Source organism: Corylus avellana, chromosome 1 (genome assembly GCF_965113065.1).
Source record: "Corylus avellana chromosome 1, dhCorAvel1.hap1.2, whole genome shotgun sequence".
Lineage (NCBI taxonomy): Eukaryota > Viridiplantae > Streptophyta > Magnoliopsida > Fagales > Betulaceae > Corylus > Corylus avellana.
This window is the reverse complement of record NC_142490.1, coordinates 46845484-46914222: the sequence shown is the minus strand read 5'-3', so window position 1 is coordinate 46914222 and position 68739 is coordinate 46845484. Positions and strand designations below refer to the sequence as shown.

The window sequence follows — 68739 nt, the reverse complement described above, 5'->3', positions numbered from 1 at the left end:
TAATCACTGTTAGATCGCAAAAATTGCAAAAAATTATCTCAGAGTAGAGCATTTGAGAGAGGAGTATTTTGTTGGATTCCTTTAGACCGCTTGTGGTTTCTGAATCAAATTGTAATTGGGACTATCAATGGCCTTCCAATGTGCCAAAAAGTTATGAGAATCTTGAAAGCAATTCGGCAACAATTGTTCTGTAAACTGCAATTAACATGCCTTGCAAAACTAAACGTACCCAGCTAGGATCCCAGCTGGGGCATCAGCAATCAGCATCAAACAAAAAGAGATAGAGATTGGCATTGCAGTGTACTTTTTATTTCGATCAAGCTGCTTGCTGAGACCACATAATTGGAACAAGGAACAAAAGATCAGCTTTCCCAAAAGTAAAAATGTTTCTGATGCAAATCGAACACACCTCCCCACTTACTCACCCTCTAAAAAAAGAAGCTTTTTCCTTCCTCTTCCTTCTGCACATACCTTGCACGTATCAATAAAACATCCATTTCAAACACACTCGCAATCACATGGTTCCCCTTCGCATTTCAATTATGCCCACATTGATCACAAGCCTCACTCTCTCTCTCTCTCTCTCTCCAAAGCTCGTGCTTATCATGATGCTCACTTTTCACGCACGCATGCATACATGCATTATTAGTTAATGAATGTAGTCACGATAAGCAGCAACATTTTAAGCACTCAACTAGAGAGAGAGAGAGAGAGAGAGAGAGAGAGAGAGAGAGAGGTTTGCGTCAACTTGAGCAAGTTGGCAATCCAGCAAAATTTCGTGACATGAGACGTAATATGAGATTTATGTCAAGTTAGAATTGCGTTGAGTAGTTTAGTTAAAGGCTCCTGTGATGATGTACGTGAGGATAATTATTTCCTCTTCCCTACGTACTCTTTTTAACTTTCCAAAAAGCACGACCAACAAAAGAAAACCAAAGAGTATCAAACCAGATAAAACATACAGGGCCAATAAATTTTAACAGTTGAAATATATAATTTATTTAATTAAATAGGTCAATTTATAGTATACGTACCTATATAGTCTTTTATACCTATAGTTCGAAACAATCCAAACTCGACACGTGAATACAAATTGTTAGTCTTAAACTCATTCTATTTAAGTTGACATATCTCTAAAATGCATGTATTTGAAAAATAACACCTTTGAAAAAGTATCAAAAGAAAAGAACCAATAGATGAATAACACCGGCTTCTTTGGCCTAATGACTACACCTTTAAAGATGAAGGCTTCTTTACAAAAAGAAAAAAAGATGAAGGCTTATGATTTGAGCCATTATGGGTGTCCAGAATTGATGGATCAAGGTTCTTTTGTTAGAGGGAGTCACAGCCATATCAAATTTATATATAATAACTGAACTTTGGACCAATCAAAAGGTCCACATACAATATCACTATATCAGAACAAGCCCAGTTAAATTTGCTGAGATTCAACAATATCTCAGCTAGAGATACTCATCCCAATTAAATCCAAAATATTATCCAGGCTCAACTTCAATTTGGGTAAGGCTAGAGCATGAATGCTCCAAGGCCCAAATATTTAGTGATGCCCAATTATCTCGTATCATTGCAAGGAGCAAGAATATGTTAAGCCCATACTTTAATGTGAAAGCTTTGGTCCAACTCTTTTTTTTTTTTGAGTGTATATTAACTTGATTCCAATTCCATAAGTCACATATTTTATGTGTTGAATAATGAACATAAATTTTTTCCAAATCAGTTTTGGAGGAAATATCTTTCAATTCATGTAAAATAGTGTCAAGTGTACACTATAAAAAAAATAATTTTTTCTTGACTGGAAATTTCTGACGTTTTATGGTGTCTGACACGTCTGAAATTTTTTCTGACGTGTATTGACTGTCGAAAGCATAGGGATCAGTATTTATAGACATGTCTATAAATACTTAAAATGAACATTAAATTCTTAACCTTGATCATTAATAGCAGTTTACTAACTTAAACTAAATTTAACGTGTTTATTAAATGTTTATAGACACTTAGTACTATTTTATATGGGTTGAAAAATATATTTTTTAGACTAATTTAGAAAAAAATTATGTCTTTTGAATAATTTGAACCCACAAGAAAAAATGTTAGAATCCTTTAGAAATGAAGATGAAAATTTTCACATAAAGAACGATAAATAACAACAAATTCATCAAATTCATGTTCCACATAATTATATATAAGCCCATATTGAAATCCTTTATAAAATTTTCCTCCCAATAAAGACACTCACACGGATCACGAGGCACTGTGGCCACTGATCTTAGAAGATATCGAGGATCTCGAGGATCGAACGGTTGCAGAGGGGACAAGAGCCTCGATTCAACCACAGCTCCCTCGAACACACCCTGCAAAAAGTGTGCCCACATGGGATGAACGCTGCCCCTTTCTTCCGCACCATGCACACGCAGCACACTGAATCACTGCCCTGCTCTCCGGGTACTTTCTCTTTCTGCATCGCCTCACCCTCATCTCCACCGACCGCTGTTTCCTCAAGCAGCCTCATCAACGATACTCTCAACGGTGTTCCCGGTGCGGTTCCAGTATCCATCTGGTTATCACCCGTGGGTTCCCCAGCCATTGCCTCCGGTTCCTGCGATGCCTGCTCCGGTTCGTACGACGCCCGGAAGTGTCGCTCCGCCGCCAGAGCCGCCGCCAAGTTCATACCCGAACCAGACGGAACCGGTTCCGTACAAGCAGGGTCCGAACTTCTCTCCGGCAGATCCTGACCCTCATAGATCACCTGTTCTTGTTGACTTTCTTCGTCTTCGTCGTCGCCTCTCACCGTGTTGGCTCCGAAGCCCCATTTTGCGCCGCAACAGCCCATCCCCTTCAATCCCAGCCGTTCCTTCAGACTCCTCCGCCTCCTCGCTCCATCCACGCCGTCCATTTCCTCCCTCAGAAAACACAGAATCGTTCTCGTCTCCCTTTCTCTTACCACCGATTCCTGCAACATGACACCGAGTTGACTCATTTTCACGCAAACCCAGAAGCCAAAAACGAATAAAAACACATAGAAAGGTTTTCGTGTGTGGATTATTAATAAGACCTACAGGATTGGATCAGAGTGAGTGAAGGGCGGCTTATCAATGGAAATCCCGTGAGCTTCTTCAAGGACCAGCAAAACCCCACCTCTTAAGTTTTAATTCACAGAAGCGAAAGTGACAATACCATACAGGGAGCAATGGGGTCCAAAAAAAACAGTATTTTTCATATTTGAGAGGTCAATAAAGACTGGGTCTGGGTCTATGAGGTCATAGCCAGCTCCGTATTTTGAGAGTCTGAGAAGGCTAAGGACAATTATAGAAGAAGAAGAATAAGAATAAGAAGAAGAAGATAACAAAAGGGAGAGAATTGGGTACTTTCCAGAGTTTCTTCTCTTCTTTCTTCTTGGCTTGTCTTGAACTTGGAGCAAGAGGAGCAATTTTTCTTTTAGTTTTTTTGTCAACTTTAATATTAAAGAAGTACTATAATAAGTAGCTTTGTAGTTTTCGTTCCTTAAAGATGCTGTTCGCCGGCCTGTAAACGAAGTCAAAAGCCATTGAAGCCGGCGCGTGAACCTAGGTTTTGCCATGTGGCATTTCTCATTGGCGTACGTAAGTAGAATCATATTACAGTACGACCTAACCATTTTTTTTGTTCTCTTTTATATAGTATCTATTTATAATGTTCAAGCTAACCGGAATCTATAGGTGGGTGTTTGGTTTTGGTTTATATGTGTGATCTGTACGTAAATGGTTTTGATGTTTGAAAGTTGGAAGATTTAAGAAGCGATTACCTGGAAGAAGTTGAAGCTGCTGCTCGGGCTTCGTCCACGGCACAGGATTTGGTGTTCTTGACCAATGAGAATACACGACACACGACAACTTTGACTTTGAGTATGGTTTTGGCAAGGCATTGCTACCCGATAAAAGAATCACCACCGGAGAAGAATCATAGAGAACGAGTGAATCAACTCTTATATTACGTGAAAATTAGAGACAAAAATGATAAGAGGAGGAAAAAAAAATTAAAACTAAATTGGAAACCAAAAATATAATATAAAATCGAAATAAACAAAGAAATTGGAGACAATGATTTTCAGGTGGTTGGTGCCTACATCCATCACAGTCCAAAATGTTACATTTTTCTTTTATTTCTTAATTTTTTTTTTTTTATTTTTTTTTATCAATACAAAATACTTATATTTATAAAAGAATTGAAGTAGGTAAAGTTGAAGATAAGTACAGTAATCAAATCAATTAAATTTAATGGTAATCGAATTTGATTACGATCAATCCTAACTCTAGCGGCTGGAAGCCACACCTCATGAAGCGGAGGTCGAAAGATTGAATCTTTCTCCCCCATTTCCCTCCAACATGTCAAAAATAAAAAATACAAAATTATTCGAATAAGGGGGATTTTCTTAAAATTTGACGAAAATAAACTGTTTAAGGGTATGCAGTATCCCCTTTTCCCCCCTCTCTCGCTTTGAATAAAAAAAATTAAATTAAATTAAAAAAAAAAGGTATGCGGTTTATCTACTCGCGCCATTTAATATTATATTATTATATATATAATTCATATCTAATTTAGTGTTTTTTTTCTTTTCCCTCTTTCCGTGGTGAAATCTCTTTTTCGAATTCGGCTTACATACTGTTATTTTACATGTATGTTGTAGTAAAAACAACGGTTAAGATTGAATCTCAAAGTTGACTTACTTTTATAAGCTTTTAATAAGAGGGAGAAAATGAAAAGAGATTTTGAGAGATTTAATCTTAACCATTGCTTTTATTACAGCATACATGATAACAACATGTAAGCCGATCCTCTTTCACCTTTGCTCCACTTGAGGAGGTCGGTGCTCAACCAAGGGCTCTCATATGTTTGGGCCTTAGGCTGATGGGTCCACCATACATATTGGTAAGTTTCTTATTAAAAAAAAAAAAAAAAAAAAAAAATTATCATTTAAGCTATTCGGATGCTCACGATAATAAAATAATTATTTTTAAGAATCACAAATCCCTCCCTAAGCACCCAAAAAAATTGTTTTTATTTTATTTTATTTTCCCTTCAAACGAAAGTTAATCCACTGATTGTGCCAACAATGAGAAGTTTGCTTTCCAGCAATGTCGGATGAGCCATTAATTCTTTCTCCAGCCCAAGGGAAAGAAGAAGAAAAGAGTGAATTACCTTTTGTTTGAAAGGGAAAAGGAATAACCAACAGTAACTATTGATTAAAAAAGTGGGATTTATAATCTAATGGGGCTTAAACTTTTACTTTTTCACTCAATTTCACAAGTGGACTCTTTTTCAGGTGGATTAAATTGTAAATAAAGTAGGCATGTTATCATCATCATCAAACTCATCCTACCATGATTAAAGCTCTTCTTAATTCTAGTTAATGTCGATCATGACAATCTGAAAGTCAATCATATGATTAATACCCTGTTAATTATCTTTTTTGAGGTCAATGATTGGCATGGTTGGTCCATGGTCTCCAACCAATGACAAAGACTTTTTTGTTGGCACCAACCAGAATATGGGGTACCAAGAAGTCATCAAAATCTGCAATTTTTCCAAGATTTTAAATAGTTTTTCGGCTTGAATGATATGACATTTTGTGTTAGGTGGACAATTTCGTGTCAGATTTTGATCAAGTACTTTGTCTGTTCTCGAGCTGGACTTGGTTAGTATTTCATAACTCAATCAAATCTAAACTCATGATTTGGTTTGGTACCAACAAATAAACAATGCCTCAAGTCAATAGTAACTATTTTTTTTCCCCATCTCTTTTTTTCCTGAACTTTTATAATCATACTAAGATTAGGATAATAGTAATCTTAGAAATCATGCTAATTAAGGATCTATTATAGTTAAAATAAAAATTTTCAAGAATTGATTGACCAGGATGAAATATAAAAAGAATAAAAGTTGAGATCTTCGTGATATCACGTATAATTCTATATAGATAGACATTACATGAAGAAAAAAAATGTTATGAATATCAAATCTTTTATTAAAAGAAAATTGTTATCAGTATCAAAAGAAATATGCTAGAAATTACACTTTTATCCCACTACTATCTTATCCTGTTGAACTGCAAGTCTGCAAGTTCTAATTAACCTTTGGGTCAGATCTTGTTTAAAAAAAAATAAAATTATGAGAGATGATTGGTACATAGCACATTAGCATGGTATGAACTAGGTGTGATAAAAGTGTGATCTATAACATTTTTTAATAGTAATGCTATAAATCACACTTGTAGCCTACTTTGCTGACGTGACATTACTGATTTGTCTTTTGATTAGCCATTAAAAAAAAAAAAAAAAGGTTCTGTTTTGTATAAGATGGGCTATTACAATTATGCGCCCAAAAGATATAGAAGTGGAGGTGTAACATGGGCCAGCCCATGATTCCATAGGGCTCTTTTCGTCATCTTCTAGCAAGACTCTTAAGGGGCTTGCACGTAGCTCAGCTTATTTTGGTGTTCCTGTTTGCTTGCTTGCCTTAAGCCCGGCCCAAGCATAATACTCTATTAAATTACCAAGTAAGAACCATATAATTAAATTAATAATAGGAAAATGCTATGGTGTTCTCCTTGTCTTTTTGGTCTTAGGTGAAAATTATTTTATAAAAACCAAGTATGAGAAAATTGGGAAGGGATACTAAGAATTAAATGCTAAATATCCCAAATTTTTGTTCCAAAAGTTGGTTCCCAAATGATGTATCACCATCTTATGAGTTGGTGATACATTTTTTAAAATAATAAATTTCATAAAATAGTGACATAACATTTGAGAACCAACTTTTGAGAATAAAATTTGAAATGTGTAACACTTCTCAGAATTAAAATACCAAAAAAAAAAAAAAAAAAGGAGGACTCGCCCAGGACTTGGATCCTCTCCATTTCATTTGAAATAGAAACGAACAAGTTAGTTGATTTTCCAAAACAAAAGTAACAATGTAAAAATACATATAAATAGTAGGAATTAGCTAGAAAATAAGCCAAATAAATGGCTCGATCCTCTTTGTAGAGTTGCCTAAAGCGAATAATGAAGTAAAAGGGGCAAGAACCTTGAGAGGTCTTGCAACCTTTTCTAAACCCAAGCAAAGAAACTGCAATAACGATTGGAGGGTAGCCAAAGGAAGAAAGACTATCAAAATCCGAAAGAGGCACCCATGAAGAGGGACTACATGGGAGGCTAACACCCACAAAACCCAAGAAACGCAATAGAAAATACAGAAAAATAAAGCAAATAAGGGAAATAGAAAGACAACAAAATAGCAGTATATTTGTTAAGGAAACTGCTGATAAAGTTCAAGAAGTTTTTGTTATTGCGATTGATCGCAGTTCCTCTGAGTGATCGAGCGCACATGTAATGGCTGCTAATCTTGAAGCTTCTGGTAGTGCGATCGAGCGCACTAACTATAAGACAAAAGTCTCTGGTAGCGTGATCGATCGCACATGCGCATCCTGAACCCTTTGGTAGTGCAATCGAGCGCACTCACTACAACGTAAAAGTCTTTGATAGTGCGAACGATTGCACACGCGATCATCTGAAATCTTTTAGTCTTACTGCATCTCTTTCTTCTAATGCAAACAAATAAGTCTTTAAGTCATATGTTTGTATTCTACTTCTCTTGTTCTCTTGTTATTACTTTCATATTAGTATTAAGTCTTATGTTAAGATTATGTTATTAGTTTTTGAATTCACATCAACTTATGTTATCAAAGTTGGTGATGGATTATAATTGTATTTTCTATTCTGTTTAATCTTATAAGAAAGCAGCACAAATTATTCTGCAAAATTACGTTCTCTAACAACTTTTTTTAATATTTACGATGGTAAAAGCAGAAAAACTACGTACAAAAGACCCAACAAACAGCTGTATGGGCGGCGGAAGAGTCTGGAATAGAGATATTTTGTGAAATTTGTGGAAACCCCCAGAAAGTTCAAGAATTAGAATCCGACAAAATAGATGTTTGTTTGAATGTCCACCTCATACGACCTTCCTTTGGATTCTTTACCTCCAAGACACAAAATCTTTCAGAGTCAGCCAAGTTGTCATCCACGTGTCAAAAGGATGTCCAACAATTAGTCTCCCTGTATCGGAGCACCCATCTCTTTTCCTCCAAGACACGAATTCTTCATTGTTTATAAAGATCTCCACTAGTGGGAGAAAATAATCATTTCACTAATGCACAAATAGATATGTACAAGTTTTATTGAAACAAAGACCCTAATCTAAAATAATTATTACAACGGTAGTTAGGTTTTTGAATTGGCTAATTTAGTAACAAAATAATTATTACAACGGTAGTTAGGTTTTTGAATTGACTAATTTAGTAACAAAATACTTTTGTTTACGATTCGTTTGGAAGAGGTGTTCATAGAAGACCCACCAAAATACTTGTTTGCAACCTCGTCTGAAGAGTGTTCGAACGAGCTAAGTTTCTCATAGGTTTCAAGAGGCTCTTCAACAATCGTGTCTGCAATTGGTCAAAATGATGTTGGTTTCATAGACCCTCAGAGAAGCTCGTTGGCAATCTTATCCATAGTTAGTCTGCACAAACTAAGTCGGCAATCTCGTTTACTCATGATTAATCTAATTGTGTCTGGATGAGTAAAGACCTTGTACAGATGCAGACTAAGTTTTGTAATTTATCTTGATTTAGTTTATATTTCATTAGACTAAGGTCTCTTCTAGTCTATATATCCGGAATCTAAGAGAGTTTTTAAAATCTAGATAATTTAATAATTAATTAGAAGTTCTTAAGCTAATGCAATAAAAAAAAAAAAAAAAACAAACAAACAAACAAACAAAACAAAAAACAAATTGTCAATAATCCCGACAGTAAAATTGCTGGGATCCACTGCGGCCAGAGAGTCAAACAAATAGGTCGGCACTGCAGCAGCCAACTTCAAATCAATTTAAATCAAGTCTCTGAACTACACGTGGAGTTAACATTTCATTATACTTGAATATATACTACTTGCTCCTCTGTTTTAGGTTCTGCGTTCATAAAACTCTCTGTTTTCTGTCCAATTAAAGAAACAGATCAAAATGGCTTCTGTTTCTTTCTTGAACCAATTCCCATGCAAGACCCTCTCAGTACCCCAATCCATTTCTAAGCCAGCAAATTTCGCGCCGAATTCAGTCAAAATCGGCCCGAAACGAATCGGGAAATCATGCATTCGGGCTTGGGAGTTCGTCCAGGAGCGACCGAGTTTCCGGGTCCGGGCGGCGAAAGATGACGAGTTGAGCCCGGAGAAGGAGGAAGGTCCATCTGCGGCGGCGTCTTCGGTGGGGGCGGCGGTGGTGGAGGAGGTGGAAAAGCTGGCGGGGCCAAGCGATGTTGATAAGCTGAAGAAGCCGCTGGTGGACTCGTTCTGCGGGACGGATCGGGGGCTGAAAGCGACGAGAGAGACAAGAGCGGAGATCGTGGAGCGCATCACGCAGCTGGAGGCGAAGAATCCAACACCGGCGCCGACTGAGGCCTTGGCTCTGCTCAATGGCAAATGGATTCTCAAGTAAGTTTATGCCTGGTTGAGCTTGTCTTTTACGAACAAAGCGGGAAACTTGTTGATGGAATTGAGTATTATATTATAGCTTTTTGGTCACAATCTTATTGCTTGTGGTGACTTTGAACTTTATGTGTGGAGCAGGTACACATCTTCTGAAGGATTGTTCCCATTGTTGTCAGGGAGTATACTGCCCTTACTAACGGTGGAGGAAATATCACAGACAATTTACTCAGACAATTCTACCGTCCAGAACTGTGTCACGTTTTCTGGGCCATTGGCTACAGCTTCAGTTAAAACCAATTCCAAGTTTGACGTTCGAAGTCCAAAGAGTATGCAGGTTTGTTTACTTTTGACTAATATTCCATCTCTTCATCTTCCAAATGCTTTCTGCAGTGATAGATTTTGAAGCTTTGGATTCTGCTCTAAATTAGTCCTTCCCTTTTCTCCTTTCATTCAGATCAAGTTGGAAGAAGGTATAATTGGGACTCCCCAATTGATTGACTCGATAGAGATACCAGAAGATGTGGAATTTTTGGGACAAAAGATTGACCTCACACCCTTCAAGGGCTTGATCAACTCTATTCAAGAGACAGCTTCATCCGTTGCGAAGACCATTTCCAGCCAACCACCAGTGAAGTTCCCTATCCCAAACAGCAAGGATGGATCATGGTTGCTTACCACATACCTTGATGAAGAACTTCGAATTTCAAGGGGAGAGGGTGGCAGCGTCTTCGTGCTCATCAAGGAAGGCAGCCCCCTCCTAACGCCATGAGCAAACTCAAATGTTCTTATACTTACCATCCTGCTTCTCAAAATACACTATACGTAGTAAACCTATGGTGATATATCCAATAAACTAGATCTGTAATTCTGTGTTTTTAGAGATGAAACGGTGGATCTATAATTTAAATTGATTTTCAGTTTTAGATAATTCTGACCGCGAGACTCTCCCCAGATAGACAAAAATTAGCTGCAAATTGATTTGTAAATCTAATAAGGTGACATTTCTTAGCAAATACATGTTACCTTATTAAATTGGCTTGTAGGAATTATCTATAAACCAGTTTGTAGCTAATTTTTGTCCGTGTATTAATATAGGGACATTAGATCCATAATCAAAATGTTTTAACTAGAGATATCAAATGTCCAGCTCCCACCTCTGAATTTAGTGGAACATTTATTTGGTTGGAAATTACACTTATCTCTCATTCTATTATAATTTATAATTTAGATTACATCATATTAAAAATTGGAGAGATGGAATTGAGATTTTCTAATTTTATAAGTATTCTCAAGACGCGTAGAAGTTAAGGGGCATTTTGTGAAGTTTTTCATATGATTTTTATTACCATTTTTTTATAAAAAAAATGGGTTAACCTTTTTGGTACCTGGGTTTTAATGTTTTTATTATTATTTTTTTCACTAGGTTTTAAAACATGACAAAATTAGTACCTGAAATATGGGAAAAGACCAAATAACCAACTCCGTTAATTTGCATCAGTCTCCCACTTATGGAAGTCCATATCATTGCCACGTAATCGCGTTATATCACGACACGTGTCTATCTAAAAAAAAAAAAAAAATCTAAACGGTAAATCCACTTCGGTATAACATTAAACAAAAAGTTAAATAATTTGATCTCCTTCTTCAAACGGAAGCTTCCTTCTCCAAACCAAACGGTTTTCTCCTTCGTCTTCAAACCAAAAAAAAAAAAAAACCAAAAACCTGAAATCAAACCAATTTGAAACAACTCATTAAAACATTTTGAACACACCCTTCGTCTTCCTCACAGTAGAAAACCCCTCTCCGAAACAAAAAGATACCGAATTGAAACCCTAGAATTATGCATACCTGTAAGTATCATTTGGTTGGATCTTTCTCCATAACCTCACCATCCTTAGCCTGGGAATGTCGGCCCCCACCAAATCCCATTACTTCAAAACGACAGAGAATCCACCAACGGTTACCCCCCCTAAAAAAAAAAAAAAAAAAAAAAACCCAAAATTAAGAGTTCAAATGTGCAAACCCTATTAAATTAGCTGGATTCCGAACCCAAGAAGACAAGGAAGAAGAAGAGGTTTTTTGAGACTTTCTCTCACACTTATAAAGTAACGATCAGCCCCTTCCACAATCGATGTGAAATAACCCCAACACTTCACACGCCACCTCATAACCGGAATTGGCACCCAAGAAATCTAAGCGATGACGATGACTTTGATTCCATATCTGAGTGTGGCTTCACAATTGGGTCACAAATCCTCAAACCGCTCCTGGATTCCTCCATATCTCAATTATTTGCATCTCGTTCGCGCATCGTGATTGAAGGTTCAAAAACTTGGAAACTCAGAGGTGGGTGTGGTTGAACCAAACGCACCGCACGTGGATGAAGGCTTTGAGAGCAAGTGGGAGAGATTGAAAATGGAATAACAACTAGGAAGAAGGAGATCAAATTATTTCAATTTTTTTTTTTTTTGTCTAAGTTTAATGTTATACCGACGCGGATTTATTGTTTAGTTTAGTTTAATTTTTTTTCTTTAAAGGTGGACATGTGTCACAATATTACGTGGCGATGACGTGGACTTCCGCCAGTGGAGGATTGACGAAAATTAACAGAGGTGATAATTTAGTCTTTTTCAAAATTTGACATACTATATTTGTCATGTTTTAAAACCTTAAAAAATATATATATATAAATTCAAGTACCAAAAATGTTATTAAAAAAAAAAAAAAAAATTGGTGAAATCTCTGTGGGCCAGTAGCAAGACTGTTCGTAACAATTTAAAACGAATCTCCGAACTACACGTGGCGTTAACTCTTTCACTATTTACTCCGATACAAACTTCCTGGTCCTCTGTTTTTCGTTGTGTTCTCACAAATCTCTCTGTTTTCTGCCCGCCAAATAAAGAAACTAGAACAAAATGGCTTCTATTTCTCACTTGAACCAAATCCCATACAAGACCCTCTCAGTAACCCAATTAATTTCCAAGCCAGCAACTTTCGCACCGAATTCGGTCAAGGTCGGCCCGAAACGAATTGGGAAATCATGGATTCGGGCCGGGGAATTCGTCCGGGAGCGACAGAGTTTCCGGGTCCGGGCGGTGAACGATGACGAGTTGAGCCCGGAGAAGGAGGAGGGTACATCTGGGGCTTCGGTTGCGGTGGCGGAGGAGGAGGCGAAGCCGGGCGAGATTGATAGGCTGAAGAAGGCGCTGGTGGACTCGTTTTACGGGACAGATTTGGGCCTGAGAGCGACGAGCGAGACGAGAGCGGAGATTATTAAGAGAGAGTGCAGGCAAGTGCGCTGGAGGCGAAGAATCCGACGCCGGCGCCGATTGAGGCCTTGGCTCTGCTCAATGGAAAATGGATTCTCGCGTAAGTTTATTGTTTTGTTTGCTAAGAACATATTAGGAAACGAAGTAAAATTAGAATTGAAAAATCGTAATAATCTTATTGATTAAGCCTTATTCTTGGTTGAGTTTGTTTTTTTATGAGCAAAGGTGTAAACTTGTTGATGGAATTGAGTGAGCTTTTGGGTTCATGACCTGAGTTTTGTAACTTGCCAATTAAAAGGAAAAAGAAAGAAAGAAATAGTCAAAGAGAATGATGGTTTAGAAAGTTAAGGAAATTGAAAAAGAAAGGGAGGAAAAATGAGATGTGAAAGATGAGATGTGAAGTAAATCTGTGCAAATGAAATTGTTGGGGCAAGAAGTACTATGGTCGACCAAAGTGAAATTACTTATAAAAAAAAAAATAAAACAAAACCGATTAAAGAAGCTTCTTATAGAAATTGATTTGGAATGAAGTAGTTACTTGTTATATTAACACATATACTCTGCTGAGAAATGGGTAGTAGTCCTTGGAAGTTTGAAATAGACAAGAGATTGAATCCTTGCTCTAGTACTTGTGGGAATAGCATGAATGTGATGACTTTGAGCTTTATGTGTGGAGCAGGTACACATCTTTTGTAGAGCCGCCTAAAGCGAATACTGAAGTAAAAGAGACAAGAACCTTGAGAGGCCTCGTAACCCTTTCTGAACTATAACCATTATCTGAAGGAGGAAAGAGACTATCAAAATCCGAAAAAGGTGCCCATAAAGAAGGAGTACTATAGACAGTTTCACAAGTCTCTACGCCAAGATCAAACTACATGGGAGCCTAACACCCACAAAACCCAAGAAGCACAATAGAAAAGACAGAAAAATAAAGCAAATAAGGGAAATACAAAAGACAACAAAATAGCAGTATATTTAGAATGGAAAAAGCAGAAAAACTACGTACAAAAGACCCAACAAACAGCTGTATGGGCGGCGGAAGAGTCTGGATGGAGATATTTTGTGAAATTTGTGGAAACCCACAGAAAGTTCAAGAATTAGAATCCGACAAAATAGAAGATTATGGAGTTTGTTTGAATGTCTACCTCATACGACCTTCTTTGGCTTCCTTACCTCCGAGACACAAAATCCTTCACAGTCAGCCAACTTGGTCATCCACGTTTCAAAAGGATGTCCAACAATTAGTGCCCCTAGTATCGGAGCACCCATGTCTCTTTTTCTCCAAGACACAAATCCTTCATCGTTTATAAAGATCACCACTAGTGGGACAAAATTATCATTTGACTAATGCACAAATAGATATGTACAAGTTTTATATAATAAAGGCTTTAAAATATTATCTCAATGAATTACAAATTTATTTTGAAAAAATATATTGAAATAAAGTCCCTAATCTAAAATAATTATTATGACTGTTGTTAGGTTTTTGAATTGGTTAATTTAGTGACAAAATACTTCTGTCTACAATTTGTTCAAACCAGGTGTTCATATAAGACCCACTGAAATACTTGTTTTCAACCTCATCTAAAGAGTGCCCAAACGAGTAAGTTTCATAGACCCCAAGGGGCTTGTAAGCAATCGTGTCCGCAATTGGTCCAAATGAGCTAAGTTTCATAGACCCCTGAGAAGCTCGTCGGCAATCTCATCCGTAGTTGGTCCGAATGAGCTAAGTTTTATAGGCCCCTCAAGAAGCTTATCAGCACTCGTTCACAATGCATACGGACGCACCGTACCAAAAATTCTAGTTTAGTTGTAATTAACCTAGTTTTGTCTGGATGAGTAAAGACCTTGTACGGATGCCAACTAATTTGTTTATCTTGATTTAGTTTGTATTTCATTAGACTAGGGTCTCTTGTAGTCTATTATAGGAAATTGATTTGCCCGGATTATTTAGAGATTCTACATAATAATCAAATGTGTTAAAAAAGTTTTTGAGATCTAGAGCGTAAACGATAATTTAATAATTGTTCAAAAGTTTTGAAGCTGCAGTAGAAAACACAAATGTGTCATCGTTACAAAAAAAAGTTTTGTTAAGTCTGATTACTTGTAATATTGCTGAAACAAATTGCCAGTTATCCCGACAGTAATATTGCTAGGATCCCACTGCAGCAGCACTCACCATGCTTCAAAACAATTTAAACATATCTCTGAGCTACACGTGGAGTTAACCTTTCATTATACTTGAATATATACTACTTGCTCCTCTGTTTTTCGTTCTGCGTTCATAAATCTCTCTGTTTTCTGTCCAATTAAAGAAACCGATCAAAATGGCTTCTGCTTCTTTCTTGAACCAATTCCCATGCAAGACCCTCTCAGTACCCCATTTCATTTACAAGCCAGCAATTTTCGCGCCGAATTCGGTCAAAATCGGCCCGAAACGAATCGGGAAATCATGCATTCGGGCCTGGGAGTTCGTCCAGGAGCGACCGAGTTTCCGGGTCCGGGCAGCGGAAGATGATAAGTTGGGCATGGAGAAAGAGGAGGGTCCATCTAAGGTAGCGTTTTCGGTGGCGGTGGCGGATGAGGTGGTGAAGCTGGCGGGGCCAAGCGATATTGATAGGCTGAAGAAGCCGCTGGTGGACTTGTTCTGCGGGACGGATAGGGGGCTGAAAGCAACGAGCGAGACGAGAGCGAAGATCGATGAGCTCATCACGCAGCTCGAGGTGAAGAATCCAACACCGGCGCCGACTGAGGCCTTGGCTCTGCTCAATGGCAAATGGATTCTCAAGTAAGTTTATGCTTGGTTGAGTTGGTTATTTATGAGCAAAGCGGGAAACTTGTTGATGGAATTGAGTATTATATCATAGCTTTTTGGTCACAATCTTCTTGCTTGTGGTGACTTTGAACTTTATGTGTGGAGCAGCTACACATCTTCTGAAGGTTTGTTCCCATTGTTATCAGGGGGTATTCTGCCCATACTAACGGTGGAGGAAATATCACAGACAATTTACTCGGAGAATTCTACCGTCCAGAACTGTGTCACGTTTTCTGGGCCATTGGCTTATTTGGCTACAGCTTCAGTTAAAACCAATTCCAAGTTTGAAGTCCGAAGTCCAAAGAGTGTGCAGGTTGGTTCACTTTTGAGCAATATTCCATCTCTTTATCTTCCAAATGCCTTCTGCAGTCAAAGATTTTGAAGCTTTGGATTCTGCTCTAAATCAGTCCTTCCCTTTTCTCCTTTCATTCAGATCAAGTTGGAAGAAGGTATAATTGGGACTCCTCAGTTTCTTGACTCGATAGAGATACCAGAAGATGTGGAATTTTTGGGACAAAAGATTGACCTCACACCCTTCAAGGGCTTGATCAACTCTGTTCAAGAGACAGCTTCATCCGTTGCGAAGACCATTTCCAGCCAACCACCAGTGAAGTTCTCTATCCCAAACAGCAAGGATGGATCATGGTTGCTTACCACATACCTTGATGAAGAACTTCGAATTTCAAGGGGAGAGGGTGGCAGCGTCTTCGTGCTCATCAAGGAAGGCAGCTCCCTCTTAACGCCATGAGCAAACTCAAATGCTCTTATTACCATCCTGCTTCTCAAAATACACTACACGTAGTAAACCTATGGTGATACATCTAATAAACTAGATCTGTAATTCTGTGTTGTTAGAGATGAAACGGTGGATCTATAATTTAAATTGATTTTCAATTTTAGATAATTCTGACCGTAAGGATGCTCTTCGCATACGCAAACTGATTTGTAGTTAATTTATACAAATCATTCTAATAACGTGATATTTATTTCTTAACACGTGAGAAACACATATTTTTTTAATAGTTATAGAACTCATTATTTTATTAGATTAGTTTATATGAATTAGCTACAAATTAGTTTGTAACTAATTTCTATCGGTGTACTAATATGGGGACATTAGGCCCATAATCAAAATGTTGAACTACCTATTAATCAGAAATATCAAATGTTCAGCTCCATGTTTGTTTTTTGTGAAACATTTATTTAAGTGGAATCGAGAGTTTTTAAAATTTGAATGAAATGGATGGTTTTTCTATAATTTTTATTACATATATATTTTTTTAAAATTGCTAAAATCTGTCAGCCAGTAGCAAAATTACTCGAAACAATTTAAAACGAATCTCCGAACTACACGTGGCGTTAACCCGTTCACTATATGCTCCAATATAAACTACCTGGTCCTCTGTTTTTCGTTGTGTGTTCACAGGTCTCTCTGTTTTCTGCCTGCAAAATAAACAAACCAGAACAAAATGGCCTCTATTTCTCACTTGAACCAATTCCCTTGCAAGACCCTCTCAGTAACCCAATTAACTTCCAAGCCAGCAACTTTCGCGCCGAATTCGGTCAAGATCGGCCCGAAACGAATCGGGAAATCATGGATTCGGGCCGGGGAATTCGTCCGGGAGCGACCGAGTTTCCGGGTCCGGGCGGTGAACGATGACGAGTTGAGCCAGGAGAAGGAGGAGGGTCCATATGGGGCTTCGGTTGCGGTGGCGGACGAGGAGGAGAAGCCGGCGGAGCCGAGCGAGATTGATAGGCTGAAGAAGGCGCTAGTGGACTCGTTTTACGGGACAGATCGGGGCCTGAGAGCGACGAGCGAGACGAGAGCGGAGATCGTGGAGCTCATCACGCAGCTGGAGGCGAAGAATCCGACGCCGGCGCCGACTGAGGCCTTGGCTCTGCTCAATGGAAAATGGATTCTCGCGTAAGTTTATAAGTTTATTGTTTTGTTTGCTAAGAACATATTAGGAAGCGAAGTAAAATTAGAATTGAAAACTCTTAATAATCTTGTTGATTAAGCCTTATGCTTGGTTGAGTTTGTTTTTTATGAGCAAAGGGGTAAACTTGTTGATGGAATTGAGTGAGCTTTTGGGTTCATGACCTGAGTTTTGTAACTTGCAAATAAAAAGGAAAAAGAAAGAAAGAAATAGGCAAAGAGAATGATGGTTTAGAAAGTTAAGGAAATTGATAAAGAAAGGGAGGAAAAATGAGATGTGAAAGATAGGTGTGAAGTAAATCTGTGCAAATGAAATTGTTGGGGCAAGAACTATGGTCGACCAAGGTGAAATTGTGCAAATTCATTAATTAAAGGCATTATAGCAGACATCAAAAGACTTCTTGTGTGTACTTGTAATGGTAGAAGACCCAGAGAGAAATATAATCCATGCTATAGTGTATTTTGTTGTAATTTTTTTCTTAAATTCTAGTTTGGCCATTTTTATTGGCTTGAGAAAGGTTAAAAACTACCATTTTATTCTACAATTATCCCAAAATGCTAATCTGTAACTAACTGATCCAATTGTTCTTATCCAGAAGAGGAAGATAAAAGTCTTTCAAAATTCTTGGTGTTTAAGGCCATGCCTTTTTTGCTCTTATAGCAATTATATTTCTGACATAGAATATTAATTCAAAGCGTCTTATAGAAATTGATTTGGTATGAAGTAGTTACTTGTTATTTTAGCATATACTCTGCTGAGAAATGGATTGTAGTGGTCCTTGGAAGTTTGAAATAGACAAGAGATTGAATCCCTAACTATATCACAAAACAGCGGGCTTTGTTTCTTCTGTTAAGTATACTCTTGGTCCTTGCTCTAGTACTTGTGGGAATAGCATGAATGTGATGACTTTGAGCTTTATGTGTGGAGCAGATACACATCTTTTGCAGGTTTGTTCCCATTGCTGTCAAGGGGTACATTGCCCTTAGTAAAGGTGGAGGAAATATCACAGACAATTGACTCGGAGAATTTTACCGTCCAGAATTCTGTCCAGTTTGCTGGGCCATTGGCTACAACTTCAATTAGTACCAATGCCAAGTTTGAAGTCCGAAGTCCAAAGCGTGTGCAGGTTTGTTTACGAGTAATGCTACTCTTTACACCCATTTCATATCGGCCGACATTGAATGCTTGAAGTGGCTAACATGGAAAGCCACTTAAAACAAGCTAAATCAGCTGGTATGAAATGTGTGTGAAAAATAACATTACTTTTTACGTTTATACTTTCTCGACGCTCACCACTAATTGCGTCTACAAAGTTCCGAAACTCAAAGCTTTGGATTACTTTTTGCATTTAGGGTTCTAATCTCTGCTAAGAACCCTGCACCAAAGGATGTGAAACAAAATTATATTCCACCTGTTCATCTTCCAAATACCTTCTGCAGTCAAAGATTCTGTTTGTTCATGCTTTCTTCCTAAAATTTGTTCAAACAACACAACTGGGTCCTATCACACATTAGAGAATTTTGAAGCTTTGGATTCTGCTCTAAATTAGTCCTTTCCTTTTTTCCTTCATTCAGATCAAGTTTGATGAAGGTATAATTGGGACTCCCCAATTAACTGACTCGATAGTGATACCAGAAAATGTGGAATTTCTGGGACAAAAGATTGACCTCACACCCTTCAAGGGCTTAATCACCTCTGTTCAAGAGACAGCTTCATCCGTTGTGAAGACCATTTCCAGCCAACCACCAGTGAAGTTCTCTATCTCAAACAGAAATGCTGAATCATGGTTACTTACCACATACCTTGATGAAGAACTTCGAATTTCAAGGGGAGACGCTGGCAGCGTGTTCGTGCTCATCAAGGAAGGCAGCTCACTCTTAACGCCCTAAACAAACTCAATTGTTCTTATTAGCATCCTGCTTCTCAAAATACACTATGTAGTAAACCTATGGCAATAAATCCAAGAAACTGGATCTGTAATTCGGTGTTGATAGAGATGAAAGAGTAGATCTATAATTTAAATTGGTTTTCAATCTTAGGTAATTTTAAGCAGGGGCCGGAACTAGAATTTTGGATTTGAGGAGATAAAAGTAAAAAAAAAAAAAAAAAAAAACACTTTTTGGGAAAAAAAAGTTAATTTTAGAAGGATTTGTACAGATTTATTTCTTAAAATTTTCATGGGGTGGGGGTGGAGCTTGGAGGGCTACTACCCCAAGCCCTAGACTGACAGCAAGGACTCTCTTTGCTGATGCATAAGTTTTCTTACTCTGTTGAGCTTTATTATGCATTTGTGCTGGGGGGCTGGGGGCGCGGCTAGAATTTTAGTAAGCGATATCAGATTTGGATCCAGCTCCTCTGTAGTTAATGGCCAGGATGTCCCTAGGAAAACTTCTAGGCCATTTTCATGCTATGTGTCCCATCCATTTAAATATAATAAAATATTATTTTTTATTTTAAAAATAAATAAAACTAAAATAATATAATAATGTTTTTTTTTTATATGGCCCTTGGGGTGGCCGGACCACTCCCAAGGGCCACCGTTTGGCCTTGGAATGGCCACCCCTTGAGGTTCCGGTTGGCCACCCCCATGGCCCTTGGGGGTGGATCAACCACCCCCAAGGTCCAAGCAAATTTTTTTATTTATTTATATGACCCTTTGCGGTGGCCGGACCACCCTAAGGGCCATATAAAGAAAAAATCACAAAAGAAAAAAACATTATTATATTATTTTAGTTTTTTTATTTTTTTTTTAAATAAAAAATAATATTTTATTATATTTAAATATGTGAGATATGTGGCATAAGGATTTTTCCTAGGGCCATCTTGGTCATTAACTGGAGGAGACCTCTCCAGTCCAACAGGACTAGAGAAGATCATTTTCCATTAGATTTTCAGCTTTACCTTTGATTTAGTGGAATATTTATTTTTGGAGAAACTACATTTGTCTTCCCAATTTACCCACAATTTATAATGTCTCTCACAATCCTTCAATTTGGTTAATATACCCTATTGATCTACTATTGGTATTACAATGTTTATTTTTGCAATTCACCATACCCATGCTGCAACAAAGGTATCACAATTATGATGTTTATGTTTATTTGTATTCCTAGACGCTTCCTTTTAATTTTCTTTAAATTTAAGGAATTAAACTATTTTTTGCTTTCCTATCCAAATACGCTTCACAATAGCTCCCATTATGTGTCTTTTTTTTTTTTTTTATATCAATTAAATATTCTTTCTTTACAAAGTATAAGTTTCTACTTACCCTTAATTTTTTCACAAAATTTCAACACAATCCCAATAAAAAGGTAAACAGATGAGAGAGGAAAAAGAAATGATTTGTAATAAAATAATGCATAAGGAAGCACTTTTGGTTCTCTACATATTGGGTAGAAATATAGTATTTTCAATGTTTAGGGAACCAATAAGGTGTTTCATTGGTTAATAGAACACCAAAGGAACAACTTTCCTAAATAAAATTTCCTTCCCTAAATGTAGGAAATACTTTTAAAAAATCACATGATACAGATTTCTTTGGTGTTTTATTGGTTAAGGGAACACCAAAGGAACTAGAAGTGTCACCCTAGATTTAGGATATCACTTTTGGTTCTCTAAACATTATTTTAATATAAAAAGAGTTTATCTTTCCTCTAATATTTATGTGAAATAATTTTTAAATGATTTTTTTTTCATAGCATTTAATTTAAAGAATATGTAATTGGTGTACGTTGAGAAATGGTAAGGAATGCTAGTGTGGATTTTATTTAAATGAAAAAGAAAAAGTAGTTTGATTTCTACATTTAAGAAAAATCTAGTGCTCTAACAATAATCAGGTAAGACACAATTATGGTGTTTAAGCGTTGTGAGCAGAGCGTTCCCATGGAAGTATGAGATTGATTAAACATGGAAGGCAAGTTTAAATCGAAGAACAAAGGTGAAAAAGGAATAAATGCAGCGACAAGCTTTTTCTTTATGATTATAATGCTTCCCTTTGTTACTCGACCAAGCAAAGTAGATACCAGTAACGTTGTTTAAATTGTTAGCGGCCCATGGAACAAAGCATGATTGCTCTCATAGCTTGAGAGAGAGAGAGAGAGAGAGAGATGGCGAGTGTTGCAAGAATGACCAAGCCTTATCGAGCAGTCGTGAAGGAGGACTGGGAAACGATGGAAAGATACTTCATGGAACATAATGAAGTCCTGTATTTTCCTCTGACGGTCACCAAGGACAACGCGCTTCATATCGCAGTGTACAGCGGAAACGTTAAATTGCTCGAAAAATTTCTCAGTGTTGATGCAATGGTGGGGTTGGAGCTGCATGAGTTGCAGAATGAATATGGTAACACACCACTTCATGTGGCGGCTGCAGAAGGAAGTGTTGAAATGGCACGTCTGTTAGTTGGTAGAGACAGAGAGCTACTTGAAACTAAAAACAGGGGAGGTGAAACTCCTTTGTTTACTGCCGCTGCATTTGGTCGGACAAATATGGTTGAGTTTTTAGCTCCTCAAGTTCAGGACTGGAGAAAGCACCGCAGGAGAAACGACATCGTATCCGTTCTTCATGTAGCTGTCATCGGCCAAAACTTTGGTAGGCTTTGCCTCTCTTTCATTTCAAGTTGAACAATACAATCGAATTTCTTATCTCAAATATCTCCCTCTCTCTCTCTCTCTCTGGATTTCTTAATTACAGAAACAGCTCTGCAGTTACTAAAACGTGACGAATCGCTTATAGAATTGAAGGATGAAAATGGCATGACATGTCTTCAGCTGCTCGCTAACATGACATCTGCTTTCAAGAGTGGATACCCCATGAACATATTGGAAGAGCTACTCTATCGCTGTATGCCTCACAAATATGTCACCCTAGCCTCTTCAACAATTTGCACATCCAATTAATTTCGGGTTAATTACTCTACTTTTAGACCCCAGAACATTGGGATAGCTGAACTTGCATTTTTAATGCAGGCCTTCCAGATGACGACCATGAAACGCATAATTCTTCTAGTCAAAGACAAGATCTAGAGGGTGGCTGCGACAGGAGTTCCCCTCGGGTTTTTGGTAAGTCATGATCAAATCCCTGCAAAATACCATGATACCAAAATTTAAAATTATGCAATTTTTTCGCACAATTAAACAGTTTATATTCCATGTCTATTTTCCAAGAAAAAATAAGTTTATCTTTCCATGAAACACAAACCATTTGATGTAATACCATTATAGATTTCTATATATTCCAATTAGAGTAGTATTCCATTAAACTAATATTCCTTTTTATTTTATTTTATTTGTAATCAATATATAAATCTTTCTCTAATTATGTTGGTTATACATATTTGCAGCCATTTCAAGTATAATTTGGAGGTGCTGGTGCATAGGTCAAGGTATAAACCTACTATATATATATTAGCATAAGTAGTGTAAATTGCTCATAACCATAGGTCGATATTAAATCTGTATATTTGCTTCCGCTGAATTGGTGTGTTGGTCTTGACGTTTAATTATTTTTGGGGAACGCTAATCTCATCTTGCTCTTTGTCATGGGGTCCCAATAGGATTGCCAGCCATAGGAAGACTCTGGGAAAAAAAAAAGCAGCACAAGGTAGTGAAAGAGCTTGCAACCATTCTAGCTAAGAACGACGTTAGCTGGATTTATAGAACAAACGTTGGGGAAAATCCTGAAACAATCTCTCCGATCCCCAACATTAATGTAACTAAAACAAGAACAGATCAACAACAGAGCAAGACCTCAGAAAAGATCTCATCTCATGAGACTCCACTAATTTCAGCCGCAAAAAATGGGATCACTGAGCTTGTTGAGGTCATTCTTAAACTGTATCCTCAGGCAGTTGAGAACGTAAATACCGAGGGTGAGAACATATTTCATGTTGCAGCAAGATATCGAAGGAAAGAGATCTTCGATCTTCTCCAACATTCGGATGTTCCGAGATCGAGGCTGACAAGGAGGCTCAACGGCAATGGTGACAGCATTTTGCATCAAGCAGCATACTACAGAAGTAAGCGTCAGCTGAGGGACAGGCCAGGGGAAGCCCTTTTAATGCAGTCAGAGATACAATGGTTTAAGGTCCTTATTTTCCTTTCATTCCATTTTAGAATATTTTTGGTTTCCTTCCATTCATCAACTATTTCATTGTTGGGTTTTCTTAATAATTTCCTCAAGAAAAGTGGACTTTATTACAAAATTTAGAAGCTTGGGAGGATGAGTTAAAAAAGGTTCAGAAAGTCATTGATGACTTCCCATATTGTCATAAATTAATGCTCAATCTGGTAGATTTATTCATTTCTACTATATTCTAACGAGTCTCCTTGCTTTCTGGAGAGCATGCAAGAAGCACAACTTCTGGAGGGCATAATTTAGATGTAGGACGAACTTTTTGACACCCTTATGCATAAGATCTAAATAGTTTCCTATGAATGCAGCGAGTGCGGAAAATGGTGCCTCCATATTTCATCAACCACCGAAATAATAATGGTCAAACTGCTGACGAATTGTTCAGCGGCGAACATAAGGATCTGATAAATGATGGCCGAAAATGGATAGATCAAACAACAAAGGCATGCACTATAGTTGCTGTCCTAATAGCCACCGTCGCTTTTACCTGTGCTTACACCATTCCTGGGGGTCCCAACTCAAAAACTGGCCATCCGTTGCTCCTCAACGCAACTTCATTTCGGGTTTTCACAATCTCAGACACGTTATCGCTCTGTTTCTCCCTGACTTCTGTGGTAGTTTTCCTATCCATTATGACATCGAGAATGGATGAACAGGATTTCAGAAGGTCTCTTCCATTGAAGCTAGTGTTGGGTCTAACTACATTGTTCTATTCCGTGGCGGCTATGATGGTTGCTTTTTCTGCTACACTTGTGCTTATGATGCGGCAGAGGCTACATTGGGCTGCAATTCCAATTTACACAATCGCCTGTTATCCAGTCACTATTTTTCTTATACTTCAGTTCTCTCTGTATGTCAACATTGCTTGGTTTACCGCCAGTGATCTGCTGCACAGTTTCCTTGAGTCTCTCCCTAAAAGGCCACGTACGATTTAGAGCTCTGTGTTATATGCACTTAGAGCGGTCATTTGCTATGCCTACCTACAATGTCCTTTTTCTTCCTCATTTCTCTTTCCCCCAATAAGCATCCGGTCATTTCAAAGAAATTGTAGATTCTAAAAATATAAAAATTCAGTCTTTTTATTTTATTTTTTTATCGAATGGCTTAACAAATGTAGCCTATTACTGCTGAGAATTTTAAAATCTACAATTTCTTTAAAAAATTTAAATCCTAATCTATCCCTCTTTCCCTGTTTGGATTTTGCCTTTGTTGTCTTAATTAACAATGTCTGAAGTGTTTACAAATTAGTTTTTGTCTTTTCATCTTCCTGTTCCTTTTGGTAATTGTTTGGTTGTTGTAGTTGAAATATGGGAAAAATTCACTTTACCCCCCTGGAGTTTTAGGAGTTTCTCAATTCGAACCCAATGTTTAAAAATTGGCAATGTATCCCCTAATGTTTCAAAAATTTTCAATTTAAACCTTCCGTTACTAATTTCATTCTAATTGGATGGAAATCATCCCACGTGGAATTTTGATGCCCTCTATTATAATTTTGCCCTCGTTAAAACCTATGAAAGTACGTAATTACCCTCATTAAAACCTATGAAATTACGTAATTACCCTCAATTTCATAGGTTTTAATGAGGGCAAAATTGGAATAGAGGGCATCAAAATCCCACGTGAGACGCACATGGGATGATTTTCATCAAATTAGATAGAAACTAGTAACGGAGGGTCTGAATTGTAAATTTTTGAAATATTAGGGGGGTACATTGCCAATTTTTAAATATTGAGGTTCGAATTGAAAAATTCCTAAAACTTCAGGAAAGTAAAGTGAATTTAACCCTTAAAATTATCCTATATAATGAGAATGGTTAAGTCACCTTCAAATTCTTAGAGGATAGTCAAGCCACCATATAAAGGTCAGGCATGGTTTGGCTACCTCAAAAGGTAGGAGGTGGCCTGAGTTACTTTTGAAATTTCCCAAAAAGTGGTCGGACTACTTCTGAAAAGTTAGTGGGTGGTTCAAGCCACCCCCAAGAGTTAGGGCTAGACTGGACCCCACCCCTAAGTAAGTGGGTGGTCTCGCCACCCTCATGTGGCGGAGAGGGGAGACTCTCCCCCACCTTATTTTTTAAACTTTTTTTTTTTTTAAAAAAAATTACTATTATTAATATGTACAAAAATTGAGTAGCATTAGCATTTAGCACCCCCACAAAGTTTAATGTAAATTACATTTTACTCCTTGTGGCATTTTGGGGCTAAATATCACGCAGGGGAGTGTATTTTCCCCGTAGAAAAAGGAAAGAAATACTCCATTTTGCTAAAATGAAGCTAATAGGGATTATAATAAAGATCAGTAATGAATTGAGAGATTAAAACTTAATATCATTAACAAGCCAAAGCATGAAAGAAAATGATAACAACTCAATATCATGTATATGATTACTCATCTCTTGTTGCAATTGAGCGTTCGCAGGCTGGAATTCCATGAATTCGGCCCTCAAAACTCAAAAGGGCATCCTCTATCTTAGGATAAGCGTGGTTAGAGAGGTTGCTATCATTGGTTTGGTTGGCAACTGATCGAATCGGGATAAAGCAGGGCTCTGATCTTACTTTATGTTGCAGATAGTGTTAGAGATAAAACTAAAATAAAATAGAAGCAGTGCACTGATATCCCTATCTGCTTCTATTCGAAAGAAGACGTCACATTTTCCCCTCGAGTGTTCCGATCGTACACTCATTCCAACAGGGGTGTGATCGGGAATTCTTGTCTCGCCACAAAGCAAAATATTCTTGTATATATATATATATATATATATCTAAATGAACACTCCATTGCGCTAAAATGTAGCAAAGATTGAGATTCTAAAATGAAAAAAATAAGAAATTCGTTGCTTGATACTTTAAAATAGAAAAAGAGAAAGCACGGAGTGAAACATACTCTACTAGAACCTCACTAAACCAGAGGGAAGAAAAACGACTTCATTGTTCTAAAATGAACCAGATAGGGATTCTAATAAGAGTAGTAATCAAATCATATAAAAAAGGACGGGTGAGTGTCTTTTAAGAAAAAGATCCGAGCACAAAACAAAATATTCTTGTACTCGAAAAAAAAAAAAAAAATAGAAGAAGAAGAAGAAGAAGAAACACTCCATTGTGCTAAATGAAACAAAAATGAGATCCTGAAAAGAAAAAAGATTCTCTGCTTGATGCTTTAAAATAGAAAAAGAGAAAGAAAGAAAGTGAAACATACTCTACTAGTACGTACTTCATTGTTCTATAATCAAGCAAATAGAGATTCTAATAAGAGTAGTAATCGAATCATATGAAAAGGACGAGTGAGTGTCTTTAAAAAAAAAAAAGGGTCCGAGCAAAAAGCAAAATATTCTTGTACTTGAAAAGAAAAAAAGATTCTTTGCTTTGCTTGATACTTTAAAATAGAAAAAGATAAAGAAAGAAGTGAAACATACTCTACTAGTACGTACTTCATTGTTCTATAATCAAGCAAATAGGGATTCTAATAAGAGTAGTAATCGAATCATATGAAAAGGACGAGTGAGTGTCTTTAAAAAAAAAGGGGAAACTTCATTGAAGACTTTCGAACTTCCATCCGTTTTGAAATATCCTTCCTAAACTTTAAAATCTCTCAATTTAGTCCCATGAACTTTCAATTGCTTTCAATTTGGACCCCTCCGTCAGATTTTAAACGTCACATGACGTTTATACCCTTGATTTTTGTATAAAATTTCAACTTCCAAAACGTTTTTTTATTTTTTTTAAAAAAAACAAAAATCAGGGATATTTTGGTCTTTTTTTGAATTTTTAATGGCTAAAATTAATGGAAGGGTCCAAATTGAGAGCAATTGAAAGTTCAAGGGACTAAATTGAGAGATTTTGAAGTTTAGGGGGGGTATTTCAAAACATGTGGAAGTTCGAGGGTCTTTTGTGAAGTTTTTCCTAAAAAAAAAAAAAGGTCCGAGTAAAAAGCAAAATATTCTTGTACTTGAAAAGAAAAAAAATTCTTTGCTTGATACTTTAAAAAAGAAAAAGATAAAGAAAGAAGTGAAACACATGCATGATGAAAAATCAAGAATGGGTTCTTAATTTTAGTTTATTTCTATTATTAGTTTTATTTGTAATTCAATAATGAGCTTTGGCCCAAAGTCGGTCAAATTAGGGTTAGGGTTATTGTCAGTCTATTTAAATGGTTTTTTGAGACAGCTTTGAGATCAATGAAGAATTATAATTTTAGTTAGATATTTTTGTAAGAGATGATATTTTTCTGTTTGAGGTGTGACTACTCTTGCCTTTGGCGGTAAGACTTTGCATAATTACATTGTTGATCGGTGAGACTTTGTTCAGCATGAATTTATGTTTATTTTCTGCCGTTTTCCTTTTCTTGCTGCATTACATATTCTACTAGCTAGAACCTCACTGAACTAGAGGGAAGAAACACTTCATTGTTCTAAAATGAAGCAAATAGGAATTTTAATAAGAGTAGTAATCAAATCATATGAAAAAGGACGAGATAGTATCTTTAAAAATAATAATAAAAAAAGATTCGAGCACAAAGCAAAATATTCTTGTACTTGAAAAAAAAAAAAAAAAAAGCAAAAAAAAGATGAAGAAGAAGATACACACCATTGCACTAAAATGTAGCAAAAATGAGATTCTAAAAAGAAGAAAAAAGATTCCTTGCTTGATCCTTTAAAATAGAAAAAGAGAGAGAGAAGTGAAACATACTGTATTAGAACCTCACTGAACCAGAGGGAAGAAACACTATATTGTACTAAGAGCATTCACATCAAGCTCTTTAAAATTTCTCTAAATTTAACTTTGAATTATTTATTTATTTATTTAACTAGCTACTTTTTAAAGTTACTAAATATCAAACTTTCTAAATATTTATTTACTTTAACTAAATATTATTTTTTATTAATAAATGTAATTTCCATGAAACTCACTCACTTTGATTTTATGTGAGAGATTTTCCAAAATGCCACCCCAACAACCAAAATAATATTAAAAAATAAATAGCTTTTCTTTTTGGTGTCTTTATATTTGGAGATGAGTTAAAAGCAAATGTTAAATTTAACTTTAAATAAAGAGTTTAATAAATGATGTTTTTTCGTGGATTTTGTTAAAGATTTAAAGAAATGTTAAATATGAAGAGCTTGATGGGGATGCTCTAAAATAAAGAAAGTATGGATTCTAATTATTAGAGTAGTAATCAAATCATATGAAAAAGGGCGAGTGAGTGTCTTTCAAAAAAAAAATCGGAGCACAAAGCAAAATATTCTTTTACTAGAAAAAAAAAAAAAAAAATAGAAGAAGAAGAATCACTCCATTGCGCTAAAATGAAGCAAAAATGAGATTGTAAAAAGGGAAAAAAGAAAAGGGGAAATTTCACTAAAGACCTCCGAACTTCCATCCGTTTTGAAATACTCTCCTTAAACTTTAAAATCTCTCAATTTAGCCCCTCGAAGTTTTAATTGCTCTCAATTTAGACCCTTCCGTCAATTTGACTTGTTAACTTCAGACGGAACCCTAAACATGTGACCTGCACGTGGTTTTTTACCCCTTCTATACCCGTTATACCCTCACCCTCATCCTTACTAATTTTTTTTTTTTGTTCTAATCAGCTCTTGTCGTGACTTATGGAGACGTTAACGACGAGGATGTTGATTTTCGACGAAGAAATCCAGAACAGAGCACAAGAAATCGTACGGGTATGGAATATAGAACAGGAGGCACAAGTCTAGCACATGAAACAAAGGAGGAACAGGGGGAAGAAGAACATACCCAAAACAGAAATTTGGAGGGAAAAATTCCCTCTAATTTGACCCATGCCGTGGGTCTCTGGTGACCCAGGCGGGTCTCGGCTAGAGATCCGGTAGGAAAAACAATCCCACCTTTCAGGATGGGCTGTCAGAGATGGAGGAGTTTTATGAAGACAGTGTTGCAAGGTTGTTGTCCCGGTTGGGGATTTCTCCGTCGGAAATCTACGTCCTCGTCGTTAACATCTCCATAAGTCACGACAAGAGCTGATTAAAAAAAAAAAAAGAGTTAGTAAAGATGAGGGTGAGGGTATAACGGGTATAGAAGGGGTAAAAAATCACGTGCATGTCACGTGTTTAGGGTTCCGTCTAAAGTTAACGAGTCAAATTGATGGAAGGGTCTAAATTGAGAGCAATTAAAACTTCAAGGGGCTAAATTGAGAGATTTTGAAATTTAAAGAAAATATTTCAAAACGGGTAAAAATTCGGGAGTCTTCAGTGAAGTTTCAGATTCTTTGCTTCATACTTTAAAATAGAAAAATGATAAAGAAAGAAGTGAAACAAACTCTACTAGAAATCAAGAACCTCACTGAACCAAAGATCCATTGCTGTCCTTATAATTATCCAGTACAGTGGAACTATAAATTCTCATTGAGGGAGTCCTTAATTACGCCTAAACAGTAAACACACAACTTCTCCCTCTCTCTTTCACTCCAGCTCTCTGTCTCTCTATATCCCTCATGGGAAAAAATAATTATTTTCCACTTTTTAATGAGTTCTATAGCAGCATCAAGAAGGGGGACACGGCAAAAGCAATAGCTAAAGGTGAAGAGGTACTGCAGATCTCTTCTCACGATGATCAGTACCGCTTTACAGTGTTCAATGATACCATCCTCCACATAGCAATCTACGTGGGACGCGAGAGCATCACCAAAGAAATGCTGAAGAAATATCATAATAATCTAAACCTACTGAAAAAGTCAAACGCGCTAGGGGACACCATTCTCCATGAGGCTGCGGCAACCAATATGACGAGCCTTGCGAAGGAGATATTAAAAGTGACTCCAGAATTGCTGGATAGAGATAATCAACATGGTGAAAAACCTCTTTTCAGAGCAGCCCATTATGGCCACACTGAAATGTTTGAGCTCCTAGCTGAAGAAATTGCAACAAAACAAATGCACCCGGAGACTCATTATAAAAGGAAGAATGGTGAAACCATTCTTCACATGACAATTCTTGCCGAGTTCTATGGTGAGTTTTTATTTTGTTTTATTTTTTTTATTGCCAACGAGATCCCTTGAATCAATGTGTATAAATGAAATGGTTGGTGTCTTCCCCAACCTATAAAATTTTTGATTGAAAGAGGGGATAAATGACGAGATAATATTTTAACTTATGACCTTTACTATATGATATACTATGTTAAATTGTTATTTATTGTCAAAAACTTAAATTGAAAGATAATATTCTAATATATAAAACACAAGTTTATGGCTATGTTATGCTAAGTTGGACAGCTTAAAGTAGGGAATGTTCTTGTTCTTGTTTTTATTTTTTATTTCTTATTTATTTTTAATTTTTATATTTAATTTTTTAATTTTTTAATTTTTTAATTTTTTTTTTTAACATACTACTTGCTTTCCTGTTTGAACTACAAACACAGATCTTGCACTCAAAATAGCTGAAAGGTATCCAAATTTGGTCGGTGAAGAAGATAGTAATCACATTATAGGGCTTCAGCTACTCTCAAGCATTCCATCAGCATTCAGGAGTTCCAGCAACTATGGATTACTCGAGAGATTCATTTATTATTGTATGATATCCTTCAACTCGATCTAATAAACTTATTTATCTTCACTTTCCAGAAAATGCAAAAAACAAAGAAAAAATTTGTTTCTATTTTTGTTTAAAAAATGTTGGAGTTCGTTGTGTGAGTTTTTGGTTTCTCCAAACTAAATTAGTGGAAAATCTTTAAATTTAATATATTAAATTGATATGTGTCCAAAACGCATGTGATTTTCATATACATTTTAAAAATGCAATCGAGAATCACATAATGAAAATTATGAATACATTCATATGAGAATTACATGCATTTTAAAGTAATGATTAAGTTTGTTAGAATAATTTTCGACTTACAAGATATCTTCAATCTACTTACCTTGTGTAGGGAGCTTATTTATAGGCTGAAGAGTTGGGGTATACTTGAACTAGTTCTTCTTATTTGAGTTGATTTGGGAGTTCTAAGAGCTGAAATTGGACTTGGGATCCCACTTCGATTTAGACTTTTAGTAGGACTTCTTGACCCAGAATATTATTCCAATAGAGCCCCACTTGGAATGTATCTCCTGCTATTTAATTAATAGCTCTGTGGGCCTGTCATTGGCCTTAAGGCCCAAAATCTGATGGCTTGTAGTGTAATTTTATTCCCAACAAAGTGATTGATTAAGTGATTAAATTTATCTCTTCATATAAGTTTTTGGGATAACTCGTAATTTAACATGATATTAGAGCCAAATATCCTAAGATCGAACATTAACTCCGTCAAATCAGCCCCTATTTAAATTAAATATTCCATGTGAGAAAATTGCCTAAAGCTTCTAAAGCTACTGCAGTAAGAGGCAAGCGAATTGCTTGTCTAGTACAAGGAAGCATCAACTACAAAAATTTTGAATGTGTACACTACTTGTACAATCAAATTCTTCTTAGTTGGTTAATTTCATGGGTTTGGTTATCTTAGAGACAAAGTGTTTGTTATTGGTGTGTAAATGGATTTTATTTTGGTTTGATGTTTGGTTAATTAATCAATGATATTAATTTGTTTCATAATTTTTTTTTTTAAATGGCTTTATATTGTGACAACACCTATTCACCACTCCCCGATAGGTGTACTCTTTTTTTTTTTTTTTTTTGACATGTCCACACAATGGAAGGGAGAGAGGGGATTCGAACTAGTGATCTCCGCTTCATGAGACGTGGTCCACAGCCGAATGAGCTACTCCTTGAGGGCCCCGATAGGTGTACTTAGTTGGGACCTAAACTGCATTTTTCAATTTTTAATGTTCTACGATTTAATAAAGCACTGTTCTGAGTGAGTGGTTAACAATTTCCACTTGTTTCAAATTATATCTTGTTTTTATCATGTGGTGATGATTGAACCTAGACCACTGAGATTTTGCCACCATCTCAGATGACATCTTTGTAAGATGTTTGGAACTGTTAGTAAGCAATATTATAGATGTCGGACAAAAAAAAAGATGATTTTTCTGCTCATTTAATTTTTTTCACCCGTCTAATTAAAAAGTATTTGATGCACTTTTAAAATGCACCGTAGAATGTTGTTTATTCTAGTTTCTCCCATTTTTTTTAGTAAATTAACCCCACTTCTTGGGAACTTTATGGTATCACGTACGGCTGTTAGGCGTTCCTAGCACGGACACTGAAAGGAAAGGAGATACTGGGTTTGATCCAATTATCGAGGACGACTACAACAATGATAAACCAAAAGACCCCGAGCCACATGAGCCAAATACGTGCTACTCTTTGGTAGTACGTGTACTTACTTCAGGTACACAACAATACACCATTGTCACACCTTCGTGGTTTTTTTATTTTACAGATGAGATGACGTATTTAGTGCATTATGCTAAGTATATATAATATATATTATTTTTATGAATGGTTATGAATTAACAAAGCAGGCCCAAAAGAAATAACAGTGAACTAAACTTCCCTCACAGAAAGGCAAAGAGACAGAAACAAAAACGTTATACACTACATTTATAAAACAATAGCAAGAAAAACACATGCAAACTCATACGACAGAGTTTTCCTCCAAATTAAACTGAGTTGGAAGAAATTCTTTCAACTTAATATATAAAAATAACATGTATTTTTTGAATATGTAAAAATAACATGCTTTTTTAATAATTGAAGGAAGTTCTTCTAACCCATTCAATTTGGAGGAAAATTCATGTGATACAATGAAGAAATAATTTAAGATAAATAAATAATTGAATTGTATATTTCTGTAATGATTTAACTGTATATATACAACTGATCAGCATATTTATAGTGGAATAAAATCGGTCAGAACAGAAAATACAATAAGAAAAAAAAAAAATCAGATAATTAATATGAAATATTACAGAATAACATCAATCTATATATGAGAGAAATAAATCAATACGGTCTATAGATGCAAATAATCTCAAGCAGAATCCGATTATGATACGAATTAAGCCAATAAAACAAGTATATATCCAAAATAGATTCAAAATATATTTTGGATATTTTCTAACGGATAATATAGTTGATGCTAACATATGATGGAATTTGTGTATACACTAATTATTAATTAATATTAGTTAAGGGAGATCAAATTTATATTTCTTACATAAATAATAGTTTATCATTGAGAAATATATAGTTAACGTAATGTAAGAATTTACTTTCGTACCTTTATTTTTAAAATTTTCTTTGAACGGGCTGGCATGGTAAGATATTGGAATCTAATCAAGTTTGAGATCTATTTGGCAGAGCTAAGAAAGATTAACATATTAATTTGGAGATTTCTTCGAGGTACAATACTCTTTCTCTCTCTCTCTCTCCATGTGTTTCTATATATGTGTGTTCCATGTATCTTGAACTTTTACAGGCTGGCCGGTGATGAAAAGGATATATGACGAAAAGACAAGGCATGAATCAGCTTTCGAACTCGCCAAGTTCCTAATAAAAAGAGATTTGTCGTGGGAGGACATTAGTAGTACCAAAGGAGGCAATGATGTAAATTTAATGGAGAATAGACAGGAAACTGGAGAAATAGGCAGTGACATCCCTAAGAGTACCCCTTCTGATCAAAATAACATGGAAGAAACTAAAGGAGGAAAAGTACCAGGCAATGAAGCTGGCACCCCTTCGGGAGAGAAAACTCCACTAGCTCTTCCTACCTCGTTGCTTCTAGCAACAAAAACAGGAATAGTAGAGATTGTTGAGGAGATACTTAGAGTGTATCCTCAGGCGGTTGAGCATGTAAGTGATAAGGGCCAGAACATATTGCATGTGGCCGTTCGGCACCGTCGATTGGAAATCTTTAGATATGTAAAGAAGATGAAGGTACCGCTGGCCAGGTTAGTTCGACGGATTGATAATGATCACTACACCATCTTGCACCATGCTGGAGAAAACTATACTGGAGGTCCCAAGCTTGGTCCTGCTCTCCAATTGCAAGAGGAGTTGCGATGGTTCAATGTAAGCCCCCCTAGCTAGCTTGTTTACTGTACTTGGGCATGCAAATATATAACATATTTATTATTTCTGGTAATCTTAATATATATCATACTACAATCAATTACCTGCTTGCTCTTGATTCTATACATGCTGCAGCGGGTGAAGAAGATAATACCCTCCCATTATAATATGCACCGCAACGAGAAAGGGACCGCCGAAGAGCTCTTCGAAAACGAACATAGAGGTCTTCTTTCCGAGGCAAAAAAATGGCTGAAGCGGACCTCCGAGTCTTGCTCTACTGTTGCGGTCCTCATTGCCACCGTCGCCTTTGCTGCTGCTTACACCGTGCCTGGAGGTTCTAATCAGGAGACCGGGGTTCCCATCCTCCTGCACGACCCTTTCTTCTTGGTCTTCACTGTCATGGACGTTCTCTCCCTTGCAAGCTCATTAACTTCAGTAGTCATGTTCCTTTCTATCCTCACCTCACCCTTTCAGATCCAAGATTTCCATTACTCTCTACCGCGGAAACTTACACTCGGCTTCACCTTCCTTTTCTTCTCAGTGGCGGCGACCATGCTTTCTTTTGCTGCAACCATTATGCTCATCGTTTATTTGAAGAAGCGGTGGACTACCTGGCTCATATATGCTGCTGCATTCCTTCCAGCGGCCGTTTTCGCACTCTTACAGTTCCCTTTGTATCACGCTTTCATGACTACTTCGAAGTTCACTCTGAAATTTATTAGGGACCTTCTTCCCAGATATTTTCTCCCTCGTCGGTTTCACAAGACCACTACGCCCTCCATTCGCTAGACCCATTAATGAGATTCCAGTTCCATATCCAAGTTTCTTGAAAATGTCGGTTCAACTGTACGTTGGACTATATATGACAGGTTTGGTAATTCAATGAGTCAGATATCATGCTTAATTTGGAAAAACCAAGTACACTTGGTTCTAAACTGATAAACTCCCCTCTACTCATGGAACTAAACTCACTCCTCCAAGAAAGTACTACGGGATACTTCTAGCTATGATCACTTGGGCTTTTACCCAATTAAGTAACCTGAAATTTTACACTACTATGTTATCATGTTTGTGCGTGTAAGTTTGGTGCCGAATCATGTAAGCTTGTGACAATCTAATGGCCGCAATTTGATCAGTTTGTTAGAATAATTAATCTTCAATGATTTATCTTGTTTGCGTATGAAAATCTAGAATACGTAGAGCATCTCAATCTCCTCTCCAATTGCATTATGTAAAATACCTAAACAAAAATACAATTCCTATTTTAACTATTCTCAATTCTCTTTCCTACTTTCTTTTAAATATTATTCTCATTTTTGTATTATTATATATTCTTGCCAACACTCTCTTTTCCTTTTCCCTCATCCGGTCACACATTAGACATACGTCAACGCAGTTCAAGGGGTTGGGATATCTCCCACACTTGAATTAATCTCAATTCATGGGGTTTGGGATCTTCTTGTGAAGCATTATATGTCTCTGACCTCTTCTACGAACTATAGTCAGACAAAACAGCACAGCGTGCTGTAGCCGGGACCTGGGTCGTCTCTATTTCAAATGAAATGGGGAGGGAATCCATTAGTTAAAACATGAAGGTATTTTTGTCAAAAACAAATATTTTGGATAAAAATGTTCTCTTGTTTTAACTAAAGAGAAATATTGCTAGGCTTACAAACATATTTTATAGAAAAAAAAAAATTACAAACTAATGCAGCACAATATGATTGGATATGAAATAAACTCAAATTTTGAGAAACCCAATCATTTTGTGCCACATCAATTTGTAAAAGTTTTTTTTTTTATAAAATGTGTTTATAAGCCTAACATTTTCCTTAACTAAATGGATTCCCTCCAATTCATCGTTCTCCTTGTAGCCATACGTTTCAATGAAAACGCTGGAAACAAAAAAAAAAAAAAAAAAGAAAAAAAAAAAGAAAGAAACCTGAGTTTCAAGGAGGAAGAAGCTAGCTAGCTAATGAGATAAAGAACCAAAAATGACTGTTGACATTTTTTTTTTTTTGTTTTTTCAATTTTTTCAAGCAGTAATTAGCAACAGGTTGCTAGTGTGATGAAAAAGAGGTAATGTTAGCTAAATATAGCTAATATTAGAGTTTTAAGTTTTTATAGACCCCGGAGAAGCTCGTCAGCAATTTCGTCTGCAATGCATATGAATGCACCGCATCATAAATCCTAGTTTAGTCATGATTAACCTAGTTGGGTCTGGATGAGTAAAAACCTCGTACAAACGCTAACTAAGTTTTGTAGTTTATCTTGATTTAGTTTCTATTTCATTAGATTAGTGTCTCTCAGTGACGGAGGGAGGGGGACCATGGTAGGCTATGGACCCCCCAAATAAGTTAAAAAAAAAAAGAAAGAAAAAAAGTAAATTTTAATTTTAGTCATTAGCCTTCCCTCAAAAATTTTTTTTTGTTATATTCTTAATTTTTTTGGGCCATACCCATTAAATTTTTATTTATTTATTTATTTATTTTTTGCCCTTACTTGCAAATGACAAATGTCCACTTTTTTTTTTTTAACTTTTATAGTAGTCTTTAGTTCATAAAAAACAACAAAAAAAAAAAAAAATATTTTTTAATAAAAAAATTCTAAAAAATTGAAAAAAAAAAAATATGGCTGGCCCTCCCATAAAATTTACTGGTTGCTATACATGGATTATTTAGAGATTCTATGTAAGAATTAATAGTCCGTTTGGGAGATCGTTTTTTTAAAAATAATCTGCATTTTAAAACCAAATCGCAATTTTGGAGTGTTTGAGATTGCGATTTTAAAAGCGCAAATTTTAAAATCGTGAAAAAATCTGTGATTTCTATAAGCTGAGTAGGTGGTGCTTATTTGAAAAAGTGCGAATTTAAATTAAAATCTTGACTTCGCTTAAAACAATATTTGGCGCAATATTTACTTATTTGGCCATGAAACTGCAATTATATGCTAATGTTATCTAAACACTCAATTGATAAAAAAATACTTCTTAACATGTTTTACCAAACGCTTGTGCGATTTTAAGAAGTATTGATTTTAAAAACGTAATTTTTAAAATTGTACTTATTGAAATCGCACTCCCAAATGGCCCTAAATCTACTAAGAGAGTTTTTGAGATCTAAAACGTAAGCGATAATTTAATAATTGCTAAGAAGTTCTGAAACTACCGTAGAAAACAAATAAAGTTTTGAAGCTACTACAGTAGAAAATAAATGGGTTGCCGTTAGAATATCTCCAGCAATGCTTTTAAACTAGATTTTTAGTTAAATTTAACTATTTTCACTTTTTTTCTTGCTCTAGTAGTACTTGTAAAGCAAAGGTTTTCCCTACTAGTACTAACTTTCATATTTGAAAGTTTATTGTAGCACATTGTAAGAGTTCTTTATTATTTTTTCTCTCTCTCTTCTCTCTCCCTCAATGCTGAAACTTCTCTCTCTCCCTCAACGCTGAAACTTGTCTCTCTCTCTCTCTCTTCTCAAGCTCTCCCTGAAGCTATCAAAATGTCTCAGACCTGTGTACAAGTGTTGGATCTTTGTGTCGAATGTAACAATCATATTTCTGAAGGTCAGTTTTACCCTGCATTAAAAACCATAGATTTGATTGAAAATAATTACTTGTGGAGTAGTCCTCTCAAGGCACTAAGAATGGTGATAGAGAAAAGAGTTCCAGTGATAAAATTGCACATTGAAAAGAAAGTATGTAGTCAATTTAATGAATGGTTAGTTCATGTTAGGAGTTCTGCGAAGAATATTGGACAGACAGCAATAGGTCATGCTGCATCAGTTCGCCAGAGGGATGGGGAAATGCTCGAACGGGAGAGGAGAGAGAGGGGGAAGAAAAGGTAAGGAAAAAAATAATAAAAATAATATTTAAATAAAGTAGAGAGTTAAAATAGCTCTTGCTAGAGTTTATAATGAAAAACTAATAGCTAAAATGAAAAAAAAGTTATATTTTGAGTAGTAAAATGAAAGTTGTTGCTGGAGATGCATGCTATACGAAAGTTTTGTAACTCTATTTACTTGTAAAATTGCTGAAACAAATTGTCAATGATCTGACAGTAAAATTGCTGGGATCCCACTGCAGCTGCACTCACCATGCTTCAAAACCATTTAAGACAAATCTCTGATTACACGCTTTCATTATACTTCAATATATACAAGCTACTTGCCTGTTCAAAATATATATATATATACACACTACTTGCTCCTCTGTTTTTCGTTCTGCGTTCATAAATCTCTGTGTTTACTGTCCAAATTAAAGAAACCGATCAAAATGGCTTCTGTTTCTTTCTTGAACCAATTCCCATGCAAGACCCTCTCAGTACCCCAATTCATTTCCAAGCCAGCAATTTTCGCGCCGAATTTGGTCAAAATCGGCCCGAAACGAATTGGGAAATCATGCATTCGGCCCTGGGAGTTAATCCAGGAGCGACCGAGTTTCCGGGTCCGGGCTCGATCGTCCTGCGGGACGGATCGGGGGCTGCAAGCAACGAACGAGACGAGAGCGAAGATCGTGGAGCTCATCACCCAGCTGGAGGCGAAGAATCCGACGCCGGCGCCGACTGAGGCCTTGGCTCTGCTCAATGGAAAATGGATTCTCGCGTAAGTTTATTGTTTTGTTTGCAAAGAACATATTAGGAAACGAAGTAAAATTAGAATTGAAAACTCTTAATAATCTTATTGATTAAGCCTTATGCTCGGTTGAGTTTGTTTTTTATGAGCAAAGGGGTAAACTTGTTGATGGAATTGAGTGACCTTTTGGGTTCATGACCTGAGTTTTGTAACTTGCCAATTAAAAGGAAAAAGAAAGAAAGAAATAAGCAAAGAGAATGATGGTTTAGAAAGTTAAGGAAATTGATAAAGAAAGGGAGGAAAAATGAGATGTGAAAGATAGGTGTGAAGTAAATCTGTGCAAATGAAATTGTTGGGGCAAGAACCATGGTCGACCAAAGTGAAATTGAGCAAATTCATTAATTAAAGGCATTATTGCAGACATCAAAAGAATTCTTGTGTGTACTTGTAGTGGTTAAAAATTACAATTTTATCCTACAATTATCCCACAATGCTAATACGTAACTAACCCATCCAATTATTCTTATCCAAAAGAGGAAAATAAAAGTCTTTCAAAATTCTTGGTGTTTAATTAGGCCATGCCTTTTTAGCTCTTATAGCAATTATATTTCTGACATAGAATATTAATTCAAAGCTTCTTATAGAAATTGATTTGGTATGAAGTAGTTACTTGTTATATTAGCATATTCTCTGCTGAGAAATGGGTTGTAGTAGTCCTTGGAAGTTTGAAATAGACAAGAGATTGAATCCCTAACTATATCACAAAACAGCGAGCTTTGTTTCTTCTGTTAAGTATACTCTTGTTCCTTGCTCTAGTACTTGTGAGAATAGCATGAATGTGATGACCTTGAGCTTTATGTGTGGAGCAGATACACATCTTTTGCAGGTTTGTTCCCATTGCTGTCAAGGGGTACATTGCCCTCAGTAAAGGTGGAGGAAATATCACAGACAATTGACTCGGAGAATTTTACCGTCCAGAATTCTGTCCAGTTTGCTGGGCCATTGGCTACAACTTCAATTAGTACCAATGCCAAGTTTGAAGTCCGAAGTCCAAAGCGTGTGCAGGTTTGTTTATGAGTAATGCTATTCTTTATACCCATTTCATATCGGCCGACATTGAATGCTTGAAGTGGCTAACATGGAAAGCCACTTAAAACAAGCCAAATCAGCTAGTATGAAATGTGTGTGAAAAATAGCATTACTTTTTACGTTTATACTTTCTCGCCACTCACCACTAATCGTGTCTACAAAGTTCCGAAACCCAAAGCTTTGGATTACTTTTTGCATTTGGGGTTCTAATCTCTGCTAAGAACCCTGCACCAAAGGATGTGAAACAAAATTATATTCCACCTGTTCATCTTCCAAATACCTTCTGCAGTCAAAGATTCTGTTTGTTCATGCTCTCTTCCTAAAATTTGTTCAAACAACACAACTGGGTCCTATCACACATTAGAAAATTTTGAAGCTTTGGATTCTGCTCTAAATTAGTCCTTTCCTTTTTTCCTTCATTCAGATCAAGTTTGATGAAGGTATAATTGGGACTCCCCAATTAACTGACTCGATAGTGATACCAGAAAATGTGGAATTTCTGGGACAAAAGATTGACCTCACACCCTTCAAGGGCTTAATCACCTCTGTTCAAGAGACAGCTTCATCCGTTGTGAAGACCATTTCCAGCCAACCACCAGTGAAGTTCTCTATCTCAAACAGAAATGCTGAATCATGGTTACTTACTGAAAATTCTAAAACGACTCCAAACGACACCTATTCAAATGTCTAGGTGACTCACAAATATTAAGCGGAATAAGATCTAACCTAACAATTAATAATCAACCAAATTCAGATATGTAATGAAAAACAAGAACACAGATATTTGGTTACGAAGAGGAAACCATTTAGAGAACTCTCTAAATGTAAAACCTCTCCGGGGCAGCCAAACCCAGGAAATCAATCCACTATAAGAAGAATAAGGAATATAAGAAGAATAAGGAATATAAGAAGAATAAGGAATACAAGAAGAATTACAAAACCTTTGCAGTCTACTCTTCCTTGTACACGACAAGCGATTCACTTGACTTCTACCGCATAGCCCTTTTCAGAACATCTGGTACATTTCTTCTATAAGATTTCCTTTCATCGGAACTCCGATTGGTTTCACGTATTTAATCATTACTCACATAAACTAGAACAATATCTCTCTCTAAGCTCTCTGCTTTTGCTCTCAAAATACGTACGTATAATAGGCAAAACAGATTGTTTAAATAAAAAATAAACAACAAATCGGCAGCCATGTCCGGACATGGATAAGTTGGTGTCCGGACATGCCCAGGGTTACATATGCGTAACCTAGTGGTGTTAGGACATCCAACTCTTGTGTTCGGACAGCCCATATAAAAACGGCTTGCTGGAAATGGGGCCGGACCCAGCTTCTGGCGGTCCGGACCTCCTCTTCAAACTGTTGTTTCTGGAACTTGGGTCCGAACCCAGCTTCTGGCGGTCTGGACAGGCATTCTGAAAATGCTGTCCAGTCTTGATCAACAGCTCGGATCGATGGGCGTTTGTGGTCCGATTGAGCTAAAATTTTGCAAAGACGTTCATGACACATGAATCTACATTATGAACGGTGGGGATTGGATTCTTAGCATTCTATATCAGTGTTTGAGCCTATGAACAGTAGCCTACGCATTTTGGAACTGAATTAAGCCAACACAAGAACTAACACTTACCACATACCTTGATGAAGAACTTCGAATTTCAAGGGGCGATGCCGGCAGCGTGTTTGTGCTCATCAAGGAAGGCAGTTCCCTCTTAACACCCTGAACAAACTCAAATGTTCTTATTCAAATTTCATTTTAGCATCCTGCTTCTCAAAATACACTATACGTAGTAAACCTATGTTGATAAATCCAAGAAACTGGATCTGTAATTCAGTGTTGTTAGACATGAAAGGGTAGATCTATAATTTAAATTGGGTTTCAATTTTAGTTAATTCTGACTGCAAGGTCGTTCTCTGCTGATGCATAATTTTTCTTGGTCTGCTGAACTTTATTATGCATTTGACTGGGACTCACATACGTATATGCTATTCTTTAATTCTACAAAATGGTGATGACTACTAGTGTACTAATATGGGGACATTAGGTCCATAATCAAAATGTCGAATTACCTTTTAATCAGAGATTTGAGATGTCCAGGTCCACCTCTGAATTCAGTGGAACATTTATTTGGGTGGAAATTACACGTATCCCTCAATCTACCACGATTTATAATGTCTTTTTCAAATTTTCAATTTGGTTAATGTACCTTATCAATTTATCATTGGGGTTTCAATGTTTATTCTTGTTCCAAAAATACCCAAAAAAGAGAAGAAAAGAAAAAAAAAAAAAAAAAAAAGAAAAAAAAGAAAAAAGAAAAAAGAAAAAGCTAACCCACTGCGTGGCCATGGGTTAGTGGTTGTGGGGTCATATTTGGTATCTCCGATGCGCGGTCGTGATCGAGTTAGGTTTTTTATTTTTTTTATTTTTTTATTTTTAAGAGACTTAGTCTTTTTGGGAGGAAAATGAGGACATTGCAACTCCAATCGGAGCAATACTAAATCAGTAGAACTAATCAAATTAAAGGTAGGAAGACATTGCAACAAGGATGATAAATTGGAGTAAATCTAATTTGCCCTTTATTTAGGATAATGATAGTTGAGGAGGCAGTAGGTAATTAGGTAAGATAGATATAATTATGGTGTTTATGTGTTGTGACCATATCAGTGCTTCTTTTTTTTTTGTGTGTGTGTGTGGGGGGGGGGGGGGGGGGGTGGTTGTAATATTTATGAAACATGGAGAGCCACTTTATTCCATGAAAATGGCTGGTCAAAAGGTGAAAAAGAAGAAGAAGAAGAAAAAAGAGTGCAGCATAAAACTTTTTCTTTATGGTTACGACGCTTAACTTTGTTACTCAACTAAGCAAGGTAGATTCTATTAAATTTCTTTAAATTGTGAGCATTTCTGGAACAAAGCATGATATCTCTATTCGTCGAAAAAAAAAAAATTATACCTCTTATGGAGAGCGAGACAGAGAGAGAGAGGGGGAGTGTTGTAACAAGGGCGAGGGCTTCTGAAGGTCAAAGAGACATGAGGAGTGTTGTAAAATCGTCGGAGGCTTATAAAGTAGCCTTAAACAAAGACTGGGAAGCGTTCAAGAAGTTCTGGGAAGAACGTGATGCAATCATGATCAATTTTCCTATGACGGTGGCTGGGAACACCGCGCTTCATATCGCAGTGTACAGCGGAGAAGCGCAATTGGTTCGTGATTTGCTAGACCATGCACCGTGTCCGAGTCCGAATAAACGTGGAGACACAGTACTTCATGAGGCGGCTGCAGTGGGAAATGTCGAAATGGCAGAAGACTTGATCGAATATGACACAGAGCTGCTTGAAAGTAAGAACAACAGAGGTGAAACTCCTTTGTTCAGGGCCGCTGTATTTAACCAGACAAAAATGGTTAGGTTTTTAGCTTCAAAAGCTAAGGACATGGCCATTCACCGCACTCGAAATGACGGGACATCCATTCTTCATATGACAGTCCTCAGCAAAAACTTTGGTAAGACTTTCTGTCCTTTCAAGTTGGGAAATCAAATCAAATTTCTCATCTAGCTCAAACTTCTCTCTCTCTGTGCAGATACAGCTCTGGAGTTAGTACTAAGCGACAGTGCACTTGTAGACATGAGAGATGAAAGTAACATGACATGTTTTCAGCTGCTAGCTAACATGCCATCTGCTTTCAAGAGTGGAAATCCCATGAACATATTGGAGGAGCTACTCTATGTCTGTATGCCTCACAAATACGTTACCACCTTCAACAATTTGCACATCACATTGTGGATTAATTACTCTACTTTTAGACCCCTAGCCTGCACATCGGGTTAGCAGTTAGCTGAACTTGCATTTTTTAATGAAGGCCTTCCAGATCGTGACGACAACGATTACCCGGACGATGAGGGCGATGATGAAAGCCGGGTTACTTTACATCAAATAGAAGATCTAGAGGGTGGCTGCGTCAGGAGTTGCCGAGCAGGTAATGAATTAATTTATGGATATAGGAAATTTTGTATGCAATAGAATATTAGTTAAATGATTATTATTTTTATTAATTTTATTATTAAGATAAATGGCGAACGAGTTAATATCATATCAAAATAAAGGTTCTGAATTTAAATATTGCATGTCTTTGTCAATTATGTTCATTTCAATAAAATATTTTACGTATTAAACTCAATTATTAAGGAAAAGTTTAAGTTTACATGTGAGGAAATTGTTAAAATATTTATTAAATGATAGGAGAAACTTCACTTACCCCTCCTAAACTTTTGAGCTTTTTGCAGACACCCCCCCATTGTTCAAAAACTCTCACTTTGATGTATTCAATTTCAATTTTCTTTCACTTTCCTCATTCCGTTAGAATTTTGTAGTTAAATCAAATGGTCAAATGAGTAAAAGACCTTTATACCCCTATTTTTTTAAAAAATTTCAAATTTACCCTTATTTATAAATAAAAAATTAGAGAAAACTTCACTTATACCCCTGAACTTACGCGTATTTTGCAAACACTCCCTCAATCTTCAAAGTCTCTCAATTTGGTGTATCGAGCTTTCATTTCATTCCAAATACCCCATACCATTAGATATTGGAGTTAAATCAAACGGTAGAATGAGTAAAAGACCTTTATATCCCTAAGTTTTTTAAAAATTTCAAATTTACCCTTATTCATAAATAAAAAATTATTATTATAATATTATATTAAAAAAAAGTGACCCACACTTGTGACCCTCTGATTGGTCACTTGGTGACCCACGAAGGATCACAAGTCACAAGTTGTGACCCTTCATGGGTCACCTTGATGACCCACTGAGGTCTTTCAAACTATTAGAATGCAGTGCTGCTCTAATTCGTGAAAGTGTAAGGAGTGGATAGAACACCAATGAACCCACGAGTCAAGAATTTTTTTTAACAAAAAATTATTTTTAATTAAAATAAAGACATTTTAGGAATTTCACATCCTTCTGTTAGGATTTAACAGAAAATCATAATGGAATGTGGCAACTGAAACAAACCAAAAGTTCGATACACCAAAGTGAGAAACTTTGAAGATTGGGGAATATTTGCAAAAGGTGCGTAAGTTCAGGAGGAGTAAATAAAGTTTCTCCAAATATTATAATTATTATATTAAAAAAAGAGCATAACACACCGTCTCAGGTTCTAAGCCACAAATGAGGCAGAGTTGGTTGTCAATAATTTGTCTTTTATACATATTTGCTTTTGTTGGGAGACTATTATTGCAAGCTTTGCAAAGAAAATATTTTACTACATTTGAACACCCCATCGTCCAAACTTTCTTCCCCAGATGAGTAGAAGCCTCCCTATTAGAACAGCTGCCCCCATTCCCTTCCAACTTATCTTTCGCCATGTGATAAGTGCTTCGGATTGTAAATTCCCCTTTTTTTTCTTACCTGCCCATACTAAAGAGTCCTCCTACTGCTTCGGACTCATGGGAATGCTACATATGACTTTGGCCTCCTCCATTGTAAAATCTCATGTATGAGAGCTGTGTTCCACCATCTAGTTTCATCATCAATCAAAGCACTCACCTTTGCATTATGATCTTGAACTACTATCGGGGCTTGGATGGCAAAAGTTATGGGCTTTGGAATCCACCGATCCTCCCAAATTCTTATGCTTACTCCATCGCCAACTCTCCACATCAACCCTTCATTTAGCAGCTTCTTAGCATTCCAGATAGTCCTCCATGCGTAAGAGGGTCTTCACCCAAAAGATGAGTTAAGGAAGCTGTCATTAGGGAGATACTTTTCCTTGTAAATTCTAGCCACAAGAGTGTCTAGGATTTGAATCATCTGCCAACCTTGCTTCGCAAGCAAAGCCAAGTTAAAACATTCCAAGTCTCTAAACCCATACCTCCATTGTCTTTTGATCTCCCCAATTTTTTCCAACTCATCCAAGCCATCTTCGACACATTGTCCTTGTGACCTTACCCAAATTTCGACATCATAGAATTAATGTCCTTACACAAAGCTTTAGGGAGAAGAAATACACTTATCGTATAAGTGGGGATAGCCTGAATTACTACTTTTAGTAAAACTTATTTGTCGGCTTAAGATAGGAACTTCTCCTTCCAACCATTCATTTTTTCCTACACACGACCTTTTATACTTGAGAAGGCACTAACCTTGGAACGACCAATAAGCACAAGCAGTCCAAGGTATTTCTCATACCTTTGTGTCGAGCTCACCCCAGCAACCGAAGTGAGAATAGCTTTTGTCTCCACTTTGGTGTTCTTGCTAAAAAATAGAGATGTCTTATATATTTCTGTTTAACTTTTTCCCCAAAGCTTTCTCATAGATCTCATGAATCTTCTGGATGCACACCCATTCATTTATATTCACCTTGCAGAATAATAAGCAGTCATCCGCAAAAAATAAATGATTCAACCTAGTCCCACCTCTGGTAATAGGTAACCCCGTGATATGGCACTGTCTCTCCGCCTGCTGAAGTAGAGAGCTGAGACCTTCTACACATAGAATAAAGAAATAGGGCGATAGAGGATCCCCATGTTGAATACCTCTCGTTAGAATGGTTTTACCAAGCGGCTGACCATTCACAAGCACAGAAAAAGTGACAGTGCGAACACACATCATAACCATAAATACCCATCGATCTGCAAAACCCAACTTACGCATAATAGCCTCCAGAAAATCTCACTTCACCTTATTGTAAGCCTTACTCATGTCCAACTTAAGAGCCATGAATCCCTATTTTCCTTTCATACGCCCATCCATCGTGTTGAGGGCTTCAAATGCCACTTGTATAATGTCTGTGATGAGTCTACTAGGGATAAAAGCACTCTGCGTAAAATATATGATAAAAGGCAAAACCCTTTTCAATTTGTTAGCAAGGACTTTAGCTATAATTTTGTATATCACATTACAGAGACTAATAGGCCGAAAATCAGACAGTTGTTCTTGTTTTGAGATTTTGGGAATAAGCAATATTGGTACAATTTATGCCTATATCAAAATTCCTATTATTGAGAAAATCAAGAACAACATTGCATACCTAAACCTTAATAGTGTCCCATGAACGTTGAAAAAAGCAAGTTGAAAACCCATCAGGCTCGGGGATTTCAAGGGTTGCATCTGTGAAAGAGCTGCTTCAATCTCAGCCACGGTGAACACTAGTAGCAAATTGGCATTCATTTCAGCTGTGACCCGTGACTCCAAGGATGCCAAACAATTGCTAACACCCTCAACATCACTAGCCTTAAACAGCTTTGAATAAAAATGAACAAAAGCTTCCCCTATATCTTCCAATTTCTTCCACTCTCTGTCTTCTTCATCAACAATCTTCTGTATCTGGTTCACTTTCCTCCTATGATTAGCCCAAGTATGAAAAAAGGGCGTATTGCGATCGCCTTTTTGGTACCAATTCTATTTGGCACGTTGTTTCCAATATATATCTTCCTGCTCAAGAATAAAATCAATCTCATCTTGCAAAGTTTTAATGGCCTCCCAATTAGTTGGTCCCTCTTCCTTTTGCAATAAATCCAATTCCTTAGTCTTCTTCTTCAAGCATTTTTCAGCATTCCCAAACTTCCGTGTACTCTAAGAAGTTAGGACAGTCTAACAATTTGCAAGTTTTTATTGAACATGATTAAGCAGATCCCCCCCAACGCCACCCTCCTCCTATGCTTTACTCACTACCTCGGAATAGTCTTCATCAATCATCCAGTTTGCTTCAACTTTGAACCGTTTATTGTACCTCACCACCCTTTCGGCCTCATTCTCCATTCTTGCGAATAAAGGCTTATGATCAAAGGAGCAAGCCTGCAGAATGTGAACCTCCGTAACCACAAAAAACCCACACCAAGCCAGATTAAAAACTCCCCGATCCAGACGTTCCTTATGAAGCTACCATCACTATGACAATTTGTCTAGGTATATTTAGGACCAATAAATCCTAGGTCACTCAACTGGCTTTCCTCTAATGCATTTCAAAATTGCACCATCTGTCCCTCTCTCCTTAACACTGACCTAACCTTCTCATCTTGAGACACAATTTCGTGAAAGTCTCCAATGCATAACCACGGGACATGATTGAAAAATTTGAGATGATTGAGTAAAGCCCATGACTCGTGTCTCTTCCCACACTTCGAATGACCATAAAAGCTAGTAAGTTTTCAATATGTTGCACTACCAACCTTACCCACAATTGCATTAATATATCTCCTGGAATAATTTTGAATTTCAAGACAGTCTTCCTCCTTCTAGAACAAAGCAAGACTACCACTATGTCCAACTGGGTCAACCACAAAAACACCCGCATACCCTAGCCTCACCCTCAATCCTTCCAATTTCTGTCTCCTACATTTTGTTTCCATGAGAAACAAAATGTGGGGCTTCTTTTCCTTCACCAAACGGCAAAGGTCACGAACTGTTCAGTGGTTCCCAAGCCCTTGGTAGTTCAAACTTAGGAGAATCATTGTGATTGGCGGGGCTGGAACCAGCCTCTGCCATCCCCTTTTCAAAATTACAATGCTCCTCCTCTGCCCACCTTCCCTTCTTTCCTTTGTTTTCCTATTCATTTTCCTTCTCAACAGACTGCTTCTTATGTTTGCCCGTGTTTTGACTCCTTGGGACAGTTGACCCTAAGCTCCCACCCCTCTTACGTGCTTGCTTTTTCCAAGTTCGCAGTGTCTTCCCCAAACTCTTTGCACCCCCGACATGCCCATCTCTTCACAGCATCAGTCTAAAAAATGTCGTTCATCTCTATCTCCCCAACACTGCATGGGACAAAATCCATGCTGCTTACCGTTTCCACCAATGGGCTTAGACCAGCCTCACTCATAGTGGCACTTTGCGAATCACGAAGGGACAAAATAGGCACTTTAGTGGTATGATTTTGGTGCCCACTATTTTCTTCGAATTTTCCACCTAAGTTTGTCGAGTCAGCATATGCCACTGATGTGGTATTTTTGTGATTAAAAATATCAATTATAAACTTACCACTCGCAATAGGACGAATCCCGTAGGATAAGGTTATATTGAGGGTGTCGAACCTCAAGGACTGCAGGGTTTTGTTATCAAATTTGAAAGATCAAAATTAACTTAATTAAAAAGAGAATTGATTTGATTTTCTTTAAAACTAAAGTGCATGAAAATAAAAGAGATTTAAAATAAGAGAGAGAGTATAAGGTATTGACTTCACCTCTATCTTCACAACAATGGCTAATCATAATTAATCCAAAAAATTCATTCTATTCATATTATAAATAAACAAAAAACTACCTTATTAAAGAATAAGCATAATCTATCGTCCGTTGGTATGGATCGTCCACCTAACCATTAAGATGCAGTACAACCCGTCTTTCCTAGGTTTAAATTATCAAATTCTTTAACAGGATACATACAATCAATGAATAGTGTAACCCATCTTCGGTTGGCCCGAACTATCTACCTAAATTACACTAAACTAGGATGTAGTACAATCTGTCTTCCCTAGGCATGGCCTATCAAATCTTATTGATCATATGTCAATTAAACCCATTGTATAACAATCATCATCATAATCACAGAACATAAGAATGATTTGAGATCAACAAAAGTAAAAAACTTTCAAAGACAAGAGAAGAATTTCACAAATATTGATTTTAGAATTTAAAAACAATTGCATTTAATAATTAAGAACACAATCAAAAGGTAGCAATTCTCATAGTTATACAATCAACATGCATAAATTGAAAATCTAGAAATTAAATACAATCAAATCATTGTGCTTGGAGAGGGTTACATTAACACCTTTCGAAGGGGTTTAGCCGCTCATGATTTTCTAAGCTACAAAGTCAAATTTTTTATTTCTAGCTCTAGGAAGTGGTGTATCTGTTTACAATGTTTAGAGGCCTATTTATAGGGATTAAGAGAACCCTAGAAGCCCTAAGAATTTCAGAAAAATCGTAATTCAGTCTCCTAGTTGAATTGGGATCGAGACCTAGAAAAACTTTCCTTATAAATTTCGGACTCCTTTTTGTCTCTGCCGCCCGTATGCGCTCGAACGTACTGTAGCTACGGTAACATGCTACAGTGACTTTGCTACAATAAATTGCTATAGTACTTAAAATGCATTTTAAGCCCAAAATCAATGATTTTCTTGTATCTTTATTAAACACCTGAAAACACAAAAAAAAAAACAAAATCCAACAAATAACAACGCCAAGGAATTAACATATGCAAATTAAGGGGTTTGAATATACAACATTCGGTACTTATTAGCCACCTTTGAATTCTCCTTTTAACGTGGACTTTGCACACAAGCACAACTGCCTCCTATACTCCTCTCCTCCCCATCTTTAATTGGATTTTTCACTCCAAAATTACTGCCTCCCAGTTGGCAAGAATCAACTTCAAGTGAATCATCTGTATTTCACGATTGATTAGATTTGCTAGGGTTTTTCCCGTTTCCGGACGTTCCCCTACCACCTTTCTTTTCTGCCACGTAACTGTCATCACGCCCCCGTTCCACCGACTCACCTGAACTTCCAGTTCCCCCCCCCCCCCCTCTCATCCATGGTCCCCACTGCTTCATCCTCTCATTTGCATAATCCTTGAATCTTGACAGGAAGGACAACCCATCCTCCCATGAACAATTCTTCCACATTGGTAACAAAAAGAGGGAAGCTTCTTATACTTAAAAACAAGTAAACAACCCAGTATGATTGTCCTGATTATGAGTAATTAATTAATGTAGTATGTTTTGTTATGTTTTTAAATTCTAAATGTTGTAATTATATAGTTTTGGAAAGAGAGTAGTTCACACAGCCACTCCCCAACAATCGGGTGGCTAATGTGGCCAACCCAAACAAAAATGGCTCACACGATGAGCACTTCATTTGTTGGGCGGCCACCCCAAAAATAAGATAGCTTGCGAGGCCACCACAGGTACAGTGGGTCGCTTCGGCCAACCCAAACAAGGAGGTGGCTGGTGCAAGCCACCTGCATGAGCCACCCTCAGCTGGGGCTGGCCACCCCTCTTGTTGGGTGGAGGGGTGGGTCCGCCGACCACCATTACTTTATTGTTTTCTTACAAGTCTAAAAAATAAGCAGAAATGAGCACACCTGCAAGTGAATATGAGCAACACTATTTTTTGTTAGCTAGCTAGTAATCAAATTCCTGCAAAAGGATTTGATACCGAAACTGTCATTGCGAAATTTTTTTCCTTAGCTCTGGATATGTTATCGTCAATGAAACACAAACCATCTTACACAAAGCCGTTCTATGTTTTTTTTTTTTTTTTTTTTCAATAACCAATAATCTTTCCCTAATTAATCGTGTAAGTTACGCAAATTTGCAGCGATTTCAAGGAGATACTACACTGTTTGGAGGTGCATAGCTCAAGGTACAACCTATTTTCTTTTCATACAGATATTCACATGCAGATAGGCTCATAGGCACTTACCATGTGGATTAATTGAATGATTCTCTGTGGAAAGCTAATCACCCCTTGCTCTCCGTCATGGGCTGTTAATAGGATTGCCACCCATTAAAAGACTCTGGGACATAAAAAAGCGACAAAAGAGTGTGCTAAAACTTGCCCGAATTCTACGTATAGCAGACGATACATGGATGCGCAAAGACGACCTTGAGAAGAAACCTAAGGATGTCGCTAAGTGTTCATTTTCTGAGCCTCCAATAATTTCAGCCGCAAGAAATGGGATCATAGAGATTGTAAACCTCATTCTTGAAGTGTATCCTCAGGCAACTGAGATCATAAATGACCGACTGGAGAACATATTTCATATTGCAGCAAGATGTCGAAGGAAAGAAATCTTGGATCGTCTCCAACGTTTGCCTCCTCCGTTATTAAGGATTGGGAGGAAGATCAACATAGATGAAGACAGCATTTTGCATCAAGCTGCGTACCAGGATAAGCATCCGCTGAGGGACAGGCCTGGGGAAGCCCTTCACATGCAGTCAGAGATACAATGGTTTAAGGTCCTTATTTTACTTTCGTTGCTCTCATCCTTTATTATTATTATTTTTATTTATAGTTGGGTATCTGGGGCTTGACTCTGACTAGTGCGTTCCTCTACACGGGTCAAGCAAAGGTAAGGCTTTTGTTCTGGATCAGGATCCCAGCAATGGCTGGGAAATTGCTTATGGGTTTTTTTGTTCATCCAATGGTTTAAATTTTGCCACGTGTCCCATTAAAAAAAATATATATTATATATATTTTAAAAAATAAATATAAAATAAAATAATAATAAATTAAAAAATTAATTTAATAATATGGGGTAGCTGACCACCCCATTTTCCTCCATAGGGGGTGGCCGGCCACCCCAACCCAGCCATGGGGGTGGCTTCGGCCACCCCCCAAGGGCCGGTTGGGGGTGGCCGGCGCCACCCCCATGGCCCTAGGGGGTGGTCAGCCACCCCCGGCCTAGGCCAAACCCAAAAAAATTTGGTTTTGGGTTTGGCCCTAGGGGGTGGCATGGGCGCCACCCGCTATGGGGGAAAATGAGGTGGCCAGCTACCCCATATTATTAAATTAATTTTTTAATTTTTAATTATTTTATTTTATATTTATTTTTTAAAATATATATATTATTTTTTAAATGGGACACGTGGCGAGATTTAGACCGTTGGATTTCATCCAACGGTCCAGATTAACAAAAAACCCCATAACCAATTTCCCAGCCATTGCTAGAGATCCTGATCCTTTTGTTCTTAGGTGTGGCGCTTCATGAAATTGTCAAGTGATACACTTCCTAAATTTATTTTTCAAAAATTGGTTTCCAAATAATGTATCACTATTTTATAAGATTTATTATTTTGAAAAATGTGTCACCATATCATTTGGAAACCAACTTTTGAAAGAAAAAAATTTTGAGAAGTATATCATTTCTCTTGCATTGAAGAGGGGTCAAACTCAACCACTCTCAAGCCAACCCCTTGGAGTTATTTCCTCTCATTCTTTTTCACAGCTTTGATTTCCTTCCATTCATCAACAAATTAATTAATGCAGCGAGTACAGAAACTTGTGCCTCCATATTTATTCCACCACAAAAACAAGAATAATCAAACTGCTGAAGAATTGTTTACCATCCAACATAAGGAACTGGTGGAGAAAGGGCAAGCATGGCTAATGCGAACAACAAAGGCATGCACTATAGTCGCTGTCCTAATAGCCACCGTTGCTTTTACTTGTGCCTACACCACCCCTGGTGGTACCAACTCAGAAACAGGTCATCCCTTGCTCCTCGAGGAAACCGCATTTCGCACTTTCATAATCTCAGACACCATATCGCTCTGCTTCTCACTCACTTCTGTGGTAGTGTTCCTCTCCATTATGACATCGAGAATGCAAGCAAAAGATTTCAGGAGGTCTCTTCCCTTGAAGCTAGTGCTGGGCCTAACTACATTGTTCTTTTCGGTGGCGGCTATGATGGTTGCTTTTGCTGCTACACTCGTGCTTCTCATACGCCAGAGGCTACATTGGGCTGCAGTTCCAATTTACACAATCGCTTGTTGGCCAGTCACTATTTTTCTTGTGCTTCAGTTCGGGCTCTATCTCAATATTGCTTGGTTTACCGTGAGTGATCTCCTGCACAGTTTCATTGACTCAGGTTTTTTAGGCATATTTGAGCATTAATAGCACTAAGGTTCAGCTATGCCTACGTACGATATATGCCTTCTTCTTTTTTTTTTTTCTCTTCTTCCCGGTGTGCATTTTGCTTTTGTTGTTGTAACTATGTCTAATATTTGTACGTACGCCCGTTCATCTTCCTCTTCTGCTGCAGAACGCTAGGGTTTATTTTGAGTTTTTGTTTGTTTTTGAAGGCATGCACTGCAAAAATTGGTCTTCTTCGCTAAAAGTCCAAATGTAGTTGCTATTACCTTTTTGCGACAAACATCTTTGCTGATATCATATCGTCGTAAATACTCTGACCCTATTGCTCATCAGGAGTCAATTCTTTCTATCAGCAAAGACAAGTGTTGTTGCTGTTAATATTTAAAGTAATCACTATATTTAAAATCTGAAACGAGATGTTGATTGTTGCGGTCTGAATAATGGATCCGGATCCACTCTACTTGAGGGGAAAATGAGAATCTCATTTTCTCTAATCTCAGCCCTTAGATGAATCTAAGGGTTCAAAATATTTCAATCTTAAAACTCAAACATAACCGCACTGAATTTTATATCAAATTTAAATTAAAAAATTAATTATTTTAAAAACAAGATGAAAAAAACACCAAGGGGCGGCTCCGCCTAGAGTGGCTCATCTGGGGGTGGCGCGCAACCACCCCATGGACAAGGGGTGGCCTTCTGTCACCCCCCAAATCTGTTGGGAGTGGCTGCATGGTCACCCCATGGCCTTCTGAGGGTGGCGCGAGGCCACCTCTTGTCCATGGGGTGGCTGCGCACCACCCCAAGATCTGCTAGGGGTGGCTGTGCAAGCTTCGCACCACCCCTTGGCCATGGGGTGACCGCGCGCCACCCCCAGATCTGTTGGGGGTGGCCGTGCCTTCTGAGGGTGGCCTCGCGCTACCCCCAGCCTCCAATGGGATGGGCAGCGGCGGCGAGCCGCCTCATGGGGTGGCTTCTCCAATTTTTTTTTTTTTTTAATTTTTCTTTTATTATTTGATATAATCGGGTGTGTTAGGCTTGTTTTTGAATTTTGTGATCCTAAATATTTTTAGACCCTTGAATGTTTTGAATGACTAGAATCTAAAAAAATGAGATTCTCTAATTACTCTGGAAAGAGATCCTAATCCCTGAATAACTTTGATAATAAGCTATCAAGGTCAATGATATGATGGCCTATTATCAACAATGACCCAATCGTTGCCACCATAATGGTCGACGTTGATAATAGGTAATCATCGAAAGCATCGTGTATCCATTATCAAAACATGTGTTCCAATAAAATAAAATATTAATCATTAATTAATAAAAAATTCATTACAATGAAAGTTATTAATCACAATTTCTAGTTCAAAACTCTAAATTCATCGCAACAAAAATGCCCTTCATTATGTACATACAAGTCCTCGGGTCTGTTTGGCAACCATATCCCACTTAATTTTTTTTTTTTTTTTTTTTAAAGTCAACATTTTTTCAAAACCATTATCAAACAATTTTTTTTTTCTTACAAAAAAATTTAAATATAATTTTACATTTGTAGCACATCAATTGCGTACTACTATTCAATCAGAAAACCTACAACAAAACTTTTTACTAAACACACCTGGTTTCGTATGAGGCGGCCAAAATATTAATACAGGCAAGGTTACGTCTAATTTTATTAGGAGCTAACCAAACTTAATTTTTATATCGAAATATTTTAACTATATATTTATATATAAATATTTTAATTTAGAAGGGGAAAAGGCAGTGGCAGAGCTAAAAATCCTTTTTTGGGGAGCCAAATTAAAATGTATTGACAGTATAACTTCTTTTTTTCTTTTTTCTTTTTTATATAGCATGTTTCAACTATATATGTGTGTGTGTGTGTGTGTGTGTGTGTGAGATAAGAGAATAATTTCTATAGGGTCTTGGCACAAACCAATGCCTTTGTGCCCTCCAATAAGAAGACGAAACATCAGCGTGGAACACTATAACAAAAATATGGTGTTCCACCTAATTTTTTTTTTTTTTTTTTTTTTTAGAATACCTAAAACTAAACACCTTCTAAAATAAACTTTTCATATTTTTCTCCAAAACCACCCCAGCTACCAACTTGCCGCCGGCCGATACAAAGAAAGCTGGAGATGACGCCATCTGGTACAGAAAACACTGGTGAGAGAGAGAGGCACCGGACGGCGTCGTCTTCGGCGTCGTCTCCAACGGCAGGTTGGTGGCTGTGGTGGTTTTGGAGAAAAATATGAAAAATTTATTCTGTATTTTGTTTTAGGTATTCTAGAAAAAATATTAGGTGGAACACCATATTTTTGTTATAGTGTTCTACGCTGATGTGTTGTCTTCTTATTGAAGGGCATAAAGACCTTGGTTTGTGCCAAGACCCTATAGAAGTTATTCTCGTGTGATAAATACAATTCAAAATAAAGATGAAGTATTTTATAACACAATATATACATCACAAAAAATATATCCTATCAAACCTCATAGCTAGATATGTGACTGGATTGATATATCAATAAGGCAACATGTGGGTAGTGGGCACTAGTTAAACAGAAGGGAAAATTACACTTTACCTCCCTAAAGTTTGGGACGATTTTCAATTCGACCACCAATGTTTCAATTTTTGCAATGCACCCCCCAAACTTGCAAATTTTTTTTTCAATTCAACCAATTTCATCCAAAAATTCCCATATTGCCCATAATTTTTTTACTTTTTTTTTTTTTTATAAGAAAAAGAAAAAGAAAAAGAAAATTTGGGGGTTGCAAAAATGGCCAGATGGCCATAGCCACCCCAAATATTTTTTAATTTTTTTTTATAAAAAATAGGGGAAAATCTACTTTACCCCCCTAAAGTTTCAGTGGTTTTTCAATTTGAATCCTAAAGTTTAAAAATTAACAATGTACCCCCCCTAATGTTTCAAAAATTTTCAATTTAAACCTTCCGTTACTAATTTCCATTAAATTGGACGGATTTTTTTTAAAAAGCCTTAGGGTAATTATGTAATTTTAGAGATTTCCGTCCAATTTGACGGAAATTAGTAACGGAAGGTTTAAATTGAACATTTTTGAAACATTAGGGGGGTACATTGCCAATTTTTAAACTTTGGAATCCAAATTGAAAAACACCTGAAACTTCAGGGAGGTGAAGTGGATTTTTTCCTAAAAAATAAAAAAATAAATTATGGGCAATATGAGAATTTTTTGATGAAATTGGTTGAATTGAAAAAAAATTTGCAAGTTTGGGGGGTGCATTGCAAAAATTGAAATATTGGTAGTTGAATTGAAAATCGTCCCAAATTTTAGGGGGTAAAGTATACTTTTCCCTAAAAAGAAACAAAAATATAAAAACAAAGTGTAAAATTGCGCGCCTACACTTCTTTAGAAAAACTAAAATCATCAATATCGAATTTAAATTGATGTTCTCAGCAATTTGTCTTTCAATATATATATACAATTAACTTATTTGCAAGAAATAGTTGAGAAATGCTTTGAAAATAAGTGCTCCCTAGTCAAACAAAAACTGTGCATATATAGCAAGTTACCACCTAATTTCCTCGCAATGGCCCAAAATGACCCTAGCCTGGTCTAATTATTAGACTTGTAACATGACATTGAAATAAATACACTAAGAACTTTTCCGTCATATTTAAGTTCACTACCCTACATATATATCTGTATGATTACTAGCCTACATATACTCTTGACTGAATAAAAAAATAATTAAAAAAATTTAAGAAAAAAACTTTGTGGGGCCATGACTCCCACTAGTCTCCATGCGGCTCCACCACCAGAGGGGGGCCATGGCTGATGCAGATCAAGGAGGTTTATGTAACTCCTGTCCGGACAAGCTCTATAGCCGTTTGGACACCACTATGTTATTTTGCTTTTTATGGGTGTTTTTAGTCACCTGTCCAGACATGGGGTATGTCCCATCCAGACACGCTTCGTAGAATTTCAATAAGGACTCTAATTTGTAGTTTTTTTAGGTTTAGGGTTTGGGGGCCTATAAATACATGCTTTATAAACCCTAGAACGCAGATTTGGTTTATATGTGAGTTTGATGAATGAGAATACTCAGAGTTGAGTTTTTTTTTGTATTTTTTTTAAACCTTAGATATAATTTATTGTTTTTAAGAAGATTTTTTAAATCTCTTGATAGTCTCGAGATCTAGAAATATATATCTGCTACTTATTGATGTTTTTCGCTGCAGCCCACTAAGTCATGTTGCATTAATGACCCTACCAACCCTCCACTAGCTTCATTCTTGCTTGTAGGTACAAGCTTTCGTAGGTCCTTTAGCCTTTTTAGCCATTTTACTTTTGAGGGATTAATTCGTGTAGATTTTTTTGTTCACATTGAGTTGTCAATGAATTATTACTTATCCTCTTATCCATAAAAACGATTCTAGTAGTACTGTATAAGTCAGTTTCTCCCTTTTTTCACTCTCTCTTGGAAGCATCAAGCAAGGAATTAAGCTTTTTTTTTTTTTTTTTTTTCTTTTCTCTTTTCAGAATCTGAATTCTGCTTTATTTTAGCAGAACAAAGTGTTTCTTCCTTTTTCTTTTCGAGTACAAGAATAATTCTTTTTTGTTTGATTTGTGCGACACTCATTCTCCCTCTTTATCAAAAGTTGGTCAAAATTTGCAACATTTGGTATAAAAGCAAGTTATTCATAGAAAAAAAAAGTTTGATGTTGATTAAGGGTTTAAATTTATCACTCTTATCCATTTTTTTTTTTTTTGGTAACAACTAATATCTATTAAAGCAGAAGTAGATTACAAAACAGACACATAAAGCAAAAAAATGTTACAAGACAAACACATAAAGCTAACAAACTTAGACAGATTAACCCAATCTAAATAGACTACAAACTCCTCAAAGCAAGTGAAGATGGAAGTCATTTGTGAATGTAGCCCGAAAAAACCCTTGCATCGGCGCAATCTAATGGATATTACCATCGGGAGTACGAATGCCCCAAACAAGCATCTAAACAGACTTTCGAAAAAGCCATGGAGATTTAGATGCATAGTAATAGTGGAAAAAAGGTTTCAAAAAAGAAACCAAAAAAAAAAGAAAAAAAGATCCACTTCACTTATGAAGAGACTGAAGCCGAACCGAATCAGGTTAATCAGAGAGCAACAAAACAACGTTTCAGAATATAAACACAACAACATTACAGAATGAAAATACAAGATAAAAAATAGAGTAAAATGCCCAAAAAACAACAACGTCGGAGAAGGATAATTAGTAATTTAACAAAAATCATTTATAATATATATGTTCATGAAAAAGCATAATATTATATAATTTAACAAAACACTAGTTAAATTATAATATATATGCTCATGAAAAAGGATAATATATAATTGGAAAAAATGCAGTTTACCACCCTGAAGTTTTAGGGGTTTTTCAATTTTAACCCCAAAGTTTAAAAATTGGCAATCTACCCCCCTGAAATTTAAAAAATTGGCAATTTAAACCTTCCGTTTAATTTTTCCGTTAAATTGGATGAAATTTTTTTAAAAAAAGCTTGAGGGTAATGATGTAATTTCATAGATTTCCGTCCATTTTGACGGAAAAATTAAACGGAAGGTTTAAATTGTCAATTTTTGAAATTTCGGGGGGTAGATTGCTAATTTTTGAACTTTTGAGTTAAAATTAAAAACTCCCTAAAACTTCAAGGGATAAACTGCATTTTCTCCTATATAATTTAACAAAAATAATTTATAAAACACTAGTACTGGACGTTAATGAACCAATTAAACGTCCACTCGCAGAAAAAGGTTCAACGTACAAAGCAAAAGAAGATTTTAAAAAAGAGGAAGAAATTAACAGTACTCTGTTGTGTTAAAATGGAGCAAGCATGTGATTTTGAGAAAGGAAAAAGCAATTCTTTGCTTGATGAGAGAGAGAGAGAGAGAGAGAGAGAGAGAAGTGAATTATACACTACTTGCTTCTCTCTCTCTCTCTCTCTCTATATATATATATTACCATCAAGTGGGCCGTGGAGATCTCCATTTATCGGTCTCTGAGTCTCTCTGTGTCTTTCTTTGTCTATCTCTCATGGAAAAAGATCTTGTCAAATTGAAGGATCTTTACGAAAGCATTCTGACGGGGACAACGGAAGATGTAATAGCCCAATATGAAAATCTTCCAAAGCCCCTTCCTCACCCCTTAACGCCGCGCAACAATAGCATCCTCCACGTAGCAATCTTCATGGAACGCGAGAGCCTCGCGAGAGAAATCCTGAAGAAATACAGTGACCCAGGTGATCTACTGACCCAAAAAAGTGATCATGGGCACACCATTCTCCATGAGGTTGCAGGAAGCAACATGACGAGCCTTGCAAAGGAAATTTTAAGATTAGCTCCAGACTTGCTGCTTAAAACTACTTCTCGTGGGGAAACACCTCTGTTCAGAGCAGCCCACTTTGGCCATACTAAAATGTTCATGTTCTTGGCTGATGAAATGGACAGAAGATTCCCGAATGCTATTGCTGTTCGGCCCCATTTGCAAAGGGACGATGAAACAACTATTCTCCACACGGCAGTTCTCGCTGAGTTCTTTGGTGAGTATTCTTTTTTGCCACCCAAATGCCTTGAATCAATGCTATATGTTCTAGCCTTTTAGAAGGCTGGATTTAATTATATATTTAACCGTTATTCTTAGCTAACACTATATTCTTTACGTATGACCCAACTTGTAAAATATTTAACTAATTAAATTAAGAGATCATAGTATAGAGCTATTTTCAAACCCATAACTTTGATACTATATATGTTTAATCACGACTTATAATTTAAAAGCTTATTAGTGAAGTATCCAAGTACATAATCATTTAATCACTTAATTAGAATTTTAACAGTCTTTGTGTATGCTCTTTTTCTTATTTTTTTATTTTTTTGTTAGTTTTTTCTTTTTCTTAACCAACTACTTTCCTGTTTGAACTGCATGCAAACACAGATCTTGCACTGGAAATAGCTAGGAGGTATGAACACTTAAGCTTAGCGTCAACTAAAGATAGAAATGGGATGACAGCACTTCAGCTCCTCTCAGACATTCCATCAGCGTTTAAGAGTGGCAGGAACTATGGCCCTCTCAAGAGATTCATTTATTATTGTATGATCCAATTCCTTCAACTCTAATACAGTTGTTTATAAATTAAATGATTAAATTTAAATATTCTTATCATCTTAAGCTTTTAAGATATATGATGATTTAACTAATTAGTATATCAGAACTAAAGATCTTGAGTTTGAATACTCACTCCACAATTCACTTCTCATTTCATTAAATATTTTACGTGTTGAACCCTACCTATTAACAATAAGTTTAATTTAAGCCCACATGTGAAGGAAATTGTTATAAGATAAATTAAATGATTAAATTTACCAATTCTTATCGACTTAAACTTGTAGGATAAAAAGTAGTTTGACATTTATCAAGGTTAAAAATGTTAAATTTCATTATGTGAGTGCTGGGTCTCACATGAATAAATAGTGAAAAGAGTGAAAGATTGATATGTGTATAATTGGTTTATAATCTAATATTTGGCTTTAAGTTTCAAATATAATATATGTATGTCGAAAGCCTCATTCAAATTAAGACTCTAAAATCATTAAGTATATGGTAAAAAATTGTCTATTACTTCTTTATAATTATATCTTATTTTTATGGGTTAACTTTATAAAGGTTCATTGAACTTTCACACGTTTCGAAAAGGCCTCTTAAAAGTTTAAAAACTTTCAATTTCACCTATCGAGAGTCTAATTTGATGCATTAATCTACCATTTCCGTTAGGATTTGATGTTAAGTTCTAACAGAGGCTATGAAAAATACCAAAATACCCTTGATTTTTTTTTTTTTTTTTTAAATTAATGTGAAACTAAAGGTAAATTTAGAATTTTATAAAAAGTTTCAGAGGTATAAAAGTCATTTCATCCATTAATACCAAAACCCTAACGAAGGGGAAGATTGCATCAAATTAGAAATTTCAGGGGTACAATTAAGAGTTTTTAAATTTTAGGAAGTTTTCTCAAAACGTGTAGAAGTTCAGGGGGCCTTTATGAAGTTTCTCCTATTTTTATCATTTGGTGAGGCAATTGTTAGATTAATTAGAAGGTTGGCACTTTGCATGCATGAATTAGTCTAAACTTAAACAAATACACGAGTGAGATTTTTTCAGTAAATTTGGTGACATCTCTATGTTAAGATGTTCGGAATAATTTTTCACCCATCTAAATATATAGTCTTCGTTGCACCTTTAAGATGAATGTTATATATATTCTAGTTTCTCCTACTTGTGTAAACCAAGCTCAATTAATTCCTGGCAACTTGATGGTGTCGTTAATTGCTGTTATCCAGGCGTTCCTAGTACTGAGGACACTAAAAAGGAAGAAGATAGCAACCGAGGAGACACTCGTGAATCTGATCAAGGCTCCAAGCTGCCTCCAAACTATGACGTTTGTATGCAGTGCTTCTTCGTGGTAGTACGTTTACTTATTTCAGGTACACGTACATACAGTAACACAAAGCTAGAGTACGTTCAAGTGGTTGAGAAAATGTTAAATCACAAATTTTTCTTACGCTAGTGGATAAAAAATGATAAATTTAGTAATTTAATATGTTAAAATATTTGATTTTATTCTACTTTATTACCTTATGTATTCTAAGGTTTTTTATCTACTACTCATCCGACCTCTCTTTATAAATAAAGAGATATGTAACATGGTTTATAATAGAAGAGAATATAATAGGTCTTACGTGTTTCCGATCTCTCTTTCGTCTCTCTCCTTTCTCTCATCTCATGCATCTTCAATATATTTAACATAATCAAATACTTGTAACAGAAAATTCATAGTTCCTCAATCGCTTATCTTTGTGTCTCACGTCTTGAACTTGAACAGGATGGCTGATGACGGAAAGAATATGTAAAGAAAAGAGAAAACACGAATCGGCTTTCAAACTCGCCAGTTTTCTGATACAAAAAGATTTATCCTGGACGGAAAGTGGTGGCGGTGAGGACCCGGGTAAGATCTCGATTATTGATGTAGAGAGAGAAGTTGAAGTAAAAGAAGATTTATCCTGGACGGAAAGTGGTGTCAATGAGGACCAGGGTCAGACCTCATCACTAGGGCTTCTTAGTGATGAACAGGGAGGAGTTGAAGGAGGCCATGGCAGTCGGCCAGGAGAAACAACAGTACCCCCTGAGACCACAGAGGGAACAGGCTCTTCTTGTCCAACCGGAGGAAATGAAGGCACTCCTCAGGGGAACAAAATTCCACCGACTCTTACCCCGTTGCTGTTAGCAACAAGCACAGGAATAGTAGAGATTGTGAAGGAGATACTTAGAGTGTATCCCCAGGCCGTTGAACATGAAAGTTGTGAGGGCCAGAACATATTACATGTGGCCATTAAGCATCGTCGATTGGAGATCTATCGCCACGTAAAGAAGATGGACATACCAATGCATATGTTAGCTCGACGTATTGATAGTGACGGGCACACTCTCTTGCACCTTGTTGGACACATGCAGGGCTACGCTGGAGGTCGTACCCAGTCTGGTCCTGCTTTCCAATTGCAAGAGGAGTTGCGTTGGTTGGAGGTAATTAAGCCCCTACCTACATCTCTTGTTGATATATATATATACACATACAAACTGTTAAATATATTAGATAATATATTCGAAGCGGAAGAAAGAGAGAGAAGAGAGAGAGAGCGGAAGCATATAGGACTACATCTCTTCAATTATAATTATATATATATTGAGTCTAATTTAATAATGAATACAGAGGCCTCTATTTATAGAGAGGCAAGTAACCTAATAGAATAAGAAAAGGTAAACCTAGTAGACTAAGGAAAGAAAAACTTAGTAGACTAATAATACCTAAGGAAGTAAATAACAAGTAAATAACAAGTAAATAACCATAACATAATATTCTTAACATCCCCCCTCAAACTCAATGTGTAAACTTGAGTTTGGGTAAAAGAAAATGAAAAGAAAAATGAATCTGCAGAAAAAGCTGCTTGTGCCGAAAGAGTTGCCGGAGTAACGCTATAAAAGTTGCTAGAGACCGATAGATTCTGCCTGAATTGAGCTATGTATTTAAGCTGGAGCTTGGTTCACTTGGTTGTAATTTAACTTGAAAACCATATACAAGTAATGAAGAAGCTAGCCTCATCGGCTAAGAAAAGCAGGGCCGGTTAAAAAGGGGCTTGTTTCGCCCGTAACCCTTGGACCATCTTGCCTGATCGGCTGAGCTAAAGTTTGTCCCAAAAATTCTAACTAGCAAACCGTCTCGCCTGGTCGGCTAAGCTAAGTAGGGAGAAAAATGGCCGTTTGAAGAGGCTAATCATGCCTGAAACCCTTGGACTGTTGAAAGATCTGGCCCAAAAAATTCTCACTAGTAATGGATCAATGCCCTAGGAGAGGCTGCAGTGACCAGTGATGGCGGTATTTGAAGAGGCATAAGTGGGCCGGTTGAAAGGGGCTTCTTTGGCTGAAAATCCATGGACCTAAGGAAAGATTGGTCTGACCTGAGAGTGCCTATCGCAAGAAAAATGAACCGGATTGAACTGCGCTAAAGCAAAGGCTATGGAACCGAATTAAACAAGCATGAACCAACTTGAACTGCATAAAACAAACGCCTGAATTTGGAAAAGAATCTTGTTTTCTACCATATAGAGATGTCAAAAGCAAAAATAGACCACAAATTCAAAATCAGGACGAAAAATTGAGTAGAAAACACTTGATCAACTTTTTTTCAATGGTCAAAGTCAATGGTCAACAAAGGAAAAGTCAACCATGTCAAGGTGCTGATGTGGTAGATCCGTTGACATGGCCGATGTGCTGATGTGGCAGTAAGCTGACATGATTGATGTGCTGATGTGGCATGAGCTAATGACGTGGCAGGTGTGATGACATGGCGCTAGGGCTAACGTGTCACTAGGGCATACAATGAAGCAGTGCCTAGCGCATGTGGTGCACGCACCTCAACAACAGTGGCGTTGTGGCGCATTAATCCCACACGCGGTGGATTCCACTGGCGCGTGGCGGCGCGTCCATGGTGGCATGATTGCGTTCTTGGTGGTGATGTGACCGTTGGTGCCGTATCTATGGAGCGGTGCGGAAACCAGACTGATCCACCTGACCTGGTGGTGCGTGGAGGCATTGCAGCGGCGTGTGTAGCCGCGTCAAAATTTCTTTGGCGGAGATCTCGACAAATCTGGACTCTTCTGGCTCTAATCTGTCGATTGGCGATACCGTTGTTGTGATCAGAGCTTTGTAGAGGCCCATAAAGAAACAAACAAATTCTTAGGCGAGTCTTGCCGGCGTGCTGAGGAACCCTTAGGACGCACGTTTACTGACGGACAGACCTTTTGGTGGCGCGTGTGAGCGCTCGGAAGCCTGGACGCTTTAGATCTCTTTGGATCTGTACTTGGCGGTGATTTTGACACTATGTACAACTAGGGGTGTAAACGAGCTGAGCTTGAGCGAGCTTTCCTTGTTCAGGCTTGGCTCGTTTAAATTTTACTCGAGCTCAATGACGAGCCAAAAAAATCGAACTCTAGCTAATAATAAGTCGAGCCGAGCCAGCTCGCGAGCTGGCTCTTATATTTAATGTTTTTGTTTTTTTTTTTAAATTTAACTTCAAGTACTCTTAAACGGTTTAAGAAGTTAGTTTGCATATGAGTATTTGCTTAACCTGGCTAGTCGAGTATGGAGCTTGAGTCAATATAACAAGGCATTTGGTTTCAAAGAGAAAGGATATGCATCCTTTTATAAATAAGCAAACTTGGAGATTAATGTTTTCTTAACAATGTGGGACAAGTTAACAGGTTGCATTTAGACTGCATTGGGACAACGCCCCCGACAAAAAACTATTTTTTCAACGTCTCTCTCAATCCCCCTCACCAGTCACAGTGCACCTTCCACCTGAACTCTCATTTCCCACTCTCTCACTCTCGCTCATCAAACAGGTAGTGATAGTGTTTGGGTTTGTATGATTCTTCAATAGTTTATGCCTTTTGCAATCTCCTTCAATAGTTTCTGCTTGATTCTTCTTCCTTTCGTTTGGGTCTGCTCTAATTGAATCGAGGTCTTTTTAATGATTGCTCTCTCTCTCTCTTTGATCACAAAGGATTTAGAATTTTTCATTCTCTAACGCTTAAATATAAATGCAATTTTAAGATTTTAATAATTAGGAGATTTATAATTAATTATGTATTACTTAGTTTATATATATATATATATATACACACACACACACACGAGCTTATACGAGCTTGTTCACGGGCCTAGCCGAGTCGAGCTGAGCTTGCTTTGTTTAATATTCGAGTTAGGATTTGTGTTCATGAAGTGCTTCATTTAATATTCGAGTCGAGTACGAGCCGAGCCCGAGCTTGCTCGCGAGACGCTTCACTCACTTAACAGCCCTATGTACAGCAGAAATTTTGAGCGGCGCGTGATGTAGGGCGACTAGACTGAAATTTGTCAAAAAGAAAACATCAAAAAAGACAATTATTAAAGGATACAGAAAAATAACTCTGATACCATGTTAAATATATTGGATAATATATTCGAAGTGGAAAAAAGAGAGAGAAGAGAGAGAGAGCGGAAGCATATAGGACTACATCTCTTCAATTATAATTATATATATATTGAGTCTAATTTAATAATGAATACAGAGGCCTCTATTTATAGAGAGGTAAGTAACCTAATAGAATAAGAAAAGGTAAACCTAGTAGACTAAGGAAAAGAAAACTTAATAGACTAATAATACCTAAGGAAGTAAATAACCATAACATAACATTCTTAACGCAAACAATCAATAGCTATCATTTTAGAGCAGACATCTCCAACAATTTGTCCAATCCCATCCTTTTTAAATAGGGGTATGTCAGAGAAACTTCTTGCCCCGAACTTGTAACTATGTTACACTTAAAAAATCACTTCAAAAAGCCCACTTAGATATTGCTAGTGGATTATTGTTCATAACTACAACCTTCTACTTGATTATATATGCAGCGTGTGCGGAAGCTTATACCCGATCATTATCAAATGCACCGCAGGCGCCAGGGAAAGGGGGAGAGCGCCGACGAGCACTTTGAGAAAACCCAAGAAGAATTTTTGAAGAAGGTACAAGATTGGCTGAAAAAGCAGAATATAATACCCCATCCTGATCAAATGGACCGCAACAATGGAAACGGAAACGGGGAGACCGCCGACGAGCTGTTTGAGAAAACACATAAAGAACTTCTCAAGGAGGCACAAGAATGGCTGATGCGGACCTCCGAGTCTTGCTCTACTGTGTCGGTTCTTATTGCCACTGTGGCATTTGCTGCGGCTTACACCGTGCCGGGAGGTTCTAACCAGGAGACTGGGGTTCCTGTCCTCGTGTGTGACCCTTTCTTCGTGGTTTTCACTGTCATGGACGTTCTCTCCCTTGCAAGCTCATTAACTTCAGTAGTCATGTTCCTTTCTATCCTCACCTCACCATTTGACCTCCAAGATTTCCGTCACTCTCTTCCACTGAAACTTCAATTCGGCTTCACCTTCCTCTTCTTCTCAGTGGCGGTGACAATGCTTGCTTTTGCTGCAACAATTGTGCTCATCATTCATTTGAAGAGGCGGTGGCTCATATATACTGCTGCATTCCTTCCGGTCTCCATTTTTGCAATCTCACAGTTCCCTTTGTATCTCGCGTCCATGACTACTTGGAAGCTCACTCTGAAATTGATTAAGAAGTACGTTCTACACAAGTGTCTTCGGTCTCAGAAGCCCAAGCCCCATTGAGATTCCAACCAAGTGCACTGGTTCTCAACTCCCCTCTCCTTGGAGCTAACTCACCCATCCAAGAAAGTATTATGGGATACTTCTAATTAGATGACTTGGGCTTTTACCCAATAAAGTAACCTCTAATTTTCCAGTTCTTTGTTATCATGTTTGTGCGTTTAAGTTTGGTGCCGAATCATGTACGCTTGTGACAATATAATGGCAATTTGATCGATCATCAGTTTTAGAATAGTCTTCAATATTTTACCTCGTTTGCATCTGAAAATCTGCAGTAATAATAAATCCACAATTATTATGTAATAGCTTTGAGAGGATAAAATTAAGGACCTAGCTAGCATTGGTGCCAAATCTCTTATGTAATAACTGTACGAAAAAAAAATCCATTATGTAATAAACGTGCTTACCTTTGGAAATCTCTTTTACTATCAATCTAAAAATTCCCTTTATAAAATCCTAAAATTGAAATTTTTAAATTCAAAAAGAAAACAAGTTGTAAAAGTGCTTATCTTTGAAAATCAGACAAGGATTCTCTCAATTTCAAATGAATGGTCAGGATTTACTCACATTCAAATTTTTTGATGTTGCTATTTTCTTTTTTAGGTGCACTATATAGTTTTTCAAGCCAGTATTGAGTCAACAAATTAATATTGATTAAAGGGAAAAAGACACTTTACCATCTCAAAGTTTCATCACATTTTCAATTTGGCATTGAATGTTTAAAAATTAAAAATTTATCCTAACAAAGTATCAAAAATTTGCGATGTAACTATTATGTTAGCCATTTTTGTCTAATTCGACGGAAAAGGACTCATTTATGCCCACACTTGCGTTTTTTGGTTTAAAATTTCCAAATTGCCCCATGTTTTTTTGGGAGAATTTAAAAATTAAATGCTAATAATTAAATAAACAAAAATAGGGAAGAAAAAAAAAAAAATTTCAAGGGTCCTAGCCAGAGGGGGTGAGTCGGTGATGCAAGCCTCAAAAGACCAAGAAAAGATAAAGACCCATGCTCT

General features: G+C 36.9%; 10 protein-coding genes across 11 annotated transcripts; 9 read left to right on the top strand and 1 right to left on the bottom strand.

Moving 5' to 3' along the window:
* Positions 1–2172: 2172 nt before the first annotated feature.
* Positions 2173–3869, bottom strand: LOC132170369 (uncharacterized). Of its 2 annotated transcripts, none has more exons than XM_088512068.1 (2): positions 3803–3869; positions 2173–2971 (listed from the first exon to the last, which is right to left on the bottom strand). In XM_088512068.1, exon 2 carries the CDS (start codon positions 2912–2914, stop codon positions 2288–2290), a length of 627 nt encoding a protein of 208 aa, XP_088368194.1. In that variant the 5' UTR covers positions 2915–2971; positions 3803–3869; the 3' UTR covers positions 2173–2287. The 2 variants fall into 2 exon arrangements, with proteins under 2 accessions (XP_088368194.1, XP_059437308.2); XM_059581325.2 differs by lacking the exon at positions 3803–3869 and adding an exon at positions 3078–3454.
* Positions 3870–8938: 5069 nt separating this feature from the next.
* On the top strand, positions 8939–10464 carry LOC132173016 (plastid-lipid-associated protein, chloroplastic). The gene is made up of 3 exons (XM_059584580.2): positions 8939–9539; positions 9675–9870; positions 9991–10464. Exons 1-3 carry the CDS (start codon positions 9073–9075, stop codon positions 10303–10305), a joined length of 978 nt encoding a protein of 325 aa, XP_059440563.2. The 5' UTR covers positions 8939–9072; the 3' UTR covers positions 10306–10464.
* Positions 10465–12303: 1839 nt separating this feature from the next.
* Positions 12304–14333, top strand: LOC132173015 (plastid-lipid-associated protein, chloroplastic). Its single transcript, XM_059584578.2, has 2 exons — positions 12304–12905; positions 13485–14333. Exons 1-2 carry the CDS (start codon positions 12452–12454, stop codon positions 13499–13501), a joined length of 471 nt encoding a protein of 156 aa, XP_059440561.2. The 5' UTR covers positions 12304–12451; the 3' UTR covers positions 13502–14333.
* A 472-nt stretch (positions 14334–14805) lies between these two features.
* On the top strand, positions 14806–16415 carry LOC132170366 (plastid-lipid-associated protein, chloroplastic-like). Its single transcript, XM_059581321.2, has 3 exons — positions 14806–15593; positions 15729–15933; positions 16054–16415. The coding sequence occupies exons 1-3, from the start codon at positions 15133–15135 to the stop codon at positions 16366–16368; spliced, it is 981 nt and encodes a 326-aa protein (XP_059437304.2). The 5' UTR covers positions 14806–15132; the 3' UTR covers positions 16369–16415.
* Positions 16416–16901: 486 nt separating this feature from the next.
* Positions 16902–19485, top strand: LOC132170368 (plastid-lipid-associated protein, chloroplastic-like). Its single transcript, XM_059581323.2, has 3 exons — positions 16902–17544; positions 18488–18683; positions 19132–19485. The coding sequence occupies exons 1-3, from the start codon at positions 17090–17092 to the stop codon at positions 19444–19446; spliced, it is 966 nt and encodes a 321-aa protein (XP_059437306.2). The 5' UTR covers positions 16902–17089; the 3' UTR covers positions 19447–19485.
* Positions 19486–21663: 2178 nt separating this feature from the next.
* Positions 21664–24709, top strand: LOC132170161 (uncharacterized). The gene is made up of 5 exons (XM_088515920.1): positions 21664–22147; positions 22250–22399; positions 22525–22617; positions 23112–23641; positions 23998–24709. The coding sequence occupies exons 1-5, from the start codon at positions 21664–21666 to the stop codon at positions 24622–24624; spliced, it is 1884 nt and encodes a 627-aa protein (XP_088372046.1). The 3' UTR covers positions 24625–24709.
* Positions 24710–30149: 5440 nt separating this feature from the next.
* Positions 30150–35451, top strand: LOC132170160 (uncharacterized). Its single transcript, XM_088515915.1, has 6 exons — positions 30150–30663; positions 31076–31225; positions 32834–32980; positions 33952–33993; positions 34070–34662; positions 34798–35451. The coding sequence occupies exons 1-6, from the start codon at positions 30150–30152 to the stop codon at positions 35449–35451; spliced, it is 2100 nt and encodes a 699-aa protein (XP_088372041.1).
* A 3448-nt stretch (positions 35452–38899) lies between these two features.
* LOC132172512 (plastid-lipid-associated protein, chloroplastic-like) lies at positions 38900–42222 on the top strand. Its single transcript, XM_088510481.1, has 4 exons — positions 38900–39263; positions 40103–40298; positions 40747–40961; positions 41954–42222. Exons 1-4 carry the CDS (start codon positions 38935–38937, stop codon positions 42051–42053), a joined length of 840 nt encoding a protein of 279 aa, XP_088366607.1. The 5' UTR covers positions 38900–38934; the 3' UTR covers positions 42054–42222.
* A 1135-nt stretch (positions 42223–43357) lies between these two features.
* On the top strand, positions 43358–53966 carry LOC132168418 (uncharacterized). The gene is made up of 6 exons (XM_059579402.2): positions 43358–43826; positions 43905–44054; positions 44184–44300; positions 51642–51686; positions 51819–52282; positions 53313–53966. The coding sequence occupies exons 1-6, from the start codon at positions 43358–43360 to the stop codon at positions 53937–53939; spliced, it is 1872 nt and encodes a 623-aa protein (XP_059435385.2). The 3' UTR covers positions 53940–53966.
* A 6000-nt stretch (positions 53967–59966) lies between these two features.
* LOC132171366 (uncharacterized) lies at positions 59967–67940 on the top strand. Its single transcript, XM_059582664.2, has 5 exons — positions 59967–60499; positions 60895–61050; positions 62296–62439; positions 62838–63535; positions 66959–67940. Exons 1-5 carry the CDS (start codon positions 59995–59997, stop codon positions 67724–67726), a joined length of 2271 nt encoding a protein of 756 aa, XP_059438647.2. The 5' UTR covers positions 59967–59994; the 3' UTR covers positions 67727–67940.
* Positions 67941–68739: the final 799 nt, after the last annotated feature.

Excerpts from the sequence above, each read along its gene's own strand:
- LOC132173016 (XM_059584580.2), top strand. The coding sequence starts at position 9,073 with ATGGCTTCTGTTTCTTTCTTGAACCAATTCCCATGCAAGACCCTCTCA. Across the intron at positions 9,540-9,674 it reads AATGGCAAATGGATTCTCAA|GTACACATCTTCTGAAGGAT; the intron begins GTAAGTTTATGC and ends TGTGTGGAGCAG. Across the intron at positions 9,871-9,990 it reads GAAGTCCAAAGAGTATGCAG|ATCAAGTTGGAAGAAGGTAT; the intron begins GTTTGTTTACTT and ends CCTTTCATTCAG.
- LOC132170369 (XM_088512068.1), bottom strand. The coding sequence starts at position 2,914 with ATGGACGGCGTGGATGGAGCGAGGAGGCGGAGGAGTCTGAAGGAACGG.
- LOC132173015 (XM_059584578.2), top strand. The coding sequence starts at position 12,452 with ATGGCTTCTATTTCTCACTTGAACCAAATCCCATACAAGACCCTCTCA.
- LOC132171366 (XM_059582664.2), top strand. The coding sequence starts at position 59,995 with ATGGAAAAAGATCTTGTCAAATTGAAGGATCTTTACGAAAGCATTCTG. Across the intron at positions 61,051-62,295 it reads CAAGAGATTCATTTATTATT|GCGTTCCTAGTACTGAGGAC; the intron begins GTATGATCCAAT and ends GCTGTTATCCAG. Across the intron at positions 63,536-66,958 it reads AGGAGTTGCGTTGGTTGGAG|CGTGTGCGGAAGCTTATACC; the intron begins GTAATTAAGCCC and ends TTATATATGCAG.
- LOC132168418 (XM_059579402.2), top strand. The coding sequence starts at position 43,358 with ATGAGGAGTGTTGTAAAATCGTCGGAGGCTTATAAAGTAGCCTTAAAC. Across the intron at positions 43,827-43,904 it reads AGTCCTCAGCAAAAACTTTG|ATACAGCTCTGGAGTTAGTA; the intron begins GTAAGACTTTCT and ends CTCTCTGTGCAG. Across the intron at positions 44,055-44,183 it reads GGAGGAGCTACTCTATGTCT|GCCTTCCAGATCGTGACGAC; the intron begins GTATGCCTCACA and ends TTTTTAATGAAG.
- LOC132170368 (XM_059581323.2), top strand. The coding sequence starts at position 17,090 with ATGGCCTCTATTTCTCACTTGAACCAATTCCCTTGCAAGACCCTCTCA. Across the intron at positions 17,545-18,487 it reads AATGGAAAATGGATTCTCGC|ATACACATCTTTTGCAGGTT; the intron begins GTAAGTTTATAA and ends TGTGTGGAGCAG. Across the intron at positions 18,684-19,131 it reads GAAGTCCAAAGCGTGTGCAG|ATCAAGTTTGATGAAGGTAT; the intron begins GTTTGTTTACGA and ends TCCTTCATTCAG.
- LOC132170366 (XM_059581321.2), top strand. The coding sequence starts at position 15,133 with ATGGCTTCTGCTTCTTTCTTGAACCAATTCCCATGCAAGACCCTCTCA. Across the intron at positions 15,594-15,728 it reads AATGGCAAATGGATTCTCAA|CTACACATCTTCTGAAGGTT; the intron begins GTAAGTTTATGC and ends TGTGTGGAGCAG. Across the intron at positions 15,934-16,053 it reads GAAGTCCAAAGAGTGTGCAG|ATCAAGTTGGAAGAAGGTAT; the intron begins GTTGGTTCACTT and ends CCTTTCATTCAG.
- LOC132170161 (XM_088515920.1), top strand. The coding sequence starts at position 21,664 with ATGGCGAGTGTTGCAAGAATGACCAAGCCTTATCGAGCAGTCGTGAAG. Across the intron at positions 22,400-22,524 it reads GGAAGAGCTACTCTATCGCT|GCCTTCCAGATGACGACCAT; the intron begins GTATGCCTCACA and ends TTTTTAATGCAG. Across the intron at positions 23,642-23,997 it reads CAGAGATACAATGGTTTAAG|CGAGTGCGGAAAATGGTGCC; the intron begins GTCCTTATTTTC and ends CTATGAATGCAG.
- LOC132172512 (XM_088510481.1), top strand. The coding sequence starts at position 38,935 with ATGGCTTCTGTTTCTTTCTTGAACCAATTCCCATGCAAGACCCTCTCA. Across the intron at positions 39,264-40,102 it reads AATGGAAAATGGATTCTCGC|ATACACATCTTTTGCAGGTT; the intron begins GTAAGTTTATTG and ends TGTGTGGAGCAG. Across the intron at positions 40,299-40,746 it reads GAAGTCCAAAGCGTGTGCAG|ATCAAGTTTGATGAAGGTAT; the intron begins GTTTGTTTATGA and ends TCCTTCATTCAG.
- LOC132170160 (XM_088515915.1), top strand. The coding sequence starts at position 30,150 with ATGGGAAAAAATAATTATTTTCCACTTTTTAATGAGTTCTATAGCAGC. Across the intron at positions 30,664-31,075 it reads AATTCTTGCCGAGTTCTATG|ATCTTGCACTCAAAATAGCT; the intron begins GTGAGTTTTTAT and ends CTACAAACACAG. Across the intron at positions 31,226-32,833 it reads CGAGAGATTCATTTATTATT|GCGTTCCTAGCACGGACACT; the intron begins GTATGATATCCT and ends TACGGCTGTTAG.